Source organism: Quercus lobata, chromosome 10 (assembly GCF_001633185.2).
Source record: "Quercus lobata isolate SW786 chromosome 10, ValleyOak3.0 Primary Assembly, whole genome shotgun sequence".
Lineage (NCBI taxonomy): Eukaryota > Viridiplantae > Streptophyta > Magnoliopsida > Fagales > Fagaceae > Quercus > Quercus lobata.
In genome coordinates this window covers 52291651-52363739 of record NC_044913.1, presented here as the reverse complement: position 1 = coordinate 52363739, position 72089 = coordinate 52291651, and the positions used below count along the sequence as shown (strand labels likewise).

The 72089-nt window shown below is 36.2% G+C and overlaps 2 pseudogenes; both read left to right on the top strand.

Annotated features, from left to right (window-relative positions):
- Positions 1–1049, top strand: part of LOC115964940 — a 4227-nt pseudogene extending 3178 nt beyond the window's left edge.
- A 34364-nt stretch (positions 1050–35413) lies between these two features.
- LOC115964939 lies at positions 35414–36091 on the top strand (annotated as a pseudogene).
- Positions 36092–72089: the final 35998 nt, after the last annotated feature.

Below are 72089 nucleotides of genomic sequence, written 5' to 3'. Positions count from 1 at the left end.
CCTACTGCTCATTGGGAGAATTGGAAGGATGATCAATCAATATTAAACATGGAGGCCATTGGTAACAAGGTATATTTCTTTTTAATGATATCTTTAATCAGCATCCCTTTCTATTATTTTACCAAAATTAATATTAAAATAATGTCATGCTACATATGGGTTTGGTTTGAAAATTGGAAATTTATTCACCTGGTTGGGGATTCACTATTCGAGCTGACAAGAAAGAGCTTTGGAAAGAAGTGAAATGAATTTTAGAGTCACAAGAATTGGAAAGGTATGTTACGCTATTTTTTAAAATAGGAAAATAACCAATTGATAGTCTTAATATGCAAACAATTTTTTTTTCTTCATTTTGAAGTTCCAAGAATAAAGACAAACAACAAATCAATGTTAAGAGCAATCAGGTTTCCAACATCCATAAGAATAAAGAAAAAGGAAAAATGAAGGATGAAGTGATCTCTAACACTCATGCCAACAGAGACAAATAGAGAATTAAAATCAAGGACAATGTGGTTTCCAACATCCATGAGAAAAAAAAGAAACAAACAAAAAAAACTAAGGACGATGCAATTTTCAACATCCAAAACAGTAAAGACAAATAAAAAATGAGAGTGAAGGACGATGCAATAATAAAGCAGGTACAAATCATTACAACATCTACTTTTTTAAATAAATAAAAAAAATACTTAATTACATAGTTTGGATATAATTTTTTTTTTTAAAAAAAATTTAGTAATTAAATGATAGTTCTTCAAGTCCCAAGCTGAAGTAGACCATTTCACATACATGGAGCTATGCAATATCATCACAAGGTCAATTTGAATATTTCATTTTACATTTTTATGCTGATGTTTATTGTACTTATCATTATTTTGTACGTTTTAAAGTCTCTATTAATAACACAGACACACATTTGTATCATAGGTTCATGACAAATGTTGGTGGAAAGCAATTAGAATGTGGAACAAATAACATTGCTCCACCAACTTCTCCACCATAGTCAGCATAATATTAATAAGTTCACATATTCCATGTTTTAGATGAAGTGAATTATTTTACAGTTTTACCTGATGTAAATATTTCACTTTTCTACATTGATCCATCAACTTTTCATAATAGCTTTTGTAAAGGTCAGTACATGTATTTTGTAAGTAGTTTTATTGTTACAATTTCATTATGCATTTTTCATTATATGCACTATTTATAAGATTTATTCAATGGATCTTTTTTTCCTCCCCCCTATAGGTTAATACTAAATTATAGCATCATCTTTCAATTAATAAAACGTTGATAACTATATAAACAAAATTGGCAAAAAATGATAATAATTACGGAATACTAGCCTTTGAGCATGCGCTCACGTGCGTGCTCAGAGGCTCTTCTATTTTTTGGATAAGAGTTAATTCAGAACATTTATTATAATTTGAGATTACTTTATTTTCTTTACAAAAAAAATCTAGGGGTGTGATGAAAAAATTATTTCACCTACTAGATTTTGTGATATCTTTAATTTTTTCATCACACCCTTAGATTTTTTTTTTTTGTGATTGGAAAATAAAGTAATTCCAAATTATAATAGATATTCTGAATTAACTCTTACCCCAAAAATAAAAGAGCCTCGCATGCTCAGAGGCTAGTCTGTATTAATGCATGTGTCAGTTTTTTTTTTTATCTTATTTATTTTTGGTGGAATGTGTTAGAAACTTACATTACGGGGTAATTGGGTTGTTATTGGGTTCTACCTGTACTTTTTTTTTTTTTTGGGTTGAGAAACTGGTTCTACCTGTACATGGATCTATAAGCTCAAACTTGTGAGAGCGCTCAAATGACGTGGTTTGGGAGGTTGGTGGTTCAAGTCCACCTGGATCCTTTATTTTAAAGTTGGATATTTGGAAAAAATTTAGATGCACTTTCTAAGTGTATAAATTCTCCAATTAAATTTAAACATCCAAATTTTCTTTAGAAAATATCATACTTTTTATGTTGTATTAATCAATGGAGATGGGTGTAAATTTAACTAGGAACTTAATTTACTGCATTTGAGGATTAGTACTTAATTTTCACTCTAGATATATTTGTGGTGGACACTTAAAATATCTTCAACTGGAAAAGCCATGAGTAATTACTGTTGAGCAAGGGTTTATTTCAGCTCTTGAGAAGAAAAAAATAGGATTTAAATATTTAGGAGTTGTGCTCAATATTTAGGTAATATTTAGGAGTTCATTTTCCAATTAATTAGTTTAAACAGTGCGTGATACAATATGCTTGACATGAATATTTTCTAGGCACATCTCATGGTGTTAGATTGGTGGGTTGGTGCACGATCTTTTGCCCTTAATTAGCTCACAACTAGAAAACATAAATATTTTGCTTGGTTAATAATTTAGTTTTCAGTTGTATATCCAACTGTATCACATACGATGATTCAATTTTCGTTGTATTTCAATCACACTGTAATTGGTTTTAGTGTAAGCTAAGAATTTGGGAATTTTTTTTTCAAAATGTATTGTCCACCTATTATTGTTTTTTGGCAGTGTCACTGGTTTTGTCTACACGTGTGATTAGGATTCTATCCCACCTTGGAAAAGCTGGCCATAAGGAGCCGATGACAAGGCCCAAAAGTACTGAAAATAAATACAAGGTAAACTTAGTTCCTTTGTACTCCATACTAATAATCCTTTTTCGTCTTTTTTATCTGACATCAAGTGTTTGGTATATGTCTTTGTCATCATGTATATTTGGCACCTAATAATAGTAAAATTAATATCTATATTAGGGAAGAAGATTTACATTATGTTAAATTTTTAAGGGGAGGGTTGAGATTCTCAAAACCAAGGACAAACGCTGCCACATAAGCATCAAACTAATCAAAGCCAACAGTATCAAAGTCTCAGACACACCTGATTCCCTTTCCATCCGAAGACCAAACATGAAAACTAAAAAGAGTGGCATTGTGTTTGGGAAAGTAAAAAAAGTCATTGTGTAGTGTAGATTGTTGGTTAACTACAGAAGGATGGGATTAATTTATGTGTAGTAGTTAAGCGCATGGAAAGAGTTTAGACAGCATTATAGAATCCCAAACATATTTTGGATTTCAAAGGGGTTTGTTAAGTTGGGTTGGAACCACTTGCGTTCTACTAAGAGTGCATACTCGGAATTTTTGGCACATTGAAATGTCTTGTCTACTAAGAGTGCATGCTAGAGTTTTCATTGCTTTTTTAATTTTTTAGCCATTTAGTATTTTAGTTGATTGTAGTTTGATTGTGAGTTCATGCTGGTAACATCATTAGTTTTTGGGGTAAATTCAATGTTTACATGTGTCATGTAGGCGAGGAGAAGTGTTGGGATTTTCTAATGGAAGTGAATAGAGGCAATCTAGTCCACATTGAGAAAAAGTGAATAGAGTTGTTATTTTATTGATATATGAAGGAATCGCATTCATATATAAAACTCCATTTCTTTGGTAATACTTAATATAGTTGTTATTGCTTTATTTACCTCTTTTCTAACAAGGTAGACCTTAATTTCTTCATCTTTTGTTGATTTGAATTTTGGTTAATGTTTTGATGAAATATTTGCTTGCTTCTTGCCTACAGAATCTTACAGATAAGATGGAGATCTACTGTAATGAGAAGATCAAGGCCTTATTTGATGGTAAAAGGATAAAGTTGGATTCTTGAAAATTGGAAAACTGCAAACTTAGTTAAGACTGGTAACTTCAATCTCAGATGTTTGGCTTAGGATCAATGGCCCCACCTTATAGCAATCAAATCTCTTTTGACATTTCTCCTTTGTCATTTTCGATGTTATTGTGTTACTTTAACTTTTGTTTGAGTGAACCCTCTGGGCTGGATTTGCAACTTAAAAAAGTTTTAGCCGTTCATGTTGTAAAAGCATTTAGAAAAATATATTAGAACATGTTGTAAAAATCATTTGGGAAATTATATTGATGGTATTAATGCAATTGTGTATGTGTTTGTATTTTGCATCAAGTTAATAAATTTTGATCAATGTGAAAGAAATTAAAAATGGACTTGATGAAAAGACCATCCAACACTAAATAATTAATTAATCACATAACCTATAATACTCATCACATTTATTTTGAACTCACCTATCGCGGGTAATTATTGAATATTCTCGAAATACCATAAATGCGTACTTCTCTTTCTCATATAATTGTGGGTCCTACTAATTAAATTCATGGTAGAACCCACAATTCATGTGAGAGGGAGGAGTATTCAATAATTTTCCACCTATAGCAAACCAAATTTTACTTCAAGGAAATGTGTGAGGTTCGGCCTTTCCACTTGTCAGGGTCTCTCTCTCTCTCTCTCTCTCTCTCAAATATGCCATTGACCATGAAATTTCAAAGTCGTCGAACAATGAGAGTGTATTGCTTAAGCAATGGATCATCCATCTATTTATATGCCTCCTTCTTGTAATAACAATTCACAAATGAGAGAGAGAGAGAGAGAGAGAGAGAGAGAGAGAGAGAGAGAGAGAGAGAGAGAGAGAGAGAGAGAGAGAGAAAATGAGCTTAATCTCACATGAGACTGTAGTGTTTCCGATAAATCCTTAATTGTGTGGGTGAGGCTAGGCAAGGCCAATAGACTACATGCAAAAGAAATACTATATGGTGTGCTATTCCTTGTTGCCCATGGGGGAAAAGGTAAATCCTTGAGGGTGTGGGTGAGGCTGCTGCCCATGGGGTTGATAGATCATATGCCAAAAGAGGTACATATCATGCCATTGTGTTTGAGTTCTGACCTCTTTGTGTGGTGTGCCTTGGTAACATTTTCGTCTTTGTGGCACCTTGTCATGTGGCCTTGGGTGAGGTTTTTGTTTTTGAAATAGTATGGGATATTTTTATGTCTCACAATGAGTAATATGTAGTTTCACAGTTATTTTGGGAAGCATGATGCTACATTACTTCTATCATTCTTGTCATGTTGTTAATGAAATTCATTTTGCAGAAATTAAATGGAAATTCCCAAATTATAGCATGTTTTGTAAAATGCTCATTATCATGAAACATGCATTTCCCCCACCCCCATTAATTATACTACTTACTGGGCTTTAGCTCATCCTACCTTCTTACAATTTTATAGATTAATTAGCTATACCTCGGTTATGGGGCTTATTGTATTATCGATGATTGGAGTATTATGATGAGTTGGCGAGATTTGCGTTATAAATGGGTGATAATTCAATATTGCTAATCGTGGAGGTAATACTTAGTTCTCTTGGAGTTGGTAAGCCTTGGGCTTAGTAGATTTAGATTTGTTGTCAAGGTTTCATATCCTAGGGAGAATCGTAACCTTGTGTTAATTCATTTGGAGTTTTGAAATAGTTTATATATTCATAATTGGAGACACATGATTCATAGTTGTATGATTTGTAATTATGTTATAAAGCTCTTACTTATACTATGGAGAGTTTAGAATGTTTAGTTATTTTTATCATAAGGGAAAAAAAATCCATTACGGTTTCTCTTGATGGTTCTTTTTCTCATGCTTTGGACCTATTTGGATTCGAGGCATGACAATTGGTCTCATTTCTTTCAAGATCAAGTAATTAATTTTGATAGCTGATATATTTTTTTAGTAAAAAAAAAAAAAAAGCATGCCTAAGCATACTTTGTACTTCTTAAGAGCATCCCCATCTGAAAATTGCATACCATCCTATTTTACCATCCCAAAAAGTTACTTTATTAATTATACCATACCATTTTACAATACACCCAACTTCCCAAAACTCTATTTTTTCCCATTTTATTTAAATATTCTTTTTTATTCCTTTTTTTACTATTTCTCTTTTTCTCTTCCTTTTCCTCTCTCTCTCCCTCAAACTCTAGCATAGGCCACAACAGATTAAAAAAAATTAAATTAAAAAAAAAAAAAAAAACATAGCCACCATGCCACCACCAACACACAGTCCCCCTACACATCTCAGCACCACCCACCAGACCATCAAACCAAAACCCAAACCACATAAAAAAAGGTCAAAGTATTAGTTCAAACCAAGCCAAAACCCCATATATCCCAGCAAACCCATTTTAAAAAAAAAATCACCATCGGAGCCACCATTGGAGCTACTAACGAAGCCACACTCACAACACACATAATAGCACGATCTCCAATCTCTGCCGATCCAAACCCATGCCACCACGATCTCTGATCTCCGATCTCCGCCGATCCACGCTGATCCCAAATCCAAAATCCAATACCTAACTTAGGTAACGCCCAAATCAACCCAAAAACCCACCGAGAAACCCACCAATCTCCACCGATCCAAACCCACCAATCTCCACCAATCCAAACCCACGCCACCACCTGATCCATGATACTTTGATCCACCTATCCAAATCCATCACCTTACCCACAACTCCAAACCCACCACCTGACCCATGACCCACATAACTTACTGATCCAAACACAACCCACCACGATCTCCGATCTCTGTTGATCCACGCCAATCCAAAATCCAAAATCCACGCCAATCGCTATGTTGTGACCATGAACCCAACCCAACTCCGGTGCAAGCTTTGAACAAGAGAGATGTGAGATGAGAGAAAGAGTGAAGACTAAGGAGGGAGGAGCTCTGTGAGAGAGAGAGAGTAAATGAGAAACACTAAAACAGAACTGAGAAGAATCGCACTGAAGAATAAAGTAATATTTTTTTTGTTTTATAATTGAGCTACAGTGTGATTCTACATTTAGAATCGCACTGTAACATAATTACAATTTTTTTTTTGCAATAGTTAGCTTTTACAAGTCCAGCTGCTGGCTGTTTTTGTGCCTTATGCTAAATTTTCCCTACATTTCCCATTTACAATACCCAATGGGAATGCTCTAAAAAAGCCCAAAAAAGCGTGCCTAAAAAATGCCTCATTAAATGAGCTTTATTTTTTTACCAAGCAAAGGCTCAGATCTTGGGGCTTTTGAGCTTTAAGCACGCCTAAGTGCTCTTTTAGCAACACTAGCTGTAAGTATCCAATTGACTAATTAAAGACGAAGAGATGAAAAAAGTTCAAGAGTGCTGTTGTGAAGATCTCGGTCCAGCGAGAATTGAAGTGTCAAGTGAGATAACTAGAGAAAGTATTAAAATGGACTTGGTGAGAAGCTTGCATGACACTCTCTAGACACTTTGGTGGAGAAATTATTCACCGTGGGAGGAGACCTCCCTCCTCTCATAACAAATTTGGGCACCATGCTGCGGTTCCCATTCATAAAGTAGGTAGTAATTGCATATACGGAACATACTTGGCACAGTTTTGGTAAGAGCATTATCATCTGGTGTGCCAAATTGAGCGAGTTGCAAACTTCAATTTAATAATTTCCGCCTTTCAACTGTTTGGCATTGTAGAGTTAATTTCTAGGGAAATAAACTCAAAGAGGATATATATTTTGTGGCTGGCAAGAATAATTGAAGCTTTTGTGATACATCGAACATCAGACCCTAGGCACAAAAATTCCAAAGGTGCTAGGGTTAATTGCATTGTGGTTTTTGAGACAGAGAAGGAGGTAAATAATTAGGTTGGGTTTTAAGGGGACAAAAGGGTGAATGGAGGAAAATTGTAGTTTTAGGATATGTCATGGATTCATGGACCTGGGGCCTAATTTAACATGCTAGCGAGCACTAGCATCAGTCTAGGAAACTAACATTTCAACAAATATTTAACTAAAACCCATTAACATGGTGGTGCATCAGATTAACAAAGAAATATGCAAACTTAACAAATGAATAGTAAGTCAATACCTTTATTGAGCTATTGTACATTAACAAAACTAAATAAATATTTTTTAAATTGTAAAACATTTTAACAAAATTCGTTTAAATTCTTTAAGTTTCAATTTTATTCAAATAAGGGCTCTTCATCAACTTCTGTTAATAATTTTTTTAATTCTAAAAAATAATTTTCAATCATTAATTAGATTTTTTTAATTTAAAAAAATTTAAAGAAAAAAATAAAAATTTGGACAATTAACCTCAACATTTAACAAAAGTTGATGAAGAGATCTTAATTGAATAAACTTAGAGGACTAAAATAAATGAAAGCAAAGTAAGATGATTGAAATGAATTCTAGTGAAATTTAGAGGGTGAATTTTGCATTTAAGCCAAATTCTTTTTTCTTTTTCCTTTTTTGTGAATTTTGGGATTACAAATTGAAATGAATAAAAAAAAAATATATGTGAAGGAATTATATTTAAGTGAAATAATAATATAGTATTGAGGCTAATGTATGTTTATGTAAAAAATAGATAGCTAAATTAGAAAAAAGAAGAAGAAGAAGAAGAAGAAGAAGTTTTTAAGTTAATTTAACTAAGAATGTGCAGAGCTTGGTGTGAATGCTCGATGGTCTTACCTTGCGTTGCCTATCCCCAATCTTGGCCCTAGTTGAGTTACTATTATTTTATTTCTCATAGCCTGAATTAGCACATCTTTGGAGCTGCATTTACAAAAAAACGCAGGTTCAAAGTGATGTTTGAGTTGCGTTTTACAGAAATGCAAGTCCACCACTGGAGCTATTGCTGCGTTTACTAAACACGGCTATAGACCAACCTTGAAGCCGTGTTTTGTGCTGTTGAGGTTGCGTTTAGCTGGGTAGGGCTGAAGTCGCGTTTTTAAAAACGCGGCTATAGACCCATTCAGGGATTTTTTTTTTTTTTTTTTTTTTTAAATATATCCCAAAGCTGCGTTTATTAAACGCAGCTTAAATGGCTGAACTGAGCTACGTTTTGTGAAACGCGGCTTACACGTGAATTGAAGCTGCGTTTATTAAACGTGACTTAAACTTTTACAGAGCTGCATTTTGTTGAATGTAGCTTAAACATATACAGAGTTGCATTTTATAAAACACAGCTCTGGGTTTGTTATAAATAAAAAATAATAAAAATAATAATAATAAATAAAAAACTCTCAATTCAACACAACAACGAAAAAAACCCTAAATTGAAAAAAGCTCTTAGCTCACTCTCAACTTAGCTCTCGATCCCTAATCTTGCCGCCGTGCTTTGTGCCACGCAGCTCGGCATTGCCGTGCTCTGACCGATTTCCTTTCCCCCCAAATCTTGAAGGGATCGTTGATAAGGCTGCTTTTCCTTCCTGTGAGTTTTTGGGTCTTTTATATAAATATTTAATTTTTTGTTATTGTTGTTGTTAATCTTATTTTAGTAGAAAAAGCTAAGGTTTTGTTGTTGTTGTTGTTGTTCTCAAAAACTATCACGCACTCTTTTCCTCTGTTCTTAGTAGTCAGTGCTTCTTTCTGTCTTTCTTGCAACAAGGTTTGTCTCTCTCACCTCTTTTCTTCCTCTCTTTCTACTAAATTTGAATCGTAAAGGCTTTGGGGTTTTCTGTGGGTTTCATTTTTTTTTTTTTTTTTTGTGGGTTTGTTTGGGTTTCCTCTGATTCGTGTGTGGGTTTTTTTTGGGATTCGTTTGATTTGTTTGTGGGTTTTGTTTCATAGTATTTTCAATGATTTGTTTTGAGTTTGTCTTTATTTTCCATTTCTATTTTCGTTTGTGGTTTTGTAATGCAAATTATGTGTTTGATGAAATGCTTCTATGAACTGATATACATAAATAGAGCATGTGAATTGTTACAAGCTTTTGGTTCATTTTTTTCAAGACCCTATGTGTGTGTGTAAACAGTTCTTGTCAATTGTGAGGCTGTACAACTGAGATGGTGGTTTGGTAAAAGCATCATGCATTGGTAGGTGAGGAGGCAAGGTACATTAGATTAGATGACACCAATCCCATAATCATATCCTTGAACTTTCATTAGAGAAGAGAAGGAAATTGAAATGGTAGTGTAGGAATTTTTGCAGCTAGTGATGGATTTGTAAGCTTATCAATTGTGGCACCAATACCTATCCTTATAAATCCAATTGAATTCCTTTTCTACGCTACCTTCTGGGTTAGGAACAGAATTTTGCTACCTTCTCATTTTTTGCAGCCAGTGGGGTCTTGTTATTTCTCTACATTTTATGCATTTCCATCCAATTTTATGACCTTTTTTTTTGAAGGAGTTGCATATTATGTCTTTCCCTCTCTCATCAGTCTTTTTGATTTTATAGATTGGAATCTTGTATGATTTGGACGTGGTTGACAGGGCTTGCATAAATTTGTATACACACACACACACAACAAGTGTGATTATATTTTGTTTGTGATTATGTTAATTAATGTATGCAGAATAAATAGGACCATTTTGAGGTAGTGCAGTAAGGCAGGACTGCCTCAATCAATTGACCAACTCTCTAGACCAACGGAGGTATTATATATTGCTTTTCTCAAACGACTTGAACCTTTTTTTTTTTTTATGATAAAAATGAATGAGAAATTGTGTTTACCTCTCAATCGAATTACTTGTTTAGTTTCACTGGAGGTTTGTTCTTTTAAATAATTCTTTGATTGTTGGATATTGGACATTGGGTAGTATTGGTTGAGACCTTGAGTGGCATTGTCTGTAAGTGAGGTTTTGTTGCATGGGGTTTGGAATCTGGTGGGATTATTGAGATTTATGTTTTTTTTTATTTAATTAATTCTTGGATTGGTCTATTGAACTAATTCATGGGTTAAGTTAAATTATGATGGGAAGAATTTAAATAAGTTGAGAATTTCATGTTTTTATTATTCTTTTTCATCATTATTATTTGTGGTGTACTAGGAGGAAAGATAGTGCACTAGGCCAGGAGCTTTGTAGCTCAATTGGTTGGCACCTCTTGATGTGTCCATGACTTCCAGGTTCAAATCCCTCCTCTCCCATTGTAATTATGGAATTATAAAAAGATATAGTGCTTTAGAGCACTACTGTTGTTGGTTCCAACTAATGCTTGGACATACAGATTATTTGTCCTTTGATGCATATTTATTAGTTTGAATATTTCCAGTCGGTATCTCTCTACCTATTCATTTTATATAATTTATGTGTATTGACCAATCTATGTTTGTATCACATCCAGATAAGATGTGTCAATTCAGTTCCGTGCCAGTAATTTATTGTGTTTGATCCAATATTGTATGTAGCACCATTGAAATTAGGACATATTAGTTTTGATTGAACCAATTCATGATTCTTCTTTGAAATATGTTGTATTTTGTATTTTGTTTTATGGATTACTCCGTTCCTGAATGAAACTTTGCTTACTATTTTGTTGAAGTCTAGACCATTTTGGATTTGCTACTTACTGCCTGTCTGCAGGAAGCAAGATTTTTGTGTTCGGTTTATATCTTGTATTGTTGACTCAAGTGTGTTAAATGGATGTTTTGTTTTTCAGAGTGGGGAAGCTGAGCTTTTAACTGAGGATTGGGAGGGAGCTGTGGAAGATTTGAAAACAGCAGCTCAACAGTCACCTCAGGTTAGTGATAATATTGAATTCCTTTGAGATGTGTTCTAATTTTTTCTTCTTCTTTGGAAGTTTACAGTTGTTGCTTTGTTTCTCTACTTTCAGCTTCCTATTTCTAGTTGATGAGAGAATTTAGTTGCTTTGAACTATTTAGTGATGCACAAAAGAGTTGGCTTTTGTGTTGTACACTATAATAACAAAATAAATATAAAGTTTGTAAGGACCCAAACTTGGATTCCTGGCCCAGCACATGGACTGACTATGGCCCAAGAGGCCCACAACAATGAATTTGTAGAGGAATGGGTTAAAACATTGGGCTTTAGTTAATCAAACAGCATTGTAGATAGGCTTGATGACAGAAAGGTAAACATGAACTATTATGAAATGAAGAAAGAACGTCCTCGGCGAAGTCCGAAGACAATAGTTCTAATATAATGTTCTTAGAAAGTGTTACAAGTTTGATTGAGGGTTGCTACAATGTTTATTCTCTCTCTTTTCCGATCCCCCTTTTGTTCTTTTTCCTCCCCTTTTATACTCTCTTCCCCTTTTACCTCAATCGTCCACTTGTATGCTAGATGGTTAGGGTTGATACTTGTCCTATCAATCCTTCTCATCAGTGTTCAAGTAGTAACTGTAAGGCTGAAATACACCGTTCAGGCATCACTTCTACATTAATGCGGCCAGGGGATTAGCTACATTGCATTTAATGCGGAGGTAGCAGCTTTCTCCCTAGATATTTTGGGGTTCATCCTTAGCTCATATCTCTGCATTACTCGTCCACCTCAAATGAATTTCAGGGATTGCCATATTAGCTATAAATCCATTTCTCCAGACCTCAGCCAAGCTCGGACGAGGACGTTTTCGTCCTCAGCACACTTTCCAGAGCCTTTAGGACTAAAACCCCATTATTTCTTCATTAGTGTAATTTCCTCTGACGAAGACATCTCATCCTAGGGCGGATTAAAACCCCATTATTTCTTCATTAGTGTAATTTCCTCTGACGAAGACATCTCATCCTCGGGCGGATCTTTGTCCTCGGCTTGGGTCATAGGCCCAACATATGAATAAATAATGCACTTCTGGGCCCAAGGACCCTACAAAGTTATATGCTAATATATTTGTCATACACAAGCTAATATAAATTTTAATTTATTTTTTCATAATTTCAATTAACTATGAATATATATATTATATCATAATAATAAAGAAAAGAAAAGAAAATGACCAATTCATTTCTCATAACTATCAAATTAAGAGATTTGTTTAAATACATAAAGTTTAAACATATAATTTGATTTTCAAAAAATAAAAAATAAAAAACAAAATCAATGTAAAAGTGTTAAGAATATAACAATATACTTATAAAGTTGAATATGTTCCTCATCGTTTTGGTTGCTTTTGAAAAATTTTAAATACTTTTTTTTTTTATTTAAATTACAATGGGGGCATTTGAACATTAGATGCCTTGGTCAATGTTTTGTATCTTAATATCATGTCAATGCATTCGTTATAACATATACAACTATATTGGGAAAAAAAATAAAAATTATAATAATTGATAGTATTCCTACCTTTGTTGGTTTTATTCCAATTTGAAGGTCTCACATAAGTATATATGAAGCAAGAAGTAGGGAAGTAGATGTACTATAAGACATAAAATCAAATTAAAAATTTCAACCATGAATGTCGACAGGAAAGTATCCTCGTTCTAAAAACCTTTCAAGTGAACATTTTTATACATGTCTTTTTACACTTGCTAAATGTAGCTAATAGTTCCATGATGCATGAGTGTTTTCAAGTGTTTGCACTATTTTCAAGTGGTCCAAGCTTAGGGATTTTTGGAATCCCAATTCAACCCAATTTCCGGTGTTCTCATTGTCACAGGTAATTGGCTGTAGCTATGGGCATTGGACTGACTGATCATGATGCTTGCTAGAAACTGGCTGATCAAGTACCATGATGCTTGCTAACAATTTTTTGTGACGTAAAAAATCCTTGATGGATATGCATTTTGTGATGTAAAAATCTTTTGTTGGTAACTTCATTTACTATGTAATTATTAGGGTAATGGACTTGTTTTGTTTATGTAATTATTTTGTTAGTTTTTAAACCCCTTAAAAGCACAATTAGATTAACCTAGGTAATTAGCCAAGTGATTATTTAGTCCAAATTACAAGTCTAGGTTATCACAATCAAACAATCATATCATGCATAGCAGCGGAAAGATAAATAACACAACAATATGATAACCTAGGAAAACCAAACCGGTAAAAAACTTGGAGAGGATTTAACCTAACTATCCTCAAGGTAAAAAACAAATCCACTAGAAAGAATCGAAGTTCATACAATAAGACTTGCAAGCCCCCACGTTCGACTTCTTATTGCTACCCACCAGTAGAACTTACTGACACAACCATATGCAAGCTCCGAATCCACGAACTCCTTCTTTCTTTGGCCTTTGCAAAACACAAACACCCCCGTTTGTGACTTTGAGATCCCACTTAAAGGTTTAGCAACAAAAACTCTCCTGTTTATGACTCCAAGACCACCCTTGAAGGTTTAGATCATCAGCACCTTTGATGACAAGAGAAGGCAGCAATTTCTACAATACCAGATCTTGAGATTCTTCAAGGAATAGCACCGGTAGAAGACATAAGAGAGCTTTTTAGGAAAAAACCCTAAATACAAAAGAGGCACACTCTTTTCTCTCTAAAAAGCCACACAAAAACGTGCTTAGGGTTTCCTTTATATACTGGGAGAAGTAGATTAATAACTCTAATCCTTAATGGGCTTGAACTGCTGTTTGGGTTTAATTAAAATTCTGCAGATATGACGTTCTATCGATCGAGCCTATCTTTCGATCGATCAAACTAGACAAATTATGAAATCTTCTTCCAGTAGCTTGTATGTTCTTAAATCTTGACTTGAATCACCTTGAGCATTGTCTAATTATACCTATAGATTCTAAGATCTATATCTAGACAAGTTTGTGTTCACGATTTGCCAATTATTCTAAACATTTAGAACCTAACAAACTCCCCCTATGACAATTCGTGACAAAACTTTCATACAAAATGAAATGCTCAAATACAAGAACAACCCAATACAATAAAATGCCCAATTACATCACAAATCCCAATCTAAGACTCCTAACCTAGAAGTTGCAAGAAGAGGTAGAAGGTCTTAATCAAAATGCACTTGTCTTTCCTGAAACACTCAATAAACACATCACCGCATATGTGGAAAGAAAGACATATAAACAATATTATGAAACGGAATATAAAAAACAAAAGTAAATTCTAACTCTCCCCCTAAGTTAGATATATCAAAAAGTTTTTATATTCTCTCCCTAAACAAAACAAACAGGTCATCTATGTCTCCCCCTTTTTGTCACGTATTGACAAAGACTACCCAATCAGAAGGTAAACAAAAAACATACGCAACAGAGTAAGAGAAAATAGAGACAACTCCCCCTATGAAGAACAACAACTCCCCCTAAGAACCACAAAGGTTAAAAAAATTTCTCACCCTATAAAAATAGGAAAAACAAAACAAGTTTTGGGAAAAACAGTTTTGGGGAAAAATAAAGGGAGTGGGGATAAAAAAAGACACAAACCAAGTTTAAAAAAAAACTAAGTTGAGGATACACATGAAGAAAAGATATTCTCTCTTTCAATAAAATGCAAACATGGCACTATGTGTCCCATAAACAGTTGCATGAGTAGAGAAAATATTTGCATATTGATTATCCATTATATCTCTTAAGAAAATTTTTTTTTTCCTAAAATTCACACATAAAAATAGCATATACTAGAAAGTACATAACTCAAAAATTAATCAATCAATTTTTAAATCAAGTTGAGTACCCAATTTAGCAGAGTGTATGCATGTTATGTGTGAAAACAATGAGAGATATGACTGCAAAACTGCAAGATAGATGCAGAAAACAATGAAATGCATGTGAATCCTAAACATAAATGATGCATGGAAAAATCAAAATTTGAAAAAACAGAGCAAATGCAGAAACTTCTCAAAGCACAATATTTCATGAATGAAATGCATGAGTATGAGATTAAAAGTTTTTTTTTTTTTTTTTAATATTTTTAAAAAACACTTGAATTCAACCCAGATATTCCAAAAACAAGTTTTTCAACCAATTTATCCTCAAAAACTCAAACATTAAGCACATTTTGCATCAAAATTAAGGAACTTTAATCTTGGATGGCCACAACAAGATCACACACAATATAATATACTAAGTTTAACAAAGAGTAACTTGTGTAGTGTGTGCAACTAGCAAAAGTTTGAGATACATGTGAGGTGATATGTGAATAGAAATCAAACACAAAGTCTATAAAATTCATCACATAGGATTTGAAAGAGACATTCACCTAAAGAGTTACATCAATAACTCCCACATCTTCTAGAAAACAAGCTTGTAATCATGTAAGTTTCTTGATTTGCCTCATATTGTACATACAAATTTTATTTGTTTGATTTAACATTAAGTCCAATAATGTACACACCAATTTTAACATTTAAACCGATGCTACATCTTATGTTCTTTTTGTGCATGTGCTACACTTTCTCGAGCACAAAATCTTATGATATGCACTAAGGTGTTCATGATTGGCTAGTAAACAGTGATGAGATGGTTATTTATGCCTTTCTCTAAAGGTTCAAGTCCGTCAGTCAAAACCAAGTGACTTCAAGATCAAGACAAAGTGATAAAAAATTATAAACATCTCCCACACAACATGCACTACAAAGCTCAAACTAGTATAGTGCAATAAAAGAAGCTCATCTAAGCTAAACAAGGTAAAAACATGTTATGTAAAGATAATATGACCAATCCTTGATTATAAATCCAAGATGTGAAATACAAAACACAAAAATCTATTTGGTTTTTTTTAAAAAAAAATTATGACCAAAAACAAAGCACACATTATAATAAATGAACAATGCAAATGTAATGCATGACAGTGCTTAACTAAGCTATAGAGGTTATACAAACAAGAAATATCAATTTCTTAATTAACCCATGAGTACATGTACAAACCAGTACATACTCATACAAAATCAAAAATAGCTTAGCACTTATATAGCACATACTATTTTAGTTTCTCCACAATGTCAAGCATGTTCTAAATCAAGAGAGAGATATCATAATTCATGTAATCCTCAAAAAGAAATAAAACTAGACACAAAATAAAATATTTTTGTCCTTTTGAAATTTTTCAATGTTTTTGGATTTTTTTATTAAATAATAAAAAAAAAAACATTATAAAAGAAACAAAACAACCAAAAACAAAAACAAGACATGTCCATAAACAATTGAAAGAATTAAATCAGGGACAAGTCAGCAACACTCACCTTAGAGAATTTTTTCTCACCCATATAGCACGAGTCTTCGGCTTTGTAGGTGAAAATCCATGAGAAGCAGAGTGTATTTGAGGAATTACACCAATCTTCTAAGAAAGACTAAAATCCTGCAAATTCCTTTCACAAGCCAACAAGCTTAAATTTTTCAAAAGAATATGAAAAAATTTATATGGACTTATGGCAGGAGAAATATCATCATAAATCCTAGACTGAAACACAAAATGCTTAATTTTCAGTTTATGATAATTAGGACGAATGAGACCATGGACACCATAAAAGTGGCAAACAGGAAGAAATTTAGGAACATCAGTATTCCTAACAACAAATCTAGTATCAGATTTTGGGTTTTGCCTCAACAAAGAACAATTTGGTCTAATATGACCAACAACACCACAAAGGTGACAGGTAGGCATAAAAACAGATTTATTGTGCTCTCTAACAGTAGGTTTAGACATAGGTTTAGAAACTTCAGCGTTTACATCAGAACTTTTACCTTTGTCTAACCTAGCAAAATAAGCCTTTTCTTTATTATTCCTCTTGAAAGGAGGGATATAAACTTTCTCAGTTTTAGGCTTAAGAGAAACAGAAACACTTCTGTTATCAACAATAGACTTGGTATTAGTCAAATTTTTAATTTTAGCTTTAGATTCAACTAACTCTTGTTCCAAGCTTCTCATCTTCTCATCTTGAGAGGAAATTTGATTTCTCAAAAATTCATTCTTTTTATTAGATTCATTTAATCTAACAATCAATTCATCTTTTTCAAGATTAGCCAATTTTAACTCTTCCTTGAATTTCTTAGCAATTTTTATAGATTTCAATAATTCCTTACGAAGAGTTTCACAAGCATCAACAAAATCAATAGAAGCATGAGTAGAAATATGATCAGAAAGACACTTCAAATTATCCATAACAACAGGGGTCAAGGATCAGCTCAGAGATCAAAAGATCTAAAACAAAAGAGCTATCCGCTCTGATACCACTTGTTAGTTTTTAGACCCCTTAAAAACATAATTAGATTAACCTAGGTAATTAGCCAAGTGATTATTTAGTCCAAATTACAAGTCTAGGTTATCACAATCAAACAATCATATCATGCATAGCAGCGGAAAGATAAATAACACAACGATATGATAACCTAGGAAAACCAAACCGGTAAAAAACTTGGAGAGGATTTAACCTAACTATCCTCAAGGTAAAAAGCAAATCCACTAGAAAGAATCGAAGTTCATACAATAAGACTTATAAGCCCCCACGTTCGACTTCTTATTGCTACCCGCTAGTAGAACTTACTGATACGACCACGTGCAAGCTCCGAATCTACGAACTCCTTCTTTCTTTGGCCTTTACAAAACACAAAAACCCACGTTTGTGACTTTGAGATCCCACCCAAAGGTTTAGCAACACAAACTCTCCTGTTTGTGACTCCAAGACCACCCTTGAAGGTTTAGATCATCAGCACTTTTGATGACAAGAGAATGTAGCAACTTCTACAATACCGGATCTTGAGATTCTTCAAGGAATAGCACCGGTAGAAGACATAAGAGAGCTTTTTAGGAGCAAAACCCTAAATACAAAAGAGGCACACTCTTTTCTCTCTAAAAAGCCACACAAAAACGTGTTTAGGGTTTCCTTTATATACTGGGAGAAGTAGATTAGAAACCCTAATCCTTAATGGGCTTGAACTGCTGTTTGGGTTTAATTAAAATTCTACAGATGCGACATTCGATCGATCGAGCCTGTCTTTCGATCGATTGAACTAGACAGATTATGAAATCTTCTTCCTGCAGCTTGTATGTTCTTGAATCTTGACTTGAATCACCTTGAGCATTGTCTAATAATACCTATAGACTCTAAGATCTATATCTAGATAAGTTTATGTTCACGATTTGCCAATTGTTCTAAATATTTAGAACCTAACATATTTGTTTATGTAATTAATCTTTTGGCAATGAACTTGTGTTGTTTGCTGGCAATTGGTTGGGAATTTTTGAGTGTTGGCAATTTGTTTTGTTGGTGGCAATTGGTTGCATCTGTTGAGTGTTGGGAACTTGATTTTTGCTAGCAATTACTGGTCTTGTTTTGGGTAGGAATGTGTTTAGGAAGGAAAAAAAAAAAAAAAACCTATTCCTGTGTTTTTAAAAACACGGCTACAGATCACTATAAGGCTGTGTTTTATGCCCCTCTAGCTATGTTTTTTCACAGCTCAGAAGCTGAGACTTATAGCTGCGTTTTGTAGAAAACGCGGCCATAGACCCTCTTTGGGTTGCATTTAAAACGCGACTATAAGTTGGACCTATAGCCGCGTGTTAAACGCAGCCCAAAGCGAGTCTATAGCTTATGGTTTGTGAAAAAACGCAACTATGGGGGTGTAAAATGCAGCTATACGGTGATCTATAGCCGCATTTATAAAAACGCAGCTATAGGTCCTTGCAAGGGGCTATTGTCACGCATGATAGTCCGCGTTTGAAAACGCGGCTATAGAAATTCAGCTTATAGCCTATTGCTGCATTTTGAAGGTTTATAGTTGTGTTTTTCAAACGCAGCTATAGACCTCTTTTTTTTGTAGTATATTCGTTGGCAAGAACAAGTTGAACTTCAAATGTTTCAACCCAATCCAAAATTTCCTATAGTTAGACATGTCAAATTTTCCAATAGTTCCAACCCAAATTCAAACAAATTTTAACCATACACGTACATAATCAAAATTGTTCAACCTAATAATTCAATGTCTCTATTTCTTAGTAAAAATAAACCATTAATTTCAAATATTTTGGTTGAAGAAACTCTCCAACCATTGCATGCGAAGTCTAGCATTTTTCAATGCGAATGACCCAGCTCTTAGTTCATTTTGTATCAAATGGTCAAATGCAAATGCAAGCTTAGTCTCATGAAACCCTTCAATCTTCATGACTTCTTCATAAAGGTCACTCCAATTAATTTGATTTTCAGTCGATCTTTCCAATGCTATTGCAATTCTTCCAATTTGTATAGACAAATCATCCCATTGGTTTTTATCTCACAAAACTGCCCATAGCCAAGTCTCTACCTACAACCAAAGCCAATTCATCAAACATCTCAAATTTGTTGTTCAAGTTTTGTTCGTGGTTGAAGTGTACTTGTGTTAAGAAGAGAAGAAAATACTAATTTGAGATGAATAGGAAAATATTTTAATGAGTGATTCAAAACCTACATGATGATGCCACGTTTCTAGCCACTACTTCAATGGCAAAGATTTAAACATACTGTCACCTTAACAAATTTTAAAAAACAAACTTTGTATGAATTGTGACCACCTATATTGTTGACATTACCGTTGTTTTTACCATCCTTTAATTCCATAGCTAGTTTGTTAAAGAGACAGTAACAAAAATAATGCAAATCATAACAAGTAGCTGAAAGAAGCATGAAAAGTTATGACAAAACAAGATATCATAACCAAGGGAGTCAATCTCGTACCGGAGGCTGTACTGATTTGACTAATAAAACGATATATTTCGGTATCGGTTAATACCGGTGTACCGTTTTGGGTTTACCATTAATTTTTATATTTATAAATATATATATATATATGTGTGTGTGTGTGTGTGTGTGTGTGTGTTATATAATAAATATAAAAGTTTACTATAAAACATTACTTCAATTTAGAAAAAATTATTCATGATTTTAGATTTTAGCATCAATTAAAAGAAAAAAGAAAACATAATATATAAAATAGAAAGCTTAGAGGTTGTTTGGATGAGTGACTTTTGAGTGATATGATCCTGTTTTCATCACTCATCATCCAAAATTTGTGGGACCCACGGAAAACATTTTGTTTGGACACCATCACTCATGTTTGGTCATCCGGTTTTGGTGATTCTATCACTCAAAAAACTGAGTGATGAAGACCAAAAATGAAAACACATTTTCCTTGTTTTCAAAACTCATCATCCATGACTCAGTGGCAGTTCCGTAATAAGTTGTCTCAATGGGCCCCATTCGACCAGTGCATTGTGCCATCCATCTGACCGTTGGAGCTTCCCCTGTTACTCTGCATTTCTCCGAAAATTTTTTCCTAAAAAATTTCCCTCTTCTCACTTCCCTCTCCTTACTTGCCTCTCATTTTCACTTCCCTCCTTATACCCAGCGAGGTAGCTCCATGGCACCACAGTCCGTGTTCGAAGACTGAACCAGGCCTAAGAAGATCGTCCGTGTTTGAAGAACAACGCCTCATCGAAGCTCTGAACCAAGCCGGAATCTTCACCGGCGAGTGTAGCTCTTTGTCACAGTGTCCATACCTCTCTCTCCCTTTCCCAGGTGCAATATTATCTCCCAAGTGCAGTAAATATTTCTCTCTCTCTCTCTCTCTCTCTCTCCATTTTCCATGTCCCTGGTCTGGTTGGGTTTTTTGTTGGATGTGAAAGGGGTTTTAGATTTAAAGTACTGATGTTGGTTGTGGCTTGTGAGACATGTTGATTGAATTCTTCTCATGTGGATTTTTAGGGAAAATTTGTATTATCTTAGTCTAATACCATAGGTCCAAAACAGAGCATGTAAGTGAAAAAAAATAAAATAAATAAATAATCATTTGTATTATACTCTTAACAACGTATAGAATGAGCTGTTATTTAGATTATTTGGACGGCTTGTTTTTTTCAAACTATATTTAGTCTTAAGTTAAATTTTTCTTGAAGATTTTGTGATTGGAAGCCAAAGAATGTAGGAGTTTATATACATTGTCATTTTTATTAGATGCATTTTATCCAAAAAAAAAAAAAAACGTATGACCATAGCAGACTTAGAAGTACTGATTTAAAGGGCCGGGTAATGCAGATGAGCAATATTCATGGGGTTAAGTTTACCATTCTGCCTTGAAGAGAAATACGTGATTTTCTTTTTTTACCTCCATTCTAATTAATGCAGCATGTTTTGGTTGATTTTATCTGCAAATTATGTCACTAGCAATAGGTAGTATCTTTTCCTTTGATTTCTTTACATCTTAGTACTACAGCTGATTGTGAAACTGGCACTTGAAGAATTATGAAATAAATTGCTGTCTAAATAGTTTTTTTTTTATCTTCTTCACTTAAGTTGAGTGGTTGGTTAGAGATTCAAGTGGCCAATTCATAGAACTATGAATATACAAATATTAACATATGCAATTGTGTTGGGAAACTTGTATTAGATGGCACAAGAAACACAGGATGTTGACGAGAAAAAGTGGCCTCCCCACATTGAACATCTTTTCATTGACCTCACAGTCGATGAACAACAAAAGGGGAACATGGAACATGGTGTCTTTAAGCCCAAAGTTTGGTTATCAATTACGAAAACCCTAAATGAGTAAACTGGGAAGGGTTTCACCCCTAAGCAAGTGAAAGACAAGCATAATAGGCTTAGGCAAAAATAAAGAAAGTGGGGCCAGCTTTTGAGGCATACCGGGTTGGGGTGGGATGAGACAACCCAAACGGTGACTGCTTTTGATGAGGTGTGGGCTAACGTGATTGCGGTATGTTATATTTACTATCCTAATTTTTTGTATATTTGTTTGTAATTTTCTATTTCATATTAGCATGATTTTGATGTATATATTGTCATTTCAGGGAGATAATAAGGCAGCTGCATTATGGAAGAAAGGGTGTCCTAATTATGAGAAACTTAAGCAACTTTTTGCCCCTAATACTGTAACTGGTTCCCTTCAAATTTCCTCAAACACACCAGCCCCAGATAGTGATGAAGAGCGTGTCCTGGAAGAGGAACTTGCCAATGAGGCATGTGAGGCACATCGTACCTAGTTGGATGATGATGATTGCTACAATCCCAACATGGAGGGCGTAACCCAAGATGATCCCACTGTTGATGAGCAAACCCAACGTGCGGACAAACGTCCCATGGAAGAGCCTACTACCAAGGGGAAGAAGGTTGCCAAGAAGAATGACAGGGCTAGTGAGATGACCATGGCTCTTCAAGAGTACACTACCTTGGCAAGGGAAAGGTTTTCCAAAAAAAAGTGAAAGTTTTTTGGTAGCTTTGATCATGTTACACAATCTGCCGGTGGTGGCGATCCTTGCTCGCTTGGGAGAGCTTTAGAAGTGCTGTTCATGTGCATGCCCGAGCAAAGGAGGAAGAGGTTTATGGAGCACCACGCTCAGCAGCTGGATAATTAATGGGGATTGCTTTTGTTCTACCTTTTGTTATGTGACACTCTATGTGAATCACTTGGTTTAGTTTTTTTCTTTTTGAGAAAACACTTGGTTTAGTTTTTAAGTATCATTTAAGGACTTTATGTGTGTGTGCTTGGACAATATTTGACGTTTGGTTTTATTTCTCTTTGCTATCAGTTGAACACTTTTATTTAATGTAGTTTTATTGTAATGTTAAAGTGTTGTGAACTATGCTTGTGATTATGGGGTTACTTGAATTAGTGTGTGGGCTTTGTTATGTACTTGGTGTTTTTTTATAGTATTTTATATATATATATATATATATATATTTTTTTTTTCTTTTAATAGTTTTTATTTAGTTCATGTTACTTACATTGTAAGGTGAGTTCAGCTAACATTATTGCAATTTTCTTGGTACTTGATATTAATTTGTCCATTTATATATTTCAATATCTTTGGTTCTAATGCTTTGGTTTTTTCAGGGTATAGGTATAATGGTCTCCCCTAGTGATCCTTTCTGGCAATATGATTTTGATGATGCTTATTTTAACTCCGATGATGATGACATGGACAGTGGTGGTTGTGGTGATGACATGGACCCTAGTTTGAGTGATGATGACATGGATATAAGTGATTGTGACGATGACTTGACCACTGGTGCAGACATGGACTCAGAGTATGATAGGGAGGAGGAGGAGTTTTGGTTTGTATTTCCACTTATTGGCGAGATGGTGGCATATTTCCAACGGCATTACGACAAGAGCCCACAACGTACTAGCATTTTGACTGGAAGCGATTATATGGCTGAAGTGAGAGATGGCAATCCTACCAATTATCATGAGATGTTCTGCATAACACTAGATCTATTCTATCACTTGGTTAATGAGCTGAAACATTATGGGTACTTGAAGGAAGGGAAGAGGTGTGTTGACGTGTAGGAGGCAGTGGCCATATTCTTGTACATTGTCGGCCATAATACTTGGATGCGGCCTGTGGCAGACAGATTTCAACATTCCATTGAAACTGTGGATTGCAAGTTCCGTGAGGTGTTGCGGGTTGTCCAAACATGGGGCCAACATTTAATCAAGCCCAATCCGAATGTGGTAGGCCTTCCAGAGCATTTGCGGGGGAACAATAAGTATGACCCTTGGTTTGAGGTAAATAATTTCATAATATCTTCCATAATGGTTGTACACATTACTATATAGTATTTCAACTAATTGACACTATTCACTGTAGAGAAGCATAGGAGCTATTGACGGAACACATGTTAGTTCTCGGCCTTCAGCAATAAGACTCCAGACTCATAGGAGTTGCAAGAGCACTGTTACAACCAACGTCATGTGTGCATGTGACCATGACATGTGGTTTACGTATGTCCATGGTGGTTGGGAGGGAAGCGCCAACGACTCCAAGGTGTTTGAAGAAGCTATTAAAGACCCGAAGCATGGCTTCCCATGGCCACCAGAAGGTATGTGTCTTTAACTTAAATCCTAACATTTGGTTCTATAGGAAGATTCAAATACGGTTTTATACAATTGGTTCTCTGTGTTGTAGCTTGGGCTGCACTGTGAGCTACTACACTGTGTTGTAGCAGCTAGTGCACGGGCTACCACACCAGTGCAGCCCAAGCTGCAACATTGCAGCTTCTTGTTTGGGTTATTAGTAGGTTCTTTGAAATGGTTGTGGCTTTGTTTGAGTTCCAGAGTGAATTAATGATAATCTTTATATTGTAAATGTTTTCCATGGTTTGTGGCTTTGTTTGAGTCCCTAGCTTTATTTGTTTTCATGTAGAACTTTATATTTTAAATGTTTTCCATGGTTTCCTGGTGTGGCTGGTTCATGTAGAACTTTATCAACTCATTTGAGGGTTCTTGGCTAGTTGTTCTTGCCGCAAATATTTTCTATTAAAAGCATTTTCCTAGTAAGAAATGTTTTGACATTTAGAGCATTGGGCTGTTGCATTGGTGTGGCAGCGGGTGCACTAGCTGCTGCCACACCAGTACAGCAGCCCAAGCTGCAACACAGTGCAGCTTGGGCTACACTAGTGTGGCAGCTATTAGTGGGCAGCTATTACTGGTGTGGCTGCACTGGTGTGGCAGCTTGGGCTGCACTGCATTGGTAAATTGTTTTTTGTTCCCCCTGTTTCTGTTATGTGACTAATTTTTCTGTGGTGAGGCCTAGTCCATTAAATCTTTGACTTCTTAGTTGAACCTTTATAAGTTTTTATATATGCATATATAGATTTATAAAAGAAAAACATTTATATATATAGGTATGTTTGTCTTAACTATCAGTAATGATAAATCACTAAAAATTTTGTGTTAAATGCCCTTATGCCCCTGTGCTTTTATTTTAGAACATAAACTCTGCCAAAGCTGCAACACAGTGCAGCTTGGGCTGCACTGGTGTGGCAGCTACTAGTTGTTGCATTGTGTTGTAGCAGCTAGTGCAGCAGCTGCCACACCAGTGTAGCAGCCCAAGCTGCAACATAGTGCAGCTTGGGCTGTACTGGTGTGGCAGCTACTAGCTGCTGCACTATGTTGCAGCAGCTAGTGCAACAGCTGCCACACCAGTGCAGCCCAAGCTGGCCACGGCTTTAGCAAATTTCATTGAGGTTTACCTCTTTTCTATTCTTTTAATTCTCTTTATTTTGACCGGCTTTTAGATTTCCCAAATAGGTGGATTGTGGCAGAGTTCAAAATAATTAATTAAATTCAAGTTTCAAAGAGAAAGTCTTAGAAAATAACCGAACTTTGCACTGTCAATTATATAGCTCCCTGCCCAAAACTTGAATTTGACCAAATGGTTGTGAACTTATCGTAAATTACTAGTAACATTGAGCAAGCCATGCCAAGTTTGCAAAATGGACAACCCCATTTAACACCAAAGTACAAAAGATCAACAAAGGTTCTCAAGTTTCAAGTATAGAGAAGTCATACCTGAGAAGCCATAACCCATTTTCCATCAATCCAGTCCTGATGTGGCCTTAAGTCAGAATGCTTAAACTCTATTTCCTCATCTGTGTCCCTAAAGTAAACTAAGTATTTTGAGCCACCAAGAACCTTAGAAATCACACCCTCCTAATTTTCTGTTTCTGACCCTGCACAAGTTAAGTATTATTTAACCCAAGCAATTTTATAACATATAATACTCTAGCTGCACTGGTGTGGCAGCTGGTGCACTAGCTGCTGCAAGTTGCCACACCAGTGCAGCCTAAGCTGCAACACAGTGCAGCAGGTAGTGCACTACCTGCTGCACTGTGTTGCAGCTTGGGCTGCACTAGTGTGGCAGCTCTGCTACACTATGTGCTGCAATGTGTTACATAGTTTCTTTGCTTAGAATATAGGTCCTTTGCTTTGATTATTTTACTGATTTAATCCCCTTATTATTACTAATTTGGATATGCTATTCTTGTAGGTTCCTATTACTTGGTTGATTCGGGGTACCACATTGGTGCATCGTTTCTTCCACCACATAAGGCCACCCGATATCATGCCCAAGAATTCAGGAGGAAAAGTACCAGGTAACCAAAATCGGGGAAAAAGTTGTTTAATTATACACTCTTCATTGCGCATGGTGATTGAGAGGTGTTTTGGAGTCTTGAAGGCTTGCTTTCCCATCTTGAGCAACATGACGAAGTATAAGCAATATTGTCAGCATTTAGTTGTTTCTGTGTGTTATGTGTTACATAATTTTATACACATCAATAATCGAAGGGATGTACTGTTTAACACGTGGAAGAACCTTGGTAGGGATGATATGCAAATCGGAAACAATGGGAACTCTCTTGAGTCGAGTGCATGTGCCGAAAGGAGACATGTGAGGGAGATGTCTAATGCGTCGAAGAGAGCAATGGGTGAATTCAGGGATGATATAACTGATCACATGTGGGAGCAGTACGTGCGAAGTTGACGTTAATGGTTGGCATGTCTAAGGATTCACCCATTTTGTTGGGACTTGTATAGAGCTAATACCCAGTCCCATGACATTTTGTTGGGATTTTTGTATAAGTCTAGGTACCATGACTAGAAGTCACTTAGCATGACACGTGATGCACCCTTTTGGACATTATAATGCATTTTTTTGTAATTAAGATTAACTGTACACATGCTTACATGTAGTGGCTAATGGCAATAATCTATTGACATTTCTGATGTAATTCTTTTGGCAATTTTAGAGTAAGTGTATGTAATACCTATTGGTAATGTAAGTACAGGTGGACATGGTTATATGTAATACCTTTTCGCAATGCATTTTATATGTAATACCTTTTTGCAATAGAGTATTTTTCAAGGACCAATTATTGTGTATCTGATATGATTATAGGTGGATAATTATGTTATACCACCTTGCAAAATATATAGGAACTCAAAACAAGGCATGTAATCTTTTTTTTTTTTGGTAGAAAGGGAAATTCATAAAACACTAACACAACCAAAAGAGTTTCAAAACAAAGCCTGTTCACAATACAAACTAGTGGCATTAGCCTCCAATGTGGAATGATTGGGACAATATAAGGAGTTTCTCTAAGTTTTTCTTTAAAGGCTTTATGAAAAAAGTTTTTCTTTAACGGACTAATTTTTTTTATACTAGTATTTTGTTTGCAATAAGTAATTTATTCTTTTGAAACATATTACAAACCTAACATATATATATAGTGCACTTTTCTTCTTTTTTTGAGATAATAACAAATTCTTAATTTTTATTTTGTTAAAAAGTGTAGATTTTCTTTTGATAAACACGTAGGTTTTTATTAATAGTACACTTATTATCCTGGTATAGCCAAATACAACACAACTGAACCAAGCACAATTTATTCTGCTTGCCCTGTTTTTATTCATATCAATGCTTAAATATACTAACAACACAACTGAATCATAAACAATAGGAATGACAAAAAATCAGAATGCTACCAAAATGTCTACCATTACAAAACAGAAATTATATGTATATGAATCATACAATAAGTCTGTCATTCAACACATACAATTGCCAGGTCGAACACCTACACTAAAAGGCACTCCAAGCACGTACAATACATTTCCAAACAACTAATAAAAATTAAAAAGGTCACGGCAGACACATTTGCTGTAATCCAACCTCCCTATTACCAAGTGAAAATTTAATAAACACCACAATTGCCAACCATGACATAAGTAGAGCAACTTGATATTTACGTGCTCGCGTATTGGCCATAAGAAGGGAAACCCTTGCTTTTTCAGCACTATGCTTTGCTGCTCTTTCCCTGTGGAGTAGGTCTGCTATCATTGCATGGGCTTCCATCTCATTGTTTTTTGCCATAGCTGCCTCGGCCTCAAGCCTAGCAAATTTCGTAATGACAATTGGTGCTGTTTCAGCTCCACGCCTACATGGGATGCCATCCAACCATTTAAAGGACTTACAATGTTCGTCACTGCCCTGCATATTAATCAAAGCTGGTAAGTACATGAGCTGAGGAGCATAGCAACTTTAACCATGAAACAACAATGATAGTAAGCGCGCAACTGATACTTACAGGCTTCCAATGTCTACAGCCATAAAACCATCTACTGAAATTATGGAGCTGCAAAGATGTCCACAACACGCATTGATTCATGTCACACACATGCCCCCTATAGTTGGAGTTATAGCTACTAGCACTTGCCTCGGACATTGTGGTGAATCGTCCAGCCTTACAAGGCATATTTACTGTCATTCAACACAGCCAACCATGTACTAAAAGTTTTCATCAACATGTATGCAGTAAGAGATGACAGTAATGCAGATTTTATACCCTATTTTGGTCAATGACACTAGTGTAGATTGTAGTCCTGCTATAGTTTTATTTTTATTTTTCAGTTTAGCTTATTATCACACCCTTCAATTTAGAAAGAGTGCCTGCAAATTTTGACCAGACCAGCCCAGCCAACCTGCCCTTTTTTGCCTGTTATGAACTTATGTTGTTTGGGTGTTTATGTTTTAGGATGAGTGCTACACTTAATAAAATATGAAAATTTAAAGGCATTTCTTCAAATAAAGAGGCACAGTGGTGCCTATAAAGTTACAATATTAATCAAATCCTTTATTGCACATCCAATGCTTCAAATCAACTCCAATTGGGTACGTGAATTCGGGTAAGCAAAGAGTTCACATAACAATAAAATTGAATGTTGCAGTTCAAAGAGATAATTGTTTCTCAAATTTTTTTAAAAACAAATGTTCAAAGAGATAAAGGACACATGTCAGATATATGTCTAAAATATTATATACTAACAATTATCATCTTTTACCCAAACAAAACTCTCTGACCTCAACAGACCCATGGATTATAGTCGAAATCAGAGGGAAATCACCCATCGTAATAAGCAAAAGACAGAGGTCTTAAAAGATAGAGGTCTTACAATCTTCATATTAAAAAAAACCTAACATAAAAATGTTCAAATCCAAGCAAAGTATTCACAGCATTTGATTGTTCAAATCTAGTTTACAAGATCTGCAGTAAAATATTTATGAAATATAAAGGCAAAATCATGAGAACGGAGAGAAATTTAGTGCATGTACCAACAGAGGGCTCACGAGTTTCTCTTCAGCAGACCCACTGTGCCGCGATGAGTTTACAAGTTGAAGGTGAGGAAGATGAGCAACGTTGGATACCTGGGTTATGTTTAAAGGTGGGAGTCTGGGATTCCTTCATGTGGGTTTTCTGGAGTTCGAGCTGAGGGAGGGATCTAACGCAGTGGAGGCGGGGAAGTGAGGGGCAACGAGATCCTTAAGCTAGGTCCAAATGCCGAGAGGAACTGGGGTATTGCGCAGACAAGTTCGAGATGAGGAAGATGAGCATCACTCCGATTTATGATGCTGGGCTTTTGCACAGTTCCATTTTGATAATTTTGGGTTTCTGGATGCTGGGCACCGTTTTGGGGTGGAAACGGCGTGAAGAAGAGAGAGAGAGAGAGAGAGAGAGAGAGAGAGAGAGAACGCGGGTAAGATTGATGACCGTTCTATACAACAGATTTTTAATTGATATTTGTGGGACCCAGTGAGTTGACATAAAGGTGAGTGATGGAATTGAAAAACTCACTGAGATATTTCACCCAAACAAGCCACAAACAGAGTTATCAGAAATTGGGGTATTTTTGAGTGATAGTGATGAGTGATGAGTGACGAAAATTGAGTGATGAGTTTTGAGTGATGGGAAAAGACAAACCAAACAAGGCCTTAATTGGTCATTGCATACTAAGAAAAAAAATAACACTAATAAGTTAATACAAATAAGTTACCATTCTGTCCTTACAAAAATCCAAAAATTACAAAATTAAAAAAAAAAAAAAAAAAAACTTATGTACCAGTTGGTATGCTCGGTACTGGTCGATATTGCCCAAAATTGGCCGGTACATGGCCGGTATGTCTGGTATATAAACCGGTATGAAATGTTGGTGTTTCGATATCGGTCTATGTGTCGATACGGTACATACTGACCGGTATAGTCAGTACCGGTACAACGTTGACCGCCTTGATCATAACATAAGACATAATGAAAGATATCATCATAGCTAAACACTCCAATTTCATTAGAAAAATAAATAGTTGTGATGTATTTGTCTTCGAATACTAGAAGTTATGAAAGTTGCGTTACATACCAACCATGCAATAACCAATTTAATCGGACTCCCTAGCATTATAATCTTCCCACATGGCATGGAAAATCTCATCCCGTTTCTTTACCCATTCTCTAATTTCTTGCAGAGTTTCCCTCTGTGTTTGTTGGACTCTACAACTTTCATATTCAGTATCACGATTTACAGCATCCAAAATTGGATCTATAGTGTCAACCTCCAATATGTGATTGTGAATGAGAGCACATGCTAATACTACATCCACTTGTGTTTCAAATGACCAAAATGATTTTGCGTCCAATACACATAAACGTGTCTTCAAAACTCCAAAACAGCGCTCAATGGTTGTTCGCAAGGAAGAGAGACAAAGATTGAATAATTCTCTTTCATTCATAAGAGGATGATCACTAAACTCTTTCAAATGGTATCGAACTCCATGATAAGGGAAGAGAACTCCTTTTCGAACTCCGTAACTAGCATCACAAATATAATATTTGCCTACAAGTTTATGTTGAAAAGAAAGGAGAAAAAAATCATTACCATAATAACAATAATAAAATCGCATTCTATAGGACCTTCATCAATGTCCAATATCCTTGACCTAGAGAATGCATCATTTAGAACCTAAGAATCATATGCACTTCCTTCCCAACCAGCTAATACATATATTTTTAAGTCAAAGGTAATGGTAGCTAAGACCTTTTGCATTGTTTCATCATTTGGACCACGAAACCTTGCACGCATTTTGCTTGGAATAGACGCACGAAAATGACTTATATCTATTGCTCCAACACAATCGTAGTAATGAGAAAGATAAGTTATATTTGTCATCTAACTTCTTTAAAAAAAAAAAAAAAAAGCTTCTCAAAGGTACCTTAAAATATGGGGAAAATTTGTTGCTATTCCTTATTTCTATAGGTGTATCATTGTCAGATTGTTTAACCACATGTCTATATAATTTCAAAACTGCTCTAAAGACATGCCAAAAATATTGGTGCACGGTCTTAACTGATTTATAAAACCTTCCACCAAAAACTTGAAACCTCATATTATGCCCCAATAATGTGTAAGAAACTTAACCCTTGCTCCCTAACGGACATGTGAGTGGTCTCTTGAAGTAGGTCATGCTCAGCAAGAATTTTGCATAGCTTAAAAAAATGCAATAGGTCTCATTCTAATTTGGTTGACACAGTTGACATCGCCTCCATAAAGAATGCTACTAATATTTGCCTCTCTTTCAAACTCTCAATTGGCACAAGGTTCTCTTGTATAAAATTCTTAGATCATAACTCTATCAAAGCTACACTACCCACAGCTGTGACACATGCAGCTGCACCCCTAACTGCTGCTCGAAGTTTTGGGTCATCAGTCTACATTACGTAGTTTTGGGTCATCAGTCTACATTACAAAAAACAAAGCAATGCAGTTGAGTTCAAGCATTACATAGCACACAAATTTACAACTATTATGAGAATGGGGTTAAAATGGTTAATAAAAATAGTACACACTATTGATTTGGCCAGTTCTCAAGTGTGTTTCTTTATAGCGTATGAGGACAAACATGTATAAAAAAGCTCCAATTCTAGTTTCAACAAGTGACTGAAAATGCTATGTTATATTATAGCTATATAGAGATGATGAAAAAACAAGGCTCAATTCTTGACTATAACAGGTATTATAAGAACTATTTTCTTGAATCTAATGTTGATCAAAATCTTTTAGGTGGAAAGCAGTTTACAATGACAAGAAAGCATATAGCAAGATAGTGAAGCTGCATGAAAAGAAGAAAGCACTACTCCACAGGCTAAACTGCATGCATGGTAAAGAAATAACACTATGTGCTGACACACAAATGAATCGCAATCTACTTTGACCATTGACATAGGGTCTGTTTGGATAGAACTTATTTTGCTGAAACTGAAATCTGAAAACTGAAAATACTGTAGTAAAATAATTTTTAAATGTGTGAATAGTATCGTGGGACCCATTTTTAATGAAAAAGTTGCTGAAAAGTGTAATTTGTGAGTCCATGAACAGTGCACGAATGCACTGTTCATTGTGGAAAAGTCAACAAGTGCGGCTACCAAAAAAAAAAAAAAAAAAGCCTGAAACGCGTTGAAGGCAAACGTGGATGCAATATAAGCCGAATCCAGACTCCACCATAGTGAGGATCAAGCTCGTTTCGTAATGAAAGTTAGCTAAGCATAGTGATAAGTACATTGACAAATAGGTAAATAACATCAATCATTGTCAGGGCTGGCTCAACCATAGAAGCAGTTGATGCAATGGTGTAATGCCCCAAATAAAAGAAGACTCCCTCATCAATGCAAATTAATTATTGCTCCTTCACCTAGGAAAAAAAATTTAAGGTGACACTAATAGAAATAAATTGATATGAAGAGTGAAAATTAAGGCCCTTTGAAGAGAGAAAATTAGGCCCCTTTGTAACGAATGGTTTATCCAAAAAAAATTAAAGCCCCCTTTCCCAAAACATAGAAATTGAAGAGATAATGTTCCTATTTAAGATCTGAATAATGGCTTTATAAATAACTTCATTGATAAAAACTAACATTTATTACTTGAATCTAAGGAAAAAATAGACAGAAAAAACATATTCTCTCCATCTTAAATCTCAAGAAATCAAATACAGTATCGATTAGTATTTTTTTTTCCTGCTCACCTTTCTTCTCTCTAGTCTCCATCTTGATTCTATTTTTATAGCATTCTTCATTGCTTTCTAGCCACTCTTCTTTGATCTTCATTCAGGTTTGTTTCTATTTGCTCTTCCTTTCTTTTTATTCTCCTTGCTACTGAGTTTTTTTTTTTTTTTACTTGTTGTCGAGTTTCATTGATTTGGGTTTCTCTCTTTTTTTGTTGTTAAGGAATTGGAACTAAACACTCTTTAGTCATAGTCACCACCACAGGTCTTTTTATTGGACTTTTAAAAATTTTAATATTTTTCTCCAAAGTCCAAAGTGTACACGTTTATGGCTGGGAATCATTCCACTTTTTTCTATGCTGTGAGTTATCATATCAATCTACAGGAGTTTTCAGAACCCATGTGAATTGCAGAAGTTATCATATCAATCTACAGGAGTTTTCAGAACCCATGTGGATAGAACTTATTTTGCTGAAACTGAAAACTTATTGTTGAAAACACTGTAGCAAATAAGTGAAAAAAACGCAGAGGAAAGAACCAAACGCGGGTATTGTAGTGGAGCTAAAAGTACTGTAGCATATAAATACCAAAAAACAAAACTCTTTCTTCCTTTCCTTCTCTATTCCCTCCTCACCGTACCCTAGGGCTTGAACTGATGAGAGTTCCATGCCCACCAGAGAAGACCTACATCGGTCTAACCGGTGAAGAGCTCAGGTGAGAAATCTGATTACTACAGAAGAGAACCCCAGTCCGACGTTGACGTGTACTCTTCCTTCAGAACAGGGATATCGAATCAGAACAGGGATCACCTGACTCACAGCCATAGCCCACAATGTCATCGTCTGAAAGCTTAGCGAAAACTGTGTCCTCCATCTTTTTTTTTTTTTGGTAAGCATGTCCTCCATCTTTGAGAGAGAGAGCTGTGAAATGGGTTTGGTGGTGAAATGGGTTTGGTGTGAAAATGGTGGAGATTGAAGATTTTGTGATTTTTTTTACTTTCATAGAGGAGAGACTCTTTCTTTTGAGCTTTACTATTTTTTATTTTTTTTAGTTTTTTATAGTATTTTTGGGATTCAATTATGAGTTGTGAAAGTTTGAAACTTTTCATGGACTAGATTTTTTTGGTTGTTTTCTCTTTGTGGTTGGTGGTAGTAGGGATTGAATAAGATGGGGAAAACAGTGATTTGCTCTGATGGTGTTGCTTCAACTTGGAACTAAAGTTATGATTATTTTTGATTATTTACATTTATAGTAACCTTTGTATTTTTGTAATTTCATTCTTTGCAATGCCAAAATAGGGATATCGCATGACAAGTTTTTTTATGACTACTACAAAATTAGCATTCTTCCTTTCCCTTTTGATTGCAAATGGCATCATAACTGAGCTGAATTGTCTTACCAGCAAAATTATGAACTTGTTTGATATCAGTAGTTGATAATGAAAGCTCTATATTCTTTTCTAAATCTTGAACATGGACCTTAAAGTTGTCACACAAATACTTATGGTTGATAATGAAAGCTCTGTTTTAATTTCTGATGGTATATGTTTGGATGCAAGCGATTTATGGTTGAAAGTTTAAACCTTTTGCTGTTGATGTATAATTATACCAAGAAGAGGGTTTGGGTTTTGGATCTTCATTGTTTTTTTTTTTTTTAATTACTTGCTGTAAATTTGTAACAAACGTAGAAGAAGAGAAGGGAAGCCTTCTCTTTCAATTTTTTGGTTTTGGTTTTGCTCTTGAAAGCTGGGTTCATGAGACTACCCTTGTGAAAATGGAAATGATGGGATCTAGATCTGTTATATGAATATGATTTGAAGGAAGTCAAGGGATTAGTCTCTAGCTTGATTATATTGCTGAGAAGAAAAAAGAAATGTGCAAGATCTAAATTTTCATCAACTAATGATTACACATGCCGGATATTGGCTAGTTTGTTTAGGTTTCATAGCCGACCCAAAAAATTTGAGATGGCATGGTTGTTGTTGTTGTTTCCTGATGGTGGGTTATTAAAATTTGAAAAATAAAATCTCTAGGAGTATTTTGTTTGGTTCTAGTTATTATCCATAGGTAGGTGTTTTGGTAGAAACATCTTTGCTAGAATGATTACTTTCCTGCAGTTGTCTCAAGGAATTGTTTATGCTGCATGCAAAAATTTTGAATTGTATTAATTATTTTCATATGGTGCAGGAATTTGGTGCTTTGTCTTATGGTTTTTCTGATGCTTTTTCTAATTTCATCCCTGCATGTTTTAACTTTCTTGTGCAGTTAATTCATTGACATGAGTCATCCACATGACTTACCCCATCCCTTCTTCCATTTTGGAAATCCTTTCTGGATGATATCACCCAAGGGTTCCAATTTGTCTAAAAGGCCTCTTTTACTGTTGAACAATTTTGAGGAAACCTTAGGTGGGAGGCTGAGAAAGCTTAACCCAAAGGACAAGGTTAAGAACTCAGCCAAACGGAAGGTTTTAATGTGTGCCATGTATGGGGTTAAGGTGGAGACGGTATTTATCTGCAGTGTCTTTCCTTCAGCCTTCTCTGGTTCAGCAAGAAAGTTGTTTGATTTGAATGTTGATGACAAATACATGTGGGCTCAAGCTTTTACCAGTTTGCAAACTAGCATTAATAGCGAAATTAGATATTTATATTCAAGTGGAAGATTTACAGTTTTGAAAGAGCTCGAAGCAGTTGATGCAAGTGTAAAGAAATTGTATCCCATGATTCAAGATGGTGTGGACCCTATTGAAGTGGAAGCATTCCAGGATTCTGTTTCAGATTTGGCAAGGAAAGCAGAGGGACTTCCACAGGGACTATAGATCTTCTTACAAAGGAAGTTGATGGCTTTTCTCATGTAGTTTTAATTGCGCGTGATGCTTTGCTCTGTAATGTTAGAAAGAGTCGTACTCTGTGACCCAAAGCTAGGTTGCAAAGTAGTAGAAAGAGTACAATCTTAATTATGTTGAAGCTATACTCTCTCCTATATAAAAACGGGGTTTTATGTTTTCTAGTATTGTTTATCTCTTATTCAAATAAGATTGGGGTCTATTTATAAGTCCCCTGTAACCTTGACATCTACTGTTGCAATACCCATGAGTTTCACGTGTAACGAATATATACAAATGCATACTACAATGGTATTACAATCAAGTTTTGTGAGCCCTCAATTTTGCTTACCAACAATACAACAAAAAATGGTATTACATTATTGAAGTTTGTGAACTGTTCAATTTGGTCCCCACAAAAAGATTTCCATAATGTCAATGATATTTTCAACCACACTAAATTTCTATTGTGACAAAAATAATAGTTACCATAATTAGTTATCATCCGCACATATCGATGCTGTGATATTGTCACGAACCTGTTTCATCTTAGGTTCGTCAAAGATTGAGATTGCGTGTGCCATGGCATCGTAATCACCTCTCTCACTACGTCCAGATGTGCCCCCTGTAGATCTGGAACTATCAACATTATTATTTATCTCATGTGCTCTAACGAAATTGTGAAGAACCATTGTAGAAACAATGATTCTCGATTGAGTGCGTATATGAAACCTTGGCATATTTCTCAAAATTTTCCATTTATTCTTCCAAACTCCAAAAGTTCGTTCTATGACCGAACGGAGTGATGAATGGAGATAATTAAATCTCTCATTTGGACGATGTAGCACTTCATAAGGCTGAAATTTGGGGATGTGGTACCTCTCCCCCTTATATGGTGCAAGGAACCCTTTCTTTATAGGGTACCTTGAATCAACAAGATAATACTTTCCTGCAGATGAACACGTTTATTACATTAGCATTTTCACTACATTAATACATACTTTAATACTGTAATTAAACTACATATTTACAAACCGGCTGGAGCTTTTGGGAAGTTGTAACTCTCATTATTGAGGCAGCTTAAAAAAATCCTCGTGTCATGCGCTGACTCTTCCCATCCTACGCATGCGAATGTGAACTTCATATCAAAGTCACACGCACACATGCAATTTGTTGTGGTGATCCCCTTCCTGCCATAGTACGGGTGTTGCTTCTTAGCTGATACGACCACGGGGATGTGGACCCCATCAATTGCACCAATGCTACCCTAACCAGTGCCACAAAATTCAAATGTGAAATGAAATACGTGGTATAACCATAAATATAATTTGAATAAAATCAAGTCAAGATTCCAAATTTACAAAGTACCTTGAAATGTGGCTAATATCGACCTGAATGCTGAATATGTTCTGGCACGTCCTGAAATGTACGATCAGCAGGCTTGATAATGTCCGCTGCCATAGCAGTGGCTAACAATTTAACTACCTTAGCCACATGTCGATGCACTGTCTCACCCTAGTGCTGAAATCTATCATGTACCATTTTGTTACCCTTAGCATGACCAAATACCACCAATGTCATTACTAGAGACTCTTCCAAGCAAACTCTTCTAGTACCGTTATATCCATACTGGTGCAATGTATTACACAATTGTCCAAACACATGGCTTGACATTCTAAAATGTCTTCGACATTTCTCCTCATTTCCAGGTAATATATACTGTACCCATTCATACCCACTTTGTATATTTGTATGCAATGGTACTTTGGTCATATAGGTCTCCATGTAAAATACACATGCACACCCAGCTATATATGCTGTGAGTACAATGTCATCGCTCAGGTCAAAGTCATTGTCCCTGCATATGTACAAATACTAATGTGATACTATAATACGTAGGTTAGTTAAAAAAAAAAAAAAAAAAGCTAAATTAACAATCCTAAGCATATGCTTTCATGATTTCATCTAAGATTTCTACAAATTGTATATTCACATCTAGAGGGGAAAGTATAGAAACTCACTGGTGCTGGGAATCAGATGAGTCGTTTAGCAAATCTATCCTTTTGTATACCTTGAGTCCACAGTAATGCCTATTTCTCCTTGTATATCCCAACACAGCAGAAGAAACTCTCAATACTTAGGTGAAGCACAAGAAAAATTTCCACAATCTTAGAAGAGATTTTAAAAGTATAAACAAAAACCTCAGAATTTAGAAGTATAAAATATTTAATTATTTCCACATTTTAAACGACCTGGAAAACAACAAACACCAATACTTTCTAAGATATAACCCCAAAATGAAAATCTTGAAATAAAAAAATTTTAAAATAAAATAATTAAAAAAAGGTAGAGGAGAAATATCAAGAAAATAGTATGTAATCTTGGGATTAGGTACAAAAGATACCTTTTACATATATTTTCAAGAGCACAGGGTGATTTTTGGAGATGATAATCTGGGCTAAATGTGATGTCACTTAATTTACCAAAAATACCTTTTACATATATTTCCAAGGGCACAGGAATTTTTGGAGATGATAATCTGGGCTAAATGTGATGTCACTTAACTAAATAGTCTGTATAAGTAACCATAGAAAATCACAAAATTTAGAGGCCATATGCCACAAAACAAAAACCACCTAAAAACAAATATATTTTATGAGTATGAAACTCACACACCCCATAGGACTTGAACCCAACAGCCCACCCTAATGAGGGTGAAGATGCACAGAACCTTAAGATGTCACAAAACAAAAACCACCTAACCACATATATTTTGATGGGTAAGCAAGTTACACTCCATGGGACTTTAGCCCATAACCTCAACCAAGAACCCATTCTCAAGAAGGCGGAGGTGCACATTTGTAAAGATGTTTCTTCTTATGAATTTTATAGTAAAACACTGCATACTGGATTCTGTACAATAAACATTAACAGGCTTTATAGTTATTATTATTTTTGTTGTTATTATATTATATAATTTTATAACCTTTCTGGTGTATCAATGGATTGGAACATAAACTGTTTAGCATCAAATGACATACCTAAAACATACTTGCTTGTAAATATTATAATGTTTCTATTTCTTGAGCAGAATAGTAACTTTTTCAAGGCGTGAACTATATACCTCTCCTTCCTTTCTAAAGCAGATTCATTTCCCCACTCGTAATGGTTTTCAATGCACTGCTTTGCTGCCCCTGTAACTTCTGCTTGGTTACACTGCTTTGCCCACTAGCATATTCAATTTTTCTTTTCCTAGAACAAAGAGTTCTTATTAGCTGAAGATCTCTAGCTATCTGCAGTTGAATCGTCTGAAACTCTCTCTAGCTATCTGCAGTTGAATCTTTTGAAACCCGCTCATAATTATCCATTCCTTCACTGTTTTTATCCAATGGATACCTCAATAAATAACAAGCATCCCTCTTTACAAAAGAAAAAATGAAACTGAGTCCAAATATGTAGAGGTATTCCCCACTGAATACCAAGAGAATTCAATTGCAAGCAATCTGCAAACAGATTATCAAATCAGAAACCTTTTTTTTTATTTTATCAAATCACGTTAATTGCATAAAACAATATAAGTATTTATTAATATCCCATAAAATAAATAAAAAATCAATCTAATTGCTTCTGGTTCTAGAAGAGAATTTTTAGACAATTATTAAAAAATTACCACCACCACCACCACCACCCCCCCTTCTCTCTCTCCTTTTTCTTTAAATCAAAACTCACTGTTAAAGATGAGATGGCTTATTTTGTCAGCATCAAGCAGAGTCTATGAACCGCTGAATACCATAAGACTCAACTAGTACAATACATACAATAAAGAAAACATGTAAATGGCATGTTAAAGAGGGGAATTTCTAATTCCCAAGCCCTATAAAATATAAAACCTCCTAGTATTTGCTTGGAGAAAACTTTTGAAGTTGAGGGATGAAACCATCTCTTTTATCAAGCATTCAATTGGGGAAGGTAGTTCTGTGTTCCTCTGGCTTTCAGATGGACCTTTTATCCCAAGTATGGGTATAAGGTGATTTATGATACACGCAAGAAAAACATTAGTTCTTTTCATGCTAAAGTGGCTACTATCAAACAAGGAGCCTGTTGGAAATGTAACAAAGCAAGGACAGAAGATCTTCTAATCATTGAAAGCAAATTGTTTCAGTTGAAAATGGAGGCTAGTGATTAAGTTTCAAGGCTTCTTTCTAAATCAGCATAGTTTACTAGTGCTTCTGCTTGGGAGGCTATTAGATTTATGAAAACTTTTGTTCCCTGCATGACAGAATTGTGGATTGGGCTGATAAGGGTATTGGTTTATGCATGTTCCTCAGAAATTTCATTGATAGTAGGGACACTTAAAACAATTCATTAACTGTCCCTTAAGCAGAAAAATGAATCATATATAATGAATGTCCCTCAATGAAAGAAACATGCAACTTGAATTCTGTTTTATGCTTCCATGATTCAATCATATATAATGGTAATGCAGCACCTGATGCAGCCTGATGCACCCCCTGATGCAGCACCTGATGCACCCTGATGCAGCACCTGATGCAGCAACTAATGCATCCCTGATGCACCCCCTGATGCAGCACCTGATGCAACCTGGTGCAGCACCTGATGCAGCACCTGATCAGAACGTGATGCAGACCTGATCACCAAGATTTTTAAGGGCTTGTCATTCCATTCATCAAAGGGAGATGGGCAATATCAAAATGCTCACAATGCCAAGGGGACAAAATAGCATAATCAAAAATACCTTTAAATCCAGATCAAAAATCCAGATCAAGGCTTTACACAAAACACATATTTTATAGAATGTATTAACATATACTTCAACTATGAAACACAATTATGCATTCTTACAAACAAATATATATATATATATATATATATATATGAATTGAAATTCATACACATGCATACATATCAAAATACATACACGCATTCAAATATTCAATACACAAACACATTCATCTCAATGAGAGACGATACATTAACTAAAGCATCAAAGATCTCACAAACAAAAAGCAAGGGCAGAAAAAATAGGCATCCCTAGTGAAGAAAATGTCACAGCAGACTTATTGACAGAACCTTTCCAATCATAAATGACCATCATCAAATTTTACGACAAATAACAATGCATAACCATCGAAAATACAAAAAAGTCAGCTAAAAGAGGCATTAGGAAAACATATATAAATATACCAAGAAGTTGACATAGGAAATTAGTGCATTGTCTTACATACACAACCATGGTAAGCTTTAGTTTATACCAAATAAAAAAAAAAAAAAAAAATAGTGCCATAGGTACAACACTGAAAATCCGATTACTACACCAAGCCCGTGTTCCTATCGATACAATTTTCTTTCCTTCACTCAAAATGAAATTCAGGGTGCCTTTCGTACTCTTTTTCTAGCCACTTCAATTAGACATCCTTGTTATTGCCAAGTGCAGCAAACATGTGCCCACCCCGCTCTTTTTCCATGAAGTAGAGGGTGCTAAACAGATGAAGGTAATGACCCGAGTGCACCCTTAGAAGACTCAACACCATGTCCAAAATTGCTTTAACCTAAGTTGTTGTTGTGGAAGCAATATCCATATATGTACTTACACTTCTACTCTCAACAATAACATCTGAGATGCTCTTCAAAGAGTCGGACATCTCTTGCGCAACTGAACGCCTTTTTTTTTTATTTCTTGCAAATTGGCTTCAAAAGGTGGACATTGGTTGCCAAGCCTTTTCCCTTAGTCACTGCTGGTCCTGCCCTCGACGATTATGGACCTTCAACTTCCATTGCATCAACATTCACAAAGGGTTCATATTGGGGGTCAACAAATTCTGTGCTATCAGCAGAGTCCCCAGACCCTTCGGTGGTTTCCTTTGGTATTTGACCGCTTGTGCAGAACGCATATCTCCCCGTTGCAACCGTGCCTCCAAACATGATGTTCAAGAAGTCACGATTCGACAAACCTTTATTTTTAAAGGTTTTTGCATTGGGACATGCCTACATGTGGACAACCAGTAGTTAGAACACAATAATATAGTTGTAGATAGTAAAAATTCTCACAATTATGTAAAGTGAACTAACCGCAATCTTTCGGGTCCACCACTCATCAGTGGCATTAAGCATCCCAGTTCCAGGATCATAACCCAACCCAGTCTCATTGTCAAAACATTGGTTATAATCCTTCCACCCCTTTTTTCAGATGATCCCATTTGTTTTTCACTTGCAGGTGAGTCACCACTTTTCCCATGTCACCCAACTGCTCAATCACTTTGTCAACCCCAATTTTGGTCAGAAATCCTCATTTTCTCTGGCCGGCTAGGACTTGAGCTGCACAGAATTGAAAAAAAGCTTGTAGTTCCTTAGGGTCTTTCCAGTTAGCTCTCAGATCATTACTACCATCGTCCTTCGATTTCTCCTTAACCATTTTTCCTACAACTTCCTTCTATACTCATCGAGACATTTCAACAAGCAGTTCGTGTGCATAATCAACAAGCAGTTCGTGTGCATAATCAATTAGGCATGCCCATATGCAAAATGAAAAAGTAAACTCAGACATATATCCAAATACAACAAAGGTAGGAAGAGAAACAATGGTATTACACAAAGGATCAAGAAACCCACATACTAATGTCATGGGAAAAAAAAAAAAAAAACGCACAAACATTGAACACAAAAAAAACCACAGATTGATGAAAAGTCTCTTGGAAAACAATATAACCACACCAACAGATCAGAGAGCATGAGAAGTTATTTGACTCTTACCCATGAATGCAGAGACCCACAGTGGCGGCAACGGTGTCCACGGTGGAGAGGAGGTTCGCTTGAGCGAAGGAAGAACAGAGGGGAGTGGTTCAGAGAATTTCGCCTAATGGGTTTATGAGTACTGTGTGTGCTCTGTTTTGATAGTTTTGTGGTTCATGGGAGGTGCAACTCATTGAAGACGATTCGGACGGAGCACCAACCAGCATTGAAGGCATTGAACCAAGGTAGTTGAGAGGCAGCGCACCATTTTGATCAAATGGGTCTCCAAGCTGTGTGGTTTTATTCACAGTACACGCACATTATTCATCAAATTTGTGTTCACAGTAAGCGCAAGAGCTTTCTTTAATGAAACGGTTCGTATCTGATATGAGAATGAAGCAGCTCTTCAATGAAACGCACAAGAGTCTGGTCCATGAACAGTACACACGCGTTTATTGGATTAATGAAACGGTGCGCCACAGAAGAACCACGTTTCAGCTCTTTTTTCAGCTTTGCGTTTCCTGTTGCGTTTCCACGTTTTGTAGCGTGGGTCCTAGCAATTTTTAGACGTAAACGCAAAACGTGGTGAATAAACGTGGATCCAAACCGTGCCATATAGTTACACGTTTCTTACGATTAAGCAATTTTTGAAAATTAATTTTTATATATTTTTTCGTTTTAATTCAAGCTTTAATGCTGAGTTGGCCGGTCACCTATTTTTATTTTAGTGCTTCTATTTATTCAACCTACCTCTAGACTATCTAGTTTTTTTTTTTGCTTTTTTTTCCCATCCAATTAGAAAGTCATTAATTTGTTATATGTACGAGTGTTATCTTAATTTTATAAAATTATAAGTTTAGGATAATATATTTTGTATTAAAATTAATTTGTGAAGTTATGTGATAAATAATTTTTTATTTGTGCAGATTTAGAGTGTAAAGTGATCGTATTATTTCTAAGGTTGCAATTGTGTTTTGACAAACCAAGTTCTATTGTTCTATACTTTAATTTTTGTTTTATTCCAGATAATTTATAGTTTTTCTATTATAGATCATGTTTTATTTTAATTATAAATGTTTACTAAAAGATTAAGTGATAGTGAAAGGAAATGTTAATGAAACTTGAATGTAAAAATTTAATTAATAATTTTGTATCTCAAAGAGAATGATAAATAGGTTCCAAATGATAAAAAAAATCAAAAGTTAAATAAATACTATTTAATTAATATTTAAATAATTGAAAAAAGCCTCGCCTAAACTTTTTGCCTAAGACCCCCAAATTTGTTGAGCCGGCCCTGATCATTGTAAGTGAAAGATTAGTAGCCTGAGTTATATAGCTAATTAGGTAAATGTATAAACATGTTGATATATAAAGCACAAAGAGAATGTTCATTCACTAGTAGTCACAGTCATTGATTTGTGGCATTTCCATTAAAATTAACCAAGTAAAAGAATTTTTCCCTTCAAGGATTCGGGCAATTTAAAACCTTCCTCAACCACAATTTTTGGCAAATATATCAACATTTTGATATATAAAGCACAAAGAGAATGTTCATAGACTTGTAGTCGCAGTCATTAATTTTTGCATTTCTATTAAAAATTAATTAGTTCAATAGTTTTTTTCCTTAAGGATTCAAGTAATTTAAAACCTTCTTCAAACCCTACGAGAAAATGAAAGGGCCCCTCAATATGGATAGGATACACAAAAGAAAATTCACTTATCTGTTTGCCTTCAGCCTTTTCATTTAATTTTTAGCTTTTAGGTAAAAAAAAACCTCACTTTTTAAAAACAAAATTATACTTTAACACATTTTCAACAAAAAACTAAATAAGCTAATACCAAACACACACTCAAAAACTTATCTTGTCAATGAGCTATAGCCCAACTAACACTTCCTTCTCTCATACTAATTGATTGGAGAGTGAGATTGTGGGTTTAAGACTCATCGAGTGTCTGTGTATCTTACCCATCAAAAAATAATTTCATCGTTTATGATGATGAAGAAAAACAAGCAAGAAAAAGGAGTGAGAAAAAAAATTGACATTAAAAAAAGGGTTTCACACTCGCAAAAAATCATCACATTACCAATGAAAATGAGAATATGCCCAAAACAAATAGGAATAACAATGACTACATATAATCGATGTTAAACCTGAAGATTGGAAACTGAGTTGATTTTGAAATAATTATGGAACAGCAAAACATTGTTGAATCATTGATGTTAATTAACTTAAGAGTTAAAACTACTTTGAGAGTGAGGTTAGTCCTAATTTATTCAATAACAAAAGACATCATCAATTGAGTTAATTAGAACCCACAATCCTAATTTATTTAAACCAATATTGCATATCTTTATCTTTATTTATCATTATTTATGTAATGTTAATTAAAATGAATTAGGCACATAACGACCTCTTCTTATAAGAGGCTACAAAATGATGTAGTACCTTGATAAACTAGTAAGAGAAAAGGAAAAAAAAAAAAAATTACACTTGTCAAAAGCAATAGGAGTTGCACTACCAACACTAAATTGTTTATGGAAAAATTCACACACTCTCTCATAAACTCAATGTTGGGGAGATTAAACACCTTGGAGAGCTTTCTTGAGTAATTAATATAACATATAGAAACACACTTTAACCCAAAAGGCTTAAGCCCAATGGGTATGTACTCAATTCTGTTATATTAACCACTCATTCTTCTCATCTTTATTCAATGTGGGACTTCACTCACACGTGTAACCCAACAATCTCTCCCTCATGTGTGAGTCTGCCTCTTTATGGGCTTTAAGACCTCTTTGTGGGCCATAAACAAGTCTTATTCACTCCCCCTTGCCTAATGGGCTTTTCACTTCATCAACACGTCATTCATGGGTCTCTCATACGTCATTCATGGGTCTCTCATACGCCATTCATGAGCACGTGTCAACCCTGTACGCACATCCATGGGAACCTCGCACCACACCATTATTTAGTACCATTAGCAATATTCCTTTTTTTTTTTTTTTTCTTCTTCTCTAGGATCTTTGTGTGTGGGCCGTTTAGGCTTTCTCTGTCTCCGTTGGATAGAGACCATGAACACCTTACTACCTTCGGCACATACCACCATGGGCTCTAATACCACTTGTTGGGGAGATTAAACACCTTGAAGAGCTTTCTTGAGTAATTAATATAACATATAGAGACACATTTTAACCCAAAAGGCCTAAGCCCAATGGGTATGTACTCAATTATGTTATATTAACCACTCATTCTTCTCATCTTTATTCAATGTGGGAATTCACTCACATGTGTAATCCAACACTCAACTCACCGAGACGAGGAGACCCATCACAACCCGAAAAGTACTCCATTAATGACTGTGATGAACAAGACGCGAACCTAATTAACACGCTCAGAAAGTGTCACAACCCAAATAATGTTTGGACACGCAAAAATATTAATGGGGTTGGCAAGTCAATAGTTTTTTTATTAGAAGGAAACTCAACAACAGTGGCAAAAGAAAGTATTTACGGGCTGTTTGGATAGTCTATTTCCATAACTTAATTTTTTGTTTTCATAATTCATAACTCAAAAATGGTGGGACCCATAGCAAAAAGGTTGTTTGGCAAACAATAACTCTGTTTTCATCATTCAATTATCTGATTTTTGAGTTATGAGTTATGGAAACTGGAAACACATTTTGGCTGTTTTCAATTTTCATAACTCATAACTCAATGGTAATATTGTAATTAAACACACATGGAGACCCACAGCCTCCACTTTTGACCACCTTTTGACCTTTTTTTTTTTTTTTTTTTTTTTTTTTTTCACTGGGTTTAGTGAGTTTGGGTATTGAAATTAAAAAAATGAAAAAGCTGCACCGGTGATAAATATGGAGCCTACAAATAGTGTGAAAAATATTGAGTGATGGGAAGTAAGTAATGGTGCCAAACAAACATGTTATTTTAGAGTGATGAGTGATGAGTAATAAGTTACGGGTGATGAGTGATGAGTGATGGAATTAAGTGACCAAAAAAATGAATCTAAACAGCCCTATAGCTTCCTTGACTCGCTGCCAGTAAACGGATCATACGGCAGTGTCTTATACGCAAAAATGCATGCTTTGTCAAGATTAAAGGTTCATTTTCCACACTTACAAGAACTATTTAATGGGGTTGCCACTTCACAAGAGTTACATAGAAGTTTTAAAGTAAAAACCAATGGCAAAAGACAGTATAGCTTCCAAGACTTTCATTGCCACTGCCACTTTTTTTATAATCTTCCTTACTCTCAGTGGTTCGCTCCCAGAGGCCTTAGCAAGAGGGTTCCCAGTCCAACCATTACCGCCAGCTCCCAAATTTGCCGGTCCAATTCACCAATGGGGTGGCTTGCCATCATTTTATCAGAAATGTACACCGCCTGCGCCGCCACGGCCACCACCGGGCCAATAAAATTATACTACACCTTTTTTCGCTTCATTGATTTGACCTTTAAAACTGTAAGTCTAATATAATTTTTGTATACATGAATGATGTGGCACCTGGTGGTGACGTGGCTTGAAACATGGCAGCAAGTGATGTGGCACGTGTGAAGTCTCATATTGTCAATTTTGGGAAGGAAAAGTTCTATTAGGTGCGGTAAAATTTAGAGGATGTTTAACAAGCCATGAAACAAAGTTATACATATATTGAGAAATAACTATATTGTGTCTCTTCTTCTCTACTGTCAAAGTAAATAAATAAACTATATTGTCTCCTTTTGTTTTTATAAGTAATTACTTTGTGTCTTTTTTATAAGATGAAATATAAGGCACATTACTTTTGTATCTATCATGCTATTCATTTCCACAACAATAATTAACAGACATTCACAACACGTAGAAAGACATGACAAACGGATTTAAGCTTGCTATATATCAAATTTGAAATTTCAGGACTCATATATGATCCACATCTACATACATACATGCATATATATATATATATATATATATATTTTCTACCAAGCTTTAGCATAATTGGTATATATGACTGCAAAGCATTTATCTATCCGTAGAAATAGCAAGCACGACAACTATAAGCAATTCAACAACTAAATTCAGCGGATTGAGTGTAGATATACCTCTCACCATATAAAAATATTTACAAATTTCATACTCCCTCCGTCCCACTTTATTTGTCCTCTATTTCATTTTAGGATATCCCAAAATATTGTCCTGTTTTTAAAAATAAAAGTCACTAATTTACTAATGTTCCTATTATACTACTATTTTATTAATAATTCAATTTTTTGATAAATTTATTTAAAAGTAGTTTTGGAAACTTATACAATTTTAAAAGGTAGACAAGACAATAAATGATGTTCTTTTAAAAAGTTTGACTTTTCAAACATGACAAATAAAGTGGGACAAAGGAAGTATAAAGTATGATGACAAATTAATGACTTTACACATAATTCAAGACAATATATAGTTATAAAATAATTTCATTTAAAATTATGATACTAGAAAATATGGGGAAATACCGGATAAATAAACCTTGATGGATTTGTAAAAAATTTTGCCTCCCAATTAAATTAAACTAACCCTTAATATTTCCATGATCCACAAACAGTAAAATCATATAATTTTAATGAAAATTATCAGCTACTAATTTTGTTTTATAAGTAAAATTTCATTAAAAATGCTGAAGGGCACCAGCCAAGTAATACTCATACATTCCCAATATGTGGGGTACTTAATAACAATCAAGGGGTCATTATACTGTACCCCTCATTTTTTTTGGTGGGTACGGTACCCACATAAATCCTAACCACTAAATTTTACTTGTTTTAATCTGAGCCGTTTATCTAATTTTAATGGAATAAAGTTACCGGTCAATCAGGTTAACATATAAAACCAAAAAAAAAAAAAAAAATCAGTTCTTTTCTTTCGCAAGTCGCATCTCGAACTCGGACAGGTTTTCTCTCTCTGGCCGCCTTTTCGTCGCTCATGTTCTTGGCTGAATCACTAAATCTATTTTTTCTGTTCATCTTCTTTCCATATTGCGATTTACTCACAGATGAAGGTAAGAATCAAAATAAAACCCTAACTTCAAATGATCAGTGTTGACAGCATATCATTACTCTCTAGTGGATTTTAAAAAGATATGTCAAATATTTGATTTAAAGTTTAATCCCAATAAAGAGGTGCATAACGTTCAAAGAATCAAAGGTATATGTTTGATGTATTCAATTTTGAAGATATGGGTATTTAATGATACAGTTTGGGTTTTCTATATGTTTTATTTTATTTTTAATTTCTTTTTTATGGCCGGTGATAAGGATGGCTGCTTTTAAGGGATTGGTAAGACATTTCAATTTGTTTTCTATTAATTGAAATCTGGGCTGTGTGAGTGTGTGTATTGTCAATCTGGATTTCATTTATTTGCATAGGTTTGATGTAGTGCGATTCACTTGTGGTCTTTTAATTAAGGCTAATTTGTTTTTGTTTTTGTTTTTCAATCATAGGGTCTTGTTTCCATTGTTATTCTCTTGCTTTTAGTGATACTTGTTCATCCAGTGTTGGCAACCCCGTATCCAATTTGGATTTTAATCTAGCAGTGCTACTTATTGGTCACAAGAAGTTGGATTTTTTTTTCTTTGTGTTAGGTAGCTTAATTAGTGGAGTTTTTTTGGCAATAATTTCTCTTTTCCTCCTTCTTTCGTTAACCTCTCCTGCAATCATTTGAGTTACAGGGAAAAACTTCTTCTCAAATAAGTGAATTTGTGTTTCCCTTATTGTTTGCTAGCTGATTCTTGTATTTTGTGTATTTCAGGTTGAATTTCACAAGTCTTAACTGATTCCTCAAAAAAAAAAAAAAATTAATAATAATACTTCCAGCACTGCTCATCATGTTGCTGCAAAGTTGGTTTTTCTAGTTCAATTTGGTTCTCTCGAGCACAAATATGTATACTTTCTTTTTCTTATTGTTGGTTAGCTTGGTAATTATGACACTAAAAATTTGAAAGTTGTTTTGTGAAAGAAATGGCATGTTTGTATTGTGTGTATTTCAGGATGCATTTGCATGGTTTAAACTAATTACAACATTACTTGGCATGTTCATACTGTTCCCTTTTTTTTACTGCCTTTTACTTGCACTTATTACAACTTGTTAGGAATTGAAATCATCAATCTGGTCATTCTGGATTGCAACCTTTTGGCTCTTTTGATTCAATATTATAATCCTTAAAATTGAAGGATAATGTTTTTGCTAGTGTGATTTTATTTAGTTTGCCAGCCTGCTATGCATTTCTTGGCATAGGTTTTTGGAAGAAGCAGATAAATTTAAATTTTCTTCTTCATTTGAGTGGTGGAATTTAAGTATTAGATCAAGCTATTTTTGAAAGTCATAGGGCACTCATTATGCTTGAATAGTTTTTTTTTTTCAAATCATTTCATCTTTAATTGAAAACAATAAATCACGGTTCTAATCATGCAGCTGATCCCTGTGTAGTTAACCTCTGCTCTGTTACTGATTTCCTCCTCTACTTTGTTTTAATGAGCATTCTAACCACCAAGAGGCTCCTTTCACCAATGTGTTGTTCACTAGTTATGGTTATGGGACCATTGTGGTGGGTTTGTCAATGATCATGGATTATGGTGGATTGTGTTTGTCCTAATAGTTTGTAGTGCTAATCATATTTAATGTGCATATAGCTCTACTATTGCTTCAAATGTTTTATGGTCTTGAAATTACTGTTGGCTAAATCAAGGCCAAGTAGGCCTCTCTGTAGTTTGTATTGCCAATTTGGGAAGTTTTAACCAAGAGGACATGAAATAGAATAAGGTGGAGTCCATAAGAACATGAACATTTGCAGTCTGAACTCTGAAGAACTATGGATGAATGCTGTCTTTTTAGAACAATTCCTCTATTATTGTTATATGCTTGGGAAAGTGACTCACACCTAGGATAGAATAGAATACCCTGATTTCTCACCACTAGTAAGGTCCAAGGTGAAATGCCATCCTGGACATTTGTTGAAAGATATATTTTCAAGACCCTTTGGTTCAAAGATTAAAAGCATTTCTAATGAACTTCTCTCCTTTTATTTCTAATGAACATAATTGGTATGTATTTCTAATGAACTTTTCTTTGTAATTCTAATTTTTTTGAAATGGATTTATGAGATCATGTGTGTAACAAGTTGTAGCCTTGACATTCAGTTGGAATTGTAAGACTTGTGTTCTCCAAAATAATTAGAGTTGTAAAGAAAGATGGTAGAAAAGACTTGGGAGAAATACAACCAATGTACTCCATGTGATGGTTATACGTTCAAATGGCCAAAGTTTACTGGCCTAAGCATCAACCTAGGAGAAATGCAAATCAATTGAGCAAGGACAACAATCCTTTTTGTGATGGTTATACTTTCAAAATTACAAAGTGTACTCAAAATTGTATCTTGCTTGGCTAAGCTAATGAAAATAAACTTACAAGGTGACTCCATGTTGGATGACCTTCTTGTACTTGGATGACCTTTCTAGTCTTGAACGACACTATGGACAAATTGGAGATAGTCTAATTTTTGGTTCACCATCATATATAAATAATAAAAATATAAACATCAATAAAATGACCTCAACTATGTTATTTTATAGGGAGGTATGCCCCTGAATGTGATGGAAGCTACCAAGGGAGATATGTAGGAAGTTAATTGGTATATTCAAATATTTGTGGAAGAAACCAAGATAATTCCAGTTGATTTTTTTTTTTTTTTTTTGAACAAGAGTAATTATTGATTTATTGTGGTTGGGCTAATTTCATGGGATGCTTTTTATTTTATTTTATTTTTTTTGGTTTTCAATTTTAGATCTAAATTTTTTAATAACTTTAAAAAAATTACTATTATGATGAGTGGTTATTAATAAGTAAAAAAGTGACCTCAGTAATAAGCCTAAATGTAAAATTATGGTCAGATATGATATTGGTAGTGTTTACTGTGACGATTGAACTGTTAATTGTAAGGAAAAAAATAGGGTACCACCGAATGTGACAAAAGTACAGTTAAAAGTAATGTGGGTACTGCCCTATGTAATAACGGAACGGTTAAATTTGAGAATAAAAAAATAGGGTACCACTGAATGTGACAAAAATAGAGTCAGATGCAATGTTGGTGTTACTTAATGTGACAATAGAATCATTAAATGTGAGAAAAGAGTAAGGGAACCACCAAATGTGAGAAAAGAACTATCACACGTGATGTTGGAACTGCATAATGTGAGGATGGAACCGTCAAATGTGAGAAAAAAAGTAAGGGAACCATCAAATGTAAGTAAAGAACTGTCACATGTGTTATTAGAACTACACAATGTGAGGATAGAACCGTCAAATGTAAGAAAAAAAATAAGGGAATCACCAAATGTGAGAAAAGAACCGTCACATATGACAAAAGAATTGTCACATATGACAAAAGAATTGTCACATATAACAAAAATAGAACAGATGCGATGTTGGTACTGCTTAATATAGCAATGGAACCATCAAATTTGAGAAAATAAATAAATAAAGGAACCACTATATGTGACAAAAAAACTGTCAAATATGATATTGGAACTGCACAATGTGAGGATGAAACAGTCAAATGTGAGAAAAAAGTAAGGGAACCACCCAACGTGAGAAAAGAACTGTCACATGTGATGTTGGAACTGTACAATGTGAGGATGAAACCGTCAAATTTGAGGAAAAAAATAAGAGAACCACCAAATGTGACAAAAGAACTAACACATGTGATGTTGGAACTGCACAATGTGAGGATGAAACCGTTAAACGTAAGAAAAAAAAAAAGTAAGGGAACCACCAAATATGAGAAAAGAACTGTCACATTTGATGGTAGAACTGCATAATGTGAGGATGAAACCGTTAAATGTGAGAAAAAAGTAAGGAAACCACCACATGTGAGAAAAGAACTGTTACATGTGATGTTGGAACTACACAATATGAGGATGGAACTGTCAAATGTAAGAAAAAAAAAGTAAGGGAAGTACTAAATGTGAGAAAAGAACCATCACATGTGATGTTAGAACTACACAATGTGAGGATGAAATTGTCAAATGTGAGAAAAAGTAAGGGAACCACCCAACGTGAGAAAAGAACTGTCACATGTGATGTTAGAACTGTACAATGTGAGGATAGAACTGTCAAGTGTGAGAAAAAAAGTAAGAGAATTACCCAATGTGACAAAAGAACTATCATATGTGATATTGGAACCGTACAATGTGAGGATGAAACAGTCAAATGTGAGGAAAAAAAAGTAATTGAACTACCAAATGTGAGAAAAAACTATCACATGTGATATTGGAACTGCATAATGTGAGGATGGAACTGTCAAGTGTGAGGAAAAAAGTAAGAGAACCACCTAATGTGAGAAAAGAACTGTCACATGTGATGTTGGAACTGCACAATGTGAGGATGGAATCGTCAAGTGTGAGAAAAAAGTAAGGGAACCACCCAATGTGACAAAAGAACTGTCATACGTGATGTTGAATTCGCACAATGTGAGAATAGAACCGTCAAGTGTGCGAAAAAAGTAAGGGAACCACCCAATATGACAAAAAACTGTCATATGTGACGTTGGAACTGCACAATATGAGGATGAAACCATCAAATGTGAGAAAAAAAAAGTGAGGGAACCACCAAATGTGGGAAAAGAACTGTCACCTATAATGTTAAAACTGCCCAATGTGAGGATAGAATCGTCAAATGTGAGAAAAAAAATAAGGGGACCACCAAATGTGAGAAAAAACTGTCACATGTGATGTTGGAACTGCACAATATGAGGATGGAACCATCAAGTGTGAGAAAAAAGTAAGGGAACTACTTAATGTGACAAAAGAACTGTCATATGTGATGTTGGAACCGCACAATGTGAGGATGAAACCATCAAATGTGAGAAAAAAAAAGTAATGGAACCACCAAATGTGAGAAAAGAATTGTCACATGTGATGTTAGAACTGCACAATGTGAGGATGAAACCATCAAATATGAGAAAAAAGTAAGGGAACTACCAAATGTGAGAAAGGAACTGTCACATGTGATGTTAGAACTGCACAATGTGAGGATGGAACCGTCAAATGTGAGAAAAAAGTAACCTGGTATAGCAGGTTACCAACTAGTGGGTACCGTACCCCCCTTTTTTGGGGGTACAGTAGAATTACTCATATATATATATATATAAAAGAATATGCAGATACAGTAATCATAATTATTAACTTATAAAGGTTTTAATTTTGATAGTTTCAAATTAGATCCTTTTTTTTTTTTTTTTTTTTTTTTTTTTTTTTTTTTTTTGAGAAGGAAGTCAATAAATTTTATTCCAAAAAAGAGGCTAAAATAAACGCTTTACGATTACTATAATAAAAATTATCAATAAATTTTATTCCAAAAAAGAGGCTAAAATAAACGCTTTACGATTACTATAATAAAAATTATACAATTACAACTTCGGTGAAAATATAAAAAATGATGGATGGGCAAGTGGAAAACCCAAAAGCCACTAAAAATCAGAATTGACTTTTGTGACACTGCCACATCACAATCAACTTCTCTTTCTAGCCAACAAGACCAAAGTCAAAGAATTGGGTATTCAGCCAAAGCTTAAAACTTCATCAAGACCAGAAGATTTCTCATGAGAATTACGACAATAACCATGGCTCGTTAGGAAGGAAAATCACTTCAAAGCTGCCACTCATACTCCAAGCTCATGAGTTTTCATGGGGGCAAGCTTGGATGTAATGGTTCTGGGTAGAAATGATCCAACAGCTCTCCAAGTCAAACGTACAGTTGATGAAAGTGACATATGTATGACAGTATAAAATTCGTATGTGTCACCATGCGAACTTCTAAATGTGTAGGTGGGAATTATGTACAAAACAAAATGATCACATGCACTAATTTATGACTTCAAGTAGGGATGTTCACGGTTCGGGCCGAGTTGGGTTTGTGTCCAACCCGGACTTGACCCAACAGTATTGGGTGGGGAAGATTTTAACCTACAATTGATCCGAATGAAGTTTTGGATCAACCGAGTCGAGTCGGGTCGTATCAATTTTTTGGTGTGTATCGGTCAATTTCGAGTTTGCTAATATTGTCAAATTTTGGCCGAAATCTAGTTAGATCTCGTCAAATCTGGCTAGTTCTAACGAGATTTGGCCGATATTCCTTCGAATCTATGGAGATCTGGCTAGATTTGTCGAGATTTAGCCGTGATCAACTAATATTGCCAGAGTTAGAGTTTGGCTTACTAGAGTTTTGGCTAAAACTTGTGATTTCTAATCCAGAGAGAAGAAGTCTTTAGGTGGGTTGAGTTCGTCAGGTTCTTAGACAGCCAAACTGCCACTTGAACTGACAACGTCGAGTCCTAGCGCTGACAACCCGCGGCCAACCGAACCACCGCTTGGATTGTGTGGTTCTCAGGTGGAGATTGTTGGGTACTAGGTAGGTGGTGGACAACCCTAATTTCATGTCTTCAATTTTTTTTTTTTTTTTTGCTTGACCATTTCAGTAATTGATAAATGCAAAAATCTCATTGGGCAAACATAGAAAACTCAAATTGAAATGAATGAAAAGTTCGGAATTTTATATATATATATATATATATAAGTCTATAAGCTCACATTACATATGTGCAACAAGACTAGTCTTAATTCATTAGGTGATAAAATATTTTAGTAATTGAGCTAATTGAAATTCACAATTTTAAATGTAAAATAATTTTATCTTTATTTATCATTATTAATCTATCTTATATTAATTAAAATAAATTTGGCGCATAACTACCTCTTATCTTATAAGGCAATACATAATGAAGTAGTAACTTGGTAAACTAGTCACACAAAAAATAAAAAAAAAATAGCATATTAGACTCGTCAAAGAAAAGGAGTTATGCTACAATACCGAATTTTTTATGGAAAAATTCACATACTCTCACAAATTAACGGAGACCCATCACACCCCAAAAAATATTCCATTAATGGTGATCATGAACAAGACATCTAGCTAACACACTCCGAAATTAAGAAGGAAATAAGTGTCACACACGCAAAAATGCATGTATTGTGAAAATTGATAATGTTTCTACGGGGCAGGTTAATCTTAATGGGTTTGGCAAGAGTTGATTAGAAGTATATGCATGAAAGAAAGTATAGCTTCCCTGAGACCATGACTAGCTCGCTGCCAGTAAACGAATCATAAGTGCCTTTCACGAAATGCATGTTTAATCTTCCACATTTAAACGCAATATTTATGGGGTTGCCACTCCACAAGAGTTTCATAGAAGTTTTAAGCAAAAACCAATGGCAAAAGACAGTATAGCTTCTATGACTTTCATTGCCACTGCCACTTCTTTTATTACAGTCTTTGTTACTCGATCTCTTTAATTAGTTTGCTCCCTGGGGCCTTAGCAAAAGTTCCACCCTCAAAGAAATTACCTCTCCGTCATGCCTCTCCTAGAGTTCCACCATCCGTGTTAGTGCCGGCGGTGCCGGTTCATAGTATTCCACTTTCACAGGCACAGCTATCACCTCCTGCACGTGCCAAAACTCTTCACCAATTTGATGTGCCCCCAGCAGGAAACGTTGACCCAGGTTTGGGAATTCATGAACATTTGCCACCACCACCTGATTCTGAATTCGCATCAACATCAACAACATTATCACCACCTCCTCCTAAGTACAAGTCAGCCTCACCAACACCTCCTTAAGAAATCTACATCACCACCGATCGAGCTAGTAAATTTATACTACACTTTTTTTGCTTCATTGTATTGGCCTTAAATCAAATTATAACTAGTGGGGAGAAGTGATTCGAATCTGATTCTCCTTTATGGAAGAACCAAACATGCAGTGTTATTGAGTTACAAAACTCTTGACTTATAACCCTTAGCCTATAAACATAATGTATTCCTCCAACCATTTATATAGTCATACACAATTATCAAATGACACGACATATATTTTCAACAAAGGCACTAGCTATTGATTACAGTAACACACACTGTGTTTTCATAAATCTGTGTGTAACAGATTTTCCACTTTACTACAATATATATATATATATATATATATATGTATATATGCTCATAATTAATTTAATGCAGAAATGAAAGCCTACATGTATGAATAAAGAATAAAAGTGAAAGAAATATGGTTAGTGCACAGTTTATATATTGGAAGAAAAGGAGAAAGATTGCCGGGCCAAGTTACTCATAAATTGGAATTTAATTGTGTAATGAAAATTGCTGTTTATGATCAGGTAAATTGCTGTTAATATATACAAGTGAAACTGAAACTAGCTAAGAACTAGAAGTCAAGACCATAGACACATGAGAAATAATAACTGAATCCTAATAGCTTAAACTGCCATAAGTGTTCTTTAACAGAAATTTAACCAGCTCTATATGAACAGATAACTAATCTAGTAACAACCATTAACGAGCTCTAGGGTTATTTTATCTCTTAAACTAATGGACACATTGATAAATTATTACCATTAGTTTAGACTTGACGTCAAGGAAACGTTTAGATGGGAGGCCCTGGTTAAAATATTTGCTAGTTGATCAATAGACGAACTTGATGGCCAGATCTTGTGAAATGAACATGCTCTTGAACAAAGTGGAAGTTGACCTCCATGCAAGATCCTTTAATAGCATTCGGGGCCATAAGAGTTCTGTAGTTGAGGAAGCCAAAGAGCACTATTCAACCTCTAAGGATGGGTGGTGCAAATTTTCCTATACTTTTACATGTGAGGTTAAATTCATACAATGCACTTACATATTACTAATTTTAAGGATGCACGTTTTGCACTTCTCATGTTTGCGTCTCCGTTTCTTTCCTTTCCTTTCCATTTTTTTTTTTTTTTTTTTTTTTTTTTAAAGGCCAGCACCTGGTGTACTTTTCATGGGATATGAACAGTGCACGAAGACATATGAACAGTAAAAAAAGAGTGAACAGTAAATTTTTTATTATTTTTTTATTGTTTTCAGTTTTCAGCAAAATAAATTGTATTCAAACAGACCCTAAAATTTAAAATGGCTCTCTTTCATAATTTATATAAACGTTAATGTAATGAAGTTGGAGAAAATGGAAGTTGAGGGCAATGACATTTTTATTTCAATAGAATAATCAAATGAACTTCAAACGAGTGCCAAGCGGATTAAAGAATGTTGAGGAGGACTTTTTCTTATTCATGGTCACATGGTGGTAGTTCAATCCTCAACGTCCACACTTGAAGACTAGGTTATCAAAATGAATTAGACCAAAACATGTGCATCGCCTAAGTAACACTGTTTTCAAACCCGAACCGGACCGAGAGGTCAGACTGTGAAGATCGGAAACCGGATTGAAATCCGGCTTTTTAAACATAGAGAACTAACATATGTGGCAATTCCGTGAACCCCTAAAACCAGGGTTGGACCGCACGGTTCATGCAAAACCGGTGGCAAGAACCATGCAGTCCAACCCCTTAGCAATTTTTTAAAAAAAAAAAAACAACTTAACACAATTTTATTCTACATAATTAAATTATCCATCTCTTACAAGGAATAAAAAAAAATTATAATTAAAATCCTTCAATAATATTCAATTTTACTTCAAAAATTAATCATAAATTTTAATGTTTTCATGATTATTATTTTATTTTATTAACTTTCTTATTTAATTATTAAATATATGCTTGAAAATCATTAAATTTTCCTCACATATATAGATATACTAGTCGCTAACCCGTGCGATGCACGGGATAGTTAAACAAAATTTATACACATTCACTTTTATTGGTACAATCATTTGAAAACAATTCTAACTAATACCCAAATGTAAGAAACACATTGACTTCCTATTTAAAATAGCCTTCTAAAAAACATGATTGGCTATACAAGTCTCATTGTTGTCATGCAAAGGATTTATAAACTATTAATCCCAAAAATATGGGCTTATGATGTCATTAGAATTTACACATATTGTGCAACTAAGCCTTAATTTCTCAGCAACTGTTAAAAATATAAACTGTAAATATATAAATGAATAAAGACCAAGACTTGAAGGGGACTCATTAAACTTCAAATTAGAGTAGTAATATCACTTTCTCAATTTTTGCTTAGGTGTAAAAATAATATAGAGAAAATTCAAAACATGGAAAGAAAATAAAAATTACAACAATTAATTCCATTAACTTTCATGCTATAATTGTATGGAATTAAGTCAACTCAATTTAAGTAGTTGTAATGAAGTTGGCTTCTACCATTCTCTATTCTATAGCAGTATAAACATATCAAATTTCTCAAACAATTACCGGTATTGTAGTAAAATGATTTATTGTTGAAAATAAGAAACAACTGTAAGCGACTAAATTTCTAGTTTGAAATTAATCAAACAAGCAAAATAGTTTCACAAATGCGAATTTATATTGATGATTGTGTGGTACAATTCTCTGGAATTACAAAAGAGTGATCCTCTGATTCGATCTCCTTGCAAAACTTATTGATTAGATTTATGGTAATGTGGATTTGACTTGAACACAAAATATCCTTCAATTTGGTTGATGGATGGATCGAAGATTACTGAAACGGAATTACAATGAATCTCTGGCTATGAGCTTGTTTAGAAATCCTTTGTTCTTCGTGTTCTTCGTGCGTTCTTCGTCTTCGAAGGTTTGTGGTGGAAGTTCTTCGGAGCTTTAGAGGCTTGAATCCGTTGAGCTTCAATGATTTGTGAGTTGTTGATGTTTTCGGACACTTTTGGCTTGATTCCCGTGAACTTTAGGATCTAGGCAGATGATCTGGATGATTCTGCTTCGAATGTTCTTCGATTTCGGGGTTGAAGTTCTTGAAGTTCTTGAAGGCTTTGAGGCTTGATCTTCACAGAGCTTTTTCACTTCTGAATTCTGGTCCTCTAAATGTCTCAGGAAGGCTTCTATTTATAGGAGTTTTGGGGTGGGTGAGCGACACGTGGCGGAGCTTGATTGGTGACACATGTCACAGCTTGATTGGTCCGCTTAAGTCATCGCTTACACGTGCGAGGTTGCTTGAGTCATCGCTTACACGTGCGAGGCTGCTTGAGTCATCGCTTACACGTGCGAGGCTGCTTGAGTCATTGCTTACATGTGCGCTGATGCGTGATTGGCTCTTGCATGACACTTGGCAAATTTCTGTTGGCTTCTGAATAGTGATAGCAAAACCTAGCAGCAATACATGGTGTTCTGTAATTGGCTGTATTTTGTGGACTTGGTAATGTGACGTGTCAGCTTGTGATAGGTCGGGAATTTTCCCTCTCTACAAATGCTCCCTCGAGACTCGTTTACACACACGGTCTCGGAGTGTGGTGTGGGAATGAGTTTCGAAAAAATGGATTTTTGGTACTTGACTCTTTAAGTGAAGTAGTTGAAGGTAGTGGAGCTGTTGAAGGTGGTGGAGCTGTTGAAGGTGGTGGCTTTCAGAAGGATGAGATTAAGTTGAAGTACTTTCAAAAGAGTATTTTGGATCGTTGGCGGCGATCACAAGATGTTGAAGATGGGGAAGATGAGAGAATGGTGGCTGGATACAGCATGCAGGGTCATGGAGCTAGCCTCGTATTCTTAAGAACTTCTGGTGAAGTTATTTCAGAAGATCATGCAGAAGATGGAGATGGAGCAAAGCAAATGAGCAAAGCATACACCACCATGGTGCTGGCCCTGTATGCTGGGACCCTTCTGGTGTAGATGTTTATGGGAAGTACACCTTTGAATATGGGACTGACTGTGTGTTGCATGGGGTCCGGCGGTTAGTCATAGAATGTGCCTGTGTAATAGGACCATGCCGACGGACGTTAAGTTGAAGTAATTTCAGAAGAGTACTTTCTGAAATTCTTCAAGCCGATTTTAAGTTGGAGTAATTCCAGAAAATGAGTTTTGAGGTACCAGCAACGATGACCTTTGGGTCCCGTAGTAGTGGGGACATTGAATAAGGCTTTGATGACCATTTACCAGCACCAAAGGCTGAATTCTGATGAGCTGGCACCTTGGAGGTTGTTTTAAGTGTTGATGGAAAACAATTTGTAGGATACCCCAACACTTTTTTACCATCTTCATTTACTGCCATTTGTTGGAAAAGCACAGAAAAAATGAAATATGGAGCTAACTTGTGAACCTGGTTTGGAAACCAGACAAGTTGCTGTTTGTTCCGAACCACTGCTTCTGCTGGAAGACCAAGCAATTGGAAAGAGACTACAGGAGCCCTGAGGTTAGGAACAGGTGTGTCCGCTGGACTTGGATTTCCTGGCCAACCAAGTCCAAGGAAACATGGAACCAAAATGCAGACCTTGTTACGAGTAATTTTATGGACAAAGGTGGTCGTTAAGTGGAGAAACAAAGTTTGTTTGGATCTCAAAACTGCAATGATGTTGTAAATAGGGTTTCGACCGAACCATGGGAGGGTTGATCTCAAACCGATTATGAAGCAAAATCGGTTGCTAGGTGTTGAGAATGATGAGATCATAGTCATAGTGAGAAATGGTTGTGAAAAGGAGGATTTGAAAAGAGGCAAATCTTCATTTCATTTTTTTTTTTTTTGGATGAGTTTTTGATGAACCCGGCCCTCCTATTTATAGTAGAGAGATGAAGAATGGTAGGTAGGTAGTTAAGAATGGTAGTTGAGAATTTTTGGTGAGAATGGTAGGTGAGAACGGTAGGTGGAAATAGTAGGTGGGAACGGTAGGTGGGAATGGTAGGCACCGAACGGGAATGGTAAGTTGGAGATTGGTAGGCACCGAACGGGAATAGCAGATTGAACTAATGACCTAGTGTAATTTTAAGACACACTTGTGAGAGTTCATTTGTACTTTGAAAGGCAAGTCTTGATGAAATCTGGAGAATAACCCTACGGGGATCCCAATTAAATGGATGAATCTCAAATTTTGTTCTTGAGGACCTAAGTTTTGAACACTTGGAATTGAGTCATTTTTGCAATTTTCAAGTCTCAAATGACGGAACGGACTCCAAAATCGGAATGTACTCGAAAAATTGAGTAAGATAGGTCCATCTCAAAAATTTTGACATTTGGTCAACATTTGCACAAAAGTCAACTTTTTTTTGGAAATTGGACGTTTGCACAATTTCTGAGTTTTGAATGAAGAAACGGGTCCCAAAATCGGAATGTACTCGAAAAATTGAGTGGGACAAGTCCGTTTTGAAAATTTTGACTTTCTGGTCAACATTTGCACAAAAGTCAATTTTTTTGGAAATTGGACGTTTGCACAATTTCTAAACTTCGAATGAAGAAACGGGTCCCAAAATCGGAATGTACTCGAAAAATCGAGTGGGGCAAGTCTGTTTTGAAAATTTTGATTTTCTGGTCAAGGTCAAAAGTCTGCTTGGTCCAAGCATTTTCTCTTTTTTTTTTTTATTTTTTTTTTTTATTTTTTTTATTTTTTTAAGGCGGTTCGGACCAAGTCAGATTTTCGGGTCGGTCCGGGTTGAACCTGGACAAACGGGTCAGCAGTGGATGACGTCATCCATGACGTCACAGTGCTGGAACGTGTGGCACGTGTGAAGGATGACGTCATCCATGACGTCATAGGTCACGTGCGGCACGTGCGAGCTCTGGAGGTCCTAATCGGCGCGTGAGACTGAAGGCCGCGCCGCCGAATCTTTTGGCGGCGCGTGGCGGCGCGTGCTTGGGCTTTTGGGCCTTAAATTTTTGGGTTTTGTTAATACAAGGCCGTTCAAGACCCCTGTCTGTTCAGTTTTGTAAATTTCTGAGCAGGTTTGCACAAATTTGAAGGCTTAGGTCGCGGTTCATTGAGAGATTGTGGCGGCGCATGGAGGCGGATGCGGCCGTTTCTGGGCTTGAAATTTTTGGGTTTTGTAGATCGTGAGCCGATGGATCTAATGGTGGTTTCTGTTTTCTGAATTGGTGTCCCGATTTGCACAGATTTGAAGGATTAAACCGTGGGTCATCGCGAGTTTGTGGCCGTGCGTGGCGGTGCGTGGCGGCTCCGTTGCTGAAGATTTTTCTGGGTTTTGTACACCAAAGTCCTTAGAAGATTTCTGTGGGTTGATTTCTTTGTGAAATCTTGTCAGAAACTTTAGAAATCCAGAATGGAGTCCACAGACATTGTTGAATTGGTTGTCACCTTAGTCTACATTGGCGGTGGCCGTTCTGACAGGGCTTGACAATCCAGGCAGGGAGTGGTTCCAGAGTAACCACTGAGTGTCTCTGCTGTTCTCAAGGAGTTGGTGACACAGTAAAAACAAGAAGCTTCCCTTCACTGATCCGGAATGGGAGACTGGTAGGCATTGCTGGACTTGTTGCCACATTGGTCTACATTGGCGGTGGCCATTCTGACAACGCTTGACAATTCAGGCAGGGAGTGGTTGCAGAGTAACCACTGAGTGTCTCTGCTGTTCTCAAGGAGTTGGTGACACCGTAAAGCAAGAAGCTTCTGTAGATCCCTATATAAAGCCATTCAGGCATGCACTAACTTGTGCAAACATAATCTCTAAAAACAGAATACATAATACTCTGTATGGAGAAACCATGCACAATTTCCTTTTTATTTATTTATTTATTTATTTATTTATTTTCTATTATTTGATAATAATAATAATAATAATAATAATAATTTTTTTTTTCACAGGCTAGATATCAGAAATGAAGCTCTCTCTTTGATTTTTTTTTTTTTTTTAGACGTGCCATGAGATTTTCTTCTGATAAGCTTTTTGTTGTTGCTTATTTTTGTTATGTAGCATGCTTTCCTTGGCAATTAAGCTGCACCAAAACTTGTCTTTTCAACGCAGTCATTTCAAGAGTATTTGCAACGTAGCCGCATCAAAAGTTTTTACCACGAAGCCGTGCCAGCATCTGTCCTTGTATTGAAGCCGTGCCAACATTGCATTTTTGTCATGAAGCAACATCAACACTTCATTCGTGCCAACATTCATCTTTGTCATAAAGCTACCTCGACATTTTATTTGCATTGAGGCCACATCTACACTTCATCCATGTCGAAACCGTGATAATATTCATCTTTGCCATGAAACCATGTCAACACTTCATTTATACCGAGGCCATGCCAACATTGCATCTTTGCCATTGAAGTTATGTCAACACTTCATTCGCCGAAGCCGTGCCAACATTGCATCTTTGCCATGAAGTCACGACAACACTTCATTTTCGCCGAACCCATGCCAACGTTCAGTTTTGCCATGAAGCCACGACAACACTTCATTTGCCGAAGCCGTGACAACATTCATGAAGCCACGTCGAAACTTCATTTGCATAGAAGTCATGCCAACATCCATGAAACCATGTCAACACTCCACATTGCCATTGAAGTTATGTCAACACTTTATTCGCCGAAGCTGTGCCATCATTCATATAAAGCAATTTTCAAAGGCAACATCACTCAGACATCAAGGGCGTATAGCACTGTAGCCAGACATCAAGATTTCAGAGATGCCAACAAGATGTTGAAAATGCAAAGAGTCCCTATCAAGACTTTGAAGATGCAAGGAGATGCCAAGACTTTGACATTGCATGGACATGCCCTTGGAGGAGAGAAGATGCAACACCAACTTCAGATGCTGGAGGAAGGTGACATTGTCCAACTTTGGAGACATGATATGAAGCTGCACCACTCAGAAGGGAGATGATGCCACACCGACTTTAGATATATAATCTACCATCATTCCGGAAGAAATTGACGTCATTCAGATTTCAGAGACATGATGTGAAACAACACCACTCAGAAGGGAGATGATGTGGTTCTAATTTCAGAGTTATGAAGTGGCACAACCTAGAAAAGAGACGATGCAGCCTAGAGATGGAAGGTACAAGGAGATGCCCCCAGGAGATAAATGATGCAAAGTATACCTCAGAGATGTAGGAGGATGGCCACAGAAAATGAGCAATGCCATGAAGACTTCATTTCAGTCTTCGTTTTCTACTGCATCGATCTTTGATCATCCCATTGAGCAATGCCTTGCCAACCGAAAGGACCTTAAAAGCGCCTTGATGACTGTCGGAAAACTTTTCAAGTTAGACTGGCCATCCTTCTTCTTTTCATGTGACTGAACTTAGCAACAAGTACTAAGCTGCCTACGTACCCCGGAGAGGGATCAAGTCATCACGTAGTTCAAATGATTTTTTTTTTTTTCGAGACTGAACTTAGCAAAAGATACTAAGTTGCCTACGTACCCTTGAGAGAGATCAAGTCATCACGTAGTTCAAATGACTTTTTTTTTCGAGACTGAACTTAGCAAAAGATACTAAGTTGCCTACGTACCCTTGAGAGGGATCAAGTCATCACGTAGTTCAAAAGATTTTTGTTTTTTTTTTTGTTTTTTTGTTTTTGATTTTTTTTTTTTGTTTGTTTGTTTTTCTTATGTGTTTTTTTTTTTGCAAAAAGGGGGGCGCAGTGTGTAATAGTGGGTATCACCACTGATCGAACCCGAGATGGCCTCAAGGGTGACACGGGCGTCCAACCGCTACGCTACACTCGCAATTGTTGACATGGAGTGAGATTAATTTCTCCTTATTGGTACGCTTTGAAGGGTAATGGGAAGATATCATGTACTCTTGCAGCGCTACAGTGGGTAGTTTAAGCTCTTACCGATGAGCAATCCTCGATTTTCAAGCATAGAAGCGTTTGAGGAACTTTCCATTGATAGGGCCGATCCTTACACCATCATTGTCAATCAACTTATAAGCTCCATTAGTGTAGACTTCTTGCACAACATAAGGTCCATCCCATTTTGAAGTGAACTTATTGCCTGTACGATGAGTTGTGATGATAGGTCTTCGAATGGCGAGGACTAAGTCACCAACTTGGAATGATCGTGGCTTGACTCTTTTATTGAATGCACTTGAAAGACGAGCTTGGTAGCATTCAAGGCGTTGTTGGGCCTCGAGCCTTTTTTCATCAAGTGCCTCTAATTCTTGCAACCTGAGCTTGGCATTTTCTTCTCCAGTCAATCCTTCTTGAATGGCAATCCGTAATGATGGGATTTGGCGTTCTAAAGGAAGGACGGCTTCAACTCTGTAGACAAGAGAATATGGCGTTGCTTGAGTAGGCGTTCGAAATGTTGTTTGATATGCCCATAATGCTTCTCCGATTCTTTCATGCCAGTCTCGCTTTGTCTTGGATACCACTTTTTTCAACAAACTGCCAAGTGTTTTGTTAAACGCTTCAGCTAGTCCATTTGCCGGGGCATTGTACATGGAGGAGTTGTATTGTTTAAATTCAAACTTCTCGCATAGCTCTGTCATCAGCCTATTGTAGAATGGTTTGCCATTATCAGTTATGATATATCGAGGGACACCATACCGATAGATCAAATGAGTTCGAATGAAATTGACCACCGTTTCTTTCTTTACTTCCCTAAGGGGTACAGCTTCCGCCAATTTCGAGAAGTAGTCAGTTGCGGCCAAGATGTACAAGTGGCCACCGGATGACTTTGGCAATGGCCCTATCGCATCAAGTCCCCATGCATCAAAAGGCCAAGAAGCTACAGTTGGGTGTAGAGGTTCTGGCGGCTGATGGATGAAGTTCGCGTGATATTGACAAGCTTCGCACTTCTTAGCGCACTTCATAGAATCTTGTACCATCGTAGGCCAATAGTAACCCATTCGTTTGATCCTATAGTGTAACTTAGGACCTGACTGATGTGCGCCGCATATGCCAGAATGAGCCTCCTCTAAGGCTTGTTTAGCCTCCTCCTCTCCTAAGCAACGGAGAAACAATCCATCAAATGAACGGCGGAAGAGAGTGTCTTTATAGTAAATGAATCGAGCAGCCCTCCGCCGAATTTCAGTCCTGTGGCGTTTATCATCCGGGAGTCCTCCATGTTGAAGGTATTCAATGATCACTTGTCGCCAATCTTCTTTTTCGACAAGGCGTACAGAAATGATGTTGGCTTGCTCTTCTTCTTCTTCTTCAACCACGGGAGGTACCACCCACCTTTGGGAAATAGCGACTTTGGTTGTCTCTTCTTGGGATAATGCTAAGGCAGTAGCCAAATTAGCTAAAGCATCGGCCTGTCTATTCTCCTTCCTTGGTATATGCTCCAATGTGGTGGCCTCAAAATTTGCTAGCAATTTCTTCGCGTATTTGCAATAGGGGATGAGGTCTTCTTTCTTGACGTCATATTGCTCCAAGATTTGGTTGATAATTAATTTGGAATCCCCAAAGATCTCAAGCTGCGCTATGCCCATCTCAATGGCCATTTGTAGACCAATAATCAATGCTTGATATTCAGCTACATTGTTAGAGCAAAGTTCGCTTAATGAGAACGAGTACAAAAGTATTTGCCTTTGTGGAGAAACAAACACTACACCTGCCCCCGCTCCTTCTCGACGTGCAGCCCCATCGAAAAACATAATCCATAGTGGCATTTCTTCAATGTAAAACACATCTTCATCCGGGAAATCATCGAAGAACTCCCAATCAGATGGAACTGGGTGATCAGCTAAGAAATCTGCCAATGCTTGTCCTTTGACAGCTTTCTGTGGAATGTATGCAAGGTCATATTGTTGTAGCAAGACTGCCCATCGAGCTATACGACCTGAAACCACTGGCCTGGAGAGGACATATTTGATCGGATCCGCCTTTGCTATCAAACGGACTGTATATGCTTGCATGTAGTGCTCCAGTTTGTCTATGGCAAAGAAAAGAGCGAGGCACATCTTTTCGATAGGAGAATAATTTAATTCAGCCCCATTGAGAGTTCGACTTAGATAATAAAGGGCTCTTTCTTTCCCTTCTTTATTTTCCTGCGCCATAAGAGCACCTAGAGACTTTTCTTGGGCCGCAATATACAACACCAAAGGCTTTCCTGGGATAGGAGCACCTAAAACTAGAGGATTAAGCAAGTACTTTTTGATGAGCGCAAAAGCATTGCTACAAGCCTCATCCCATTCAAAGTGCACATCCTTTTTCATCAATCTATTGAAAGGTTGACATCGACCGGCCAAGTTCGAGATAAATCGGCGTATGTAGGCCAGTTTTCCTTGCAAGCCTCTAAGTTCTCGCAAATTCTTGGGCTCTGGCATTTTCTGGATAGCTTCAATTTTGGACTGGTCAATTTCAATACCGCGGTGCCTCACAATGAAACCAAGAAATTTTCCAGATGTTACGCCAAAAGCGCATTTGCGGGGGTTCATTTTAAGCTGATATTTTCTCAATCGGGTGAACATGGATCGTAGATCTGCCAGATGGTCTTCCCTCCTTTTTGTTTTAACCACCAAATCATCGACATAATACTCCACGTATTTATGAAGTACATTATCAAAGATCTTCTGCATGGCCCGTTGATAAGTAGCACCAGCATTCTTTAGTCCAAAGGGCATCACTTTGTAACAATAAATTCCCTTAGGGGCACAGAAAGCTGTAAGCTGCTCATCCTTAGGATTCATTCGAATTTGGTTGTAACCTGAAGATCCATCCATGAAAGATAAAGTTTCATGACCAGTAGTGGCATCAACCATGACCTCAGTGATGGGTAATGGAAAATCATCCTTGGGACATGCATTGTTCAAATCACGGAAGTCAACGCACACTCGGATTTGTCCATTCTTCTTTTTGACAGGGATGATGTTAGCGATCCATTCCGGGTACTGTACTTCACGAATAAAACCCGCTTCAATGAGCTTATTGACCTCAGTTTCTATTTGAGGGATAAGCTCTGGCCGAAAGCGTCTTTGAGCTTGTTTGACTGGGCGCATGCCCCTCTTTACTGCCAAATGGTGTAGAGCTATACTCGGATTAAGCCCAGGCATTTCCTTGTAAGTCCAAGCGAACACATCTTTGTACTCTACTAGGAGCTTGAGGTATCCTTCTTCTTCTTCAGGGGTGAGAAGTGCACTGATGAAAGTTGGTCGGGGTTCTTCAGCAGTTCCTAAGTTGATCTCTTTAAGTTCATCAACTGTAGCTTGTCCTCCATCTTCCAAGGCTGGAGGAGCTTCATCGACCTCTTCATTGGTTGCTTCAGCATCTGACAGTGTACCCTCTTCTATTGTAATATGAAAGGAGGATGATACCTCTTCAATTTCCATATCATGGACGAGTGACTGACTTGTATGTACAATCGTTCGTCTTTTGACTTTGAGCGATCCTTCAGTGTTGATCTCCAAGGTAAAGTTACGTTTCATGCGTGAAGGAATGCTACTGCGGATCTCATCATTGGTTTTCTTCTCCCCTTGAACGTCAAAGTTTATTGAACTTTGAGAATGACTATCAATAGGCCTTTTCGTTGCCCCCAATCGATCAAAGACTGATTTACAAGCAAGAGTGTCCCGATTTGGTGTTAAACAAGTTGTATTTAACCTGTCGAACACTGTGATTCGTGATGACGAGGCCTTGATGCGATCAAACACTGAGACATGGGGTGAAGAATGAGCTTTTCTTTGATTTGAACTTTCGCCAACCTCCACCGTTATGTATTGGGAACTCGAAGGATCGCTTCTTTTCTTGATCCATATCTGAGCTGGTTGTTCGGGAGTATAACCTAATCCGGTCTTTGGGATAGGAATTTCATGCCCTTCAAGCCGCATTTTCCTTTGTGTTTTGCTGAGGCCATGCATCTTTTCTCCGGTGGCTTCTGGAATTAGCTTCCCTAAGTCTTCTTGTTTTAAGAAATCGTAGCCTGCTTTGGCTAACAGCCTATATGCCTTTGGGTCGAACCATTCTTTCGTCCGCTCACTTGGTAGAATACCATGCTCTATCGGATTTTGCGAAGACCTCACGAATCCATTTAACGGCTTCGAAGGCAAAGGGTTTGTGGATGAAGTTAAAGGCATGACATGATTTTCTTTCAATATGGCTACATCCTCCATCGTGAGCTTTGCAGGTCTCCCCATGTCTTTTGTAGGTTGAAGGCATTCCGCGAATGGTGATTGTCCATTCTTGCGATGTGATAATGGTATATACCGGAGGAAGGGTTCTGGGCCTTTCTTTGGGGAAGAAATGTCATTTTTGGCGATGAATTTAACATGCTCCTTTTCATCCTGTTTACTTTTCATAGACGGGATCTCAACTGGAAGAACCTCGTTAGAAATGTCTTCTTTTGCATAAAATTTTGCATCAGCAAAATGAGCTTCAGTTTCTGCAAAAGGCTTTAAATCGGCATCGACCTTTTTTATTCCATTTTGAAAGAACTTGAAGCATTGATGCAAGGTTGATGGCACTATTCCATTTTCATGGATCCAAGGACGTCCTAACAATATGTTGTAGGTCGTCTTAGCGTCAATGACGTGGAACAAGACGTTGATTTTCAATTCTCCAATGGATAATTCTAGGTGGATCAAGCCGATTGCACGTTGTCCTCCTTGATTAAAACCTTGGATGACCAAACGACTGTGTGATAATTCTTCCATAGTAAAACCGAGTCGTTTCATGGTCATTTTTGGAAGTATGTTAACGGCTGAACCTCCATCAACAAGGATACGCTCGATCCTTTGTTCACGAGCATAACCAGAGACATAGAGTGGGCGATTGTGGGGCTTAGAGCATAACAATAGATCCTCATCAGTGAAAGTCAAGTCTGGAGAGCATGCATAACATCCTTGTGTTTGTTGAAGCGTATTGGTATGAGGGGCGTATATCTCTGGCTCCTCAAGAGCTTGGGTGAGCACTTCTTTTGGTGATGTGGAGGATTGCAAGGGTTCAACTTCATCGACTTGAGATTGGAGTTCCTCCAAAGATGACAAGGTCTCTTTTGGATCACCATGGTCAACATCCTCCTTTTCGTCTTGGATTTCACAACGAGAAATTGTGTGGACGGCCTCGGCTGAGTCATTTTGAAAGAATTTTCTGGGGAAGAATTCTTCCAATGTGATGAGCTTTCAAGATTTTCGGGTTTGTGCTAAATCTTCATACACTTTTGTTCCTAGTCTCCTTTGCCTTTTATCACTCATTCTTTTTGACCAAGATTGAATCTGCTTTTGTGCTCTTTTGGACTCTTGGGTGATCAAATGAAGAGGGAATGCCCGTTTCTTCTTCCATCTCTTGCGAACAACCATTGTCCAGCCTTCTTCCTCATCCATCATTGAATTTTTATCATCATTTGAATTATAATGAGGTATTTTTTGTGAGAGCTGAACTTGAACTGGTTTCAGAGAACCAAATTGGATGAGCGTGGTATTTTCCCCTTGCTTAGTAGTCGGAGACAGAGAACTAGGTAACCCACAAGAAAATGTGACAAGGTTTGACTGAGCAACATCATTAAAATCCAAGTCAATTTTCCTTTCCTTAGCTAGCTTCATGATGAGTTCTTTAAGAACAAAGCATTTTTGGATTGGATGACTTATGATGCGATGATACTTACAATAGTTCGGGTCATCAACTTTTCTCATCTCTTCCGGTCGTTTGCATTCTGGCAATTCAATTAATTTCAACTTGAGCAGTTGTTCTAGCATTTCAGGCATATTGGCGTCTAGGAAAGGATAGACCTTTTGTTCCCATTCCTTAAGTGATGAGCGACGCGTTTCACGCTGTTGACCTCCTTCGGGCCTCTTTTCATTGGCCTTCACATTTTTTGTTGAAATTTTGACTGGGGCAGGATTGACATTCATTGAGTCTTTGATATTACTTTTCGCATTCCTGTCATTTTTCCTTATTTCCCGCCTTTCTTTCCTTTCCTCAGGTACGGGAGGTTTCGTATTTCCATGGCTGGAAATACTTAACTCCATGTCATGTGCACGAGTTGCCAACTCTTCAAATGTTCGGGGCTTTACTCCTTGAAGGATGTAAAGAAGTCCCCAATGCATGCCTTGGATGCACATCTCTATGGCAGATATTTCAGTAAGTCTATCCTTGCAGTCTAGACTCAAAGAACGCCACCGATTGATATAGTCAACGACGGGCTCATCTTTCCACTGTTTAGTATTGGTAAGCTCCATCATGCTTACCGTGCGTCGTGTGCTGTAGAATCGGTTGAGAAATTCCCTTTCAAGTTGTTCCCAGCTATCGATTGACTCGGGCTCTAGGTCTGTATACCAATCAAAGGCATTCCCCTTTAGTGAACGGACAAACTGCTTTACAAAGAGGCCTCCTTGAGTTCCTGCGTTCTCGCAAGTTTCTACAAAGTGAGCAATGTGTTGCTTAGGGTTTCCTTTGCCATCAAATTGCAAGAACTTGGGAGGTTGATACCCATTTGGCATTCTCATGTTATCAATGCGCTTTGTATAAGGTTTGGAATATATGAGAGAACTTGTGGAAGAACCTCCATATTGTGCTCGAATGGTGTTTGTAATCACCCTTGGCGTTTTCTCCTTTAAAAGTAAAGCCAGGTGGCTGCTCAGGGCCAAGACTTGATTCACCCGAATCTTGTACCTCCAACTTGTTCATTAGGGTTGCAATTTTGACGTCCTTTTCTTCAAGTGCCTTTGTGAGAAGGATG